Source organism: Terrapene carolina, unplaced genomic scaffold (assembly GCF_002925995.2).
Source record: "Terrapene carolina triunguis isolate 2854851 unplaced genomic scaffold, T_m_triunguis-2.0 Scaffold231, whole genome shotgun sequence".
Taxonomy (NCBI): domain Eukaryota; kingdom Metazoa; phylum Chordata; order Testudines; family Emydidae; genus Terrapene; species Terrapene triunguis.
This window is the reverse complement of record NW_020664582.1, coordinates 10,534,917-10,599,590: the sequence shown is the minus strand read 5'-3', so window position 1 is coordinate 10,599,590 and position 64,674 is coordinate 10,534,917. Positions and strand designations below refer to the sequence as shown.

Here is a 64,674-nt window from a genome sequence, read left to right as displayed (position 1 = left end):
GAACCCCTGTTCTAAAAGATCACACAGGATGAAAAAACTGGTTCCCACTATCTGATGATATTATGAGTGTCACAAACAATGTCACTTTTAGAGAGATATGAAGGACAAATTTAGGAGACAGGAATGCTTAGAAGTCCACGGTCCATTCCTTGGCTCTTGTGCTGACTCTCTCTATGACCATGAACAAGTCTCTTAGGCCCAGATCCTCAAAGATATTTAAACTCCTTACTTCAATGAATCTTTTGAGGATCTGGGCCTATGCAACTTCTAAGAGCCTGTTGTTATACCACTAAAATCTGAGCCAATGACCCTTGGACTTGTAATATAAAATAGACATTAAGATTTACTTAGAATATTTAAATATGAAAAACATGATATCAGATAATGGTTAGTGTTTTAAGAGGTTAAAATGAGATATTGCTCCATGTCTAATAAGACTCAGAGTTTGCAGTGTGACTTTTTCATTGGCCATGAAAAAAGGTTGGGAAATTTCCCCCCAAAACAAGTTCTCTTTGTTGGCTAGTTTCTGGAATATCATGCATCTGTACCTTAAAGAGAACTACTTGGGAAGTAGAAGGAGGAAGTTATGTTTTGACTGGAAGATACCATGTTCAAGATTTTCCTGAAAAAATATTGTTTTCTTTGCATGGTGCTCAGATACTATGGTAATGGGGTAGTAAAGAGAGAGAAGAAGTGGGAGTATAGATGTAGGGTCAAATTCAGGCCTAATATTAGTAGGTGTAACTTCACTGTAGTCAGTCGTGGAGTTGCATCAGTTTATATCAGGTCTGAACTGGACCCACATAGTCTAGATTTGTGGGCAAATGCTTTCTTTAAAATACAGGATGCCTAGAGTTAATGCACAGTACTTGCTATCATGTAGCTGCAGTAGAAATCCTGGATGTAGAAGAGCAATATCATGTAGCTTAGGCTGAAAATTTAAGTTTAGTTACAGTGAAAATGTTTTACAAAAACAAATATACACTGAATATTTCCATAAATTAAAAACAAATACAAACAAACAATGTAGATATTTTCTTTCTGGATATCAATATTCCTCTGACTGTTTAAAACCCAAACTTTGCAGCATCTTGCTAGTGCATGAGAACATGAAATTGGAAGTGACTAGAAGCAAAAGAAACATTCTTTTTTACACTCATCTAGCAGTACAAAGGTTCCTTAAAATAGGTATAAATTACATTTGCACCCACTTCAAGACATTTCTGCAATGCCAACGCAGTGTAAGGGGACCTTAGCATAAATGAAAATCAAGTCAAAAAATGACTGATCTGTTTTCACTGCTCAAGATGAGTGAAATACAAAAAGTCAACAGTGTAAAGAATGAAAATTAAATGAAAAACGCATGCCGGGAAATTTAGACTAATTAAATTGGTCTAAAAGCCTTTTAGTGTTAATAATCTGAGGTGTTATAACTAACAGAAGTAAGGAAACTTGTTCTGATACATTATTTTTAACTGACACTGCCCCTTTCAACATTGAAATCAATATACTTTAACATTAAGCCCAATCCTGCGATTAGATCCACACAGAGCTCCATGGTAGTCAATGAGGCTTCACATGACAGCAGGAGTACGACTGCAAGGAGCTCTTTGAATGGTTGAGGCCTTAGTTGTTTTAGCCCATGAGTGCATTTAGTTTTGAGCAAATGAGTGACTCATAGTAGAGACCTGAGCTAAACACAGCAAAAGCAAGTACTAATTAAACCCAACTTGGCTTTTGCATCTCAGACCTGACCTGTAATATGCCTGTTAGCCTGGCTCTCCTGAATGCAAGAATAGTCAGTTATGCAGAACTGTACAATAATAACAATGCACCTTTGTGATGAACAGAAATAGAGCACAGGATCAGACCCACAAAACTGCTTTCCCTTTAAGGTAGGATTTGAACTCTTGTCTCCTCAATACAAAGCCAGTACTAACCATCATACCATCTAGCTCACTGTTAGTTCTAGTATTCATAGCTGTAATAGTGAATGACTTTATGCTTTTGGTACATTGTGGATCCCTAGAATTGCCTTTGGAAATAGTTGTCATATCAGCTGCTCCGCGTATAAAGTACAAGGGGCTTCAGAACATAAAAGGGACTCTCAGTTTGCAACCTACTCAATTAAAAAAATAAGTTAAAAGAAGCTTTGTATTCTACACTTACTCCAAGTGACGCTGCTATTTTAGCAGTTTTATAATCACATTTCATTATTTGTTTTTTGTTTTTATATTGTTTTCTCTTTCCTATTGCTATGTGAAAGACCAAACAAGTGAAAGGGGAAAGTGACTAACTGATGATACACAGAGAAACATGAAATTGACTATGCACAAAGTGCTGTCAAATGCCCAAAGTAAACAAACCGAAAAAAACAGAGATATGTTTTTTTTTCTAATTTCAGTTACTTGTGTCATAATCTTATATGTTACTTGCAATAATACTGGGTAAAAATATTCAAACAGAAGTGTGATTGTGAAAATGGGAGTGTGCCTTTAGTCCTCTTAAAATGTATACTTTACAACTAAAAACATGGAAAAATAATATTTATGTATTTACTGGGCACCAATAATTTAGAAAACGTTATGGACCAAATTCAGGCCTGGTGTAAAATGGGTGGGACTATGGAGTTATGCCGGACAACACCAGGAGTGACTTCATATCTCTATAACATTTCCTGTCATAACAAGATTCTTTCTGCTTTTCAGCTTGATGTATTATAAGCAAGCAGTTGCACTGATTCTGTCTATTACCAGCTCAGCTCTTTGTCATTCACTCCACACAAGATATGTTGTTAAGCACCTATGTTAGAGTCTGCTGTCACTGACACTCAGGCAAGCCAGTGAAGTCAATGGGGATTGCATGGGTGTAACTGAGGGCAGAATTTGGCTGTTGGGGTATAAATCCTGAGACAGGAGTATTGTAAATGGGCAGAGCAGGGAACTGGGTCTTAGCTTTTATGGATTTTATGCCCACTTCTGCTACTTACTTGCAGGAAACTAGTGGACAAGGCACACAATCTCTCCGTGACTCAGTTTACCTCCATGAAACATAGCTATCAACACTTACCTACTTCACAGGCACGTAGTGCGACTTAATTAACTAGTTTTTGTAAAGGACTTTGAGATGTTTGGCTGAAAGACGCTATGTAAGTGCCAAGTTTTATTACTGAGAGAGACAAGGTAGGTGAAGTAATATCTTTTATTGAACCAACTTCTGTTGGTGGAAGGGACAAGCTTTTTAGCGTCACAGAGCTCTTCCTCAGGTCTGGAGAAGGTAACCAGAATGGCCAAGCTAAATACAAGATCAGACAGATTGTCTACCAACAGAAGTTGGTTTAATAAAAAATATTACCTCACCTATCCTGTTTCTCTCATACCCTGGGACCAAAATGGCTACAATAACACCGCAGACAAGTATTATTACTCTCTCATATTGCTCTAGGGTGTATGAGTGAATCTCAGCAGGATGTGCTGAGACTTGCCGAGTCCCTAGATCTCAAATCAAAAGGAGGTAAGGGTCATGAATGATGTGCATGCTTCTTTCAGATCTAGTGACCTTAGGTCCTGAGGGCAAGTTCACTTGTTAAAATACTGCTGATTCAGCAGCAGATTTCACACAAGCCAGAATTAAGATACCATGCCAATCCATCTCCTTGTGGTGAGACCAAATGCAACACCCACCAGAAAGGAACAGCGATGACTTAGCTCTAGGGATTTTTTCCGCATAGCAGCTACCTCCAATGACGATATTGCCATACCGCATTGCAAACTCACATCTAGCTGACTGCTACTACCACTCCTTAGTTTCTTTCAGTACTACTGTTTCCCAGATTTCTTCCCATTTAGTGTATGTTTCAAATTATTTTTCTCCATAGGTATTAGAAATTTGTACTATTTAAGACGTATTTTCAACGGTGGATTTAATTATGTTACCCTCTTCCTATATTGCTACCCTCTTCATGTCCCTTTTTAATATTTGTCTCTTCACAAGTATTTGCAACTCTTCTCAGTTTAGCATCATTTACAAATATTAAAATGATTTTAACTACATATTCCAGATCATTAATTAAAGGTTAATAAAAAATAACATTGAACCTCAAACTGATCCCTGCAATACCCCCACTGGAACCCTCCCCACAACTTAATACAATGCTATTTATCATTACCTTGTGTTTATTGTCCTTGAACCAGTATTCAGTCTACAGGGTTCATATTCAATCCAATTTGAATACATTTTTCTAATAAGATTTTGTGAGTCTGCCTGATTTTTTGTCCCTTGGGAAGTATACATGAGTGCACAAAAATGTGTGACTACTTTATGAGCACATTATTTGACATACACCGTGCAACCTCCATGACACCACTGCTCTGGGATCTGCACTAGGTGCCTCTTGGATTCAAAGTGAAATATAAGGTATTGATTTTGACCTATAAAGTCTTAAATGATCTAGGATTTTCCTACCTGAGATACTTCTTTTTACGTGCCATAGTGCTGGAGTTGAGATCAGTAGAGGCATCTGAGCTGGAGCCCCTCAATACAAAAAGGAGGGAGCTGCTGGTTGGGCATTCTCCGGGGCTTTGGAATACACTCCCCTTTTTGGTCCAAAATAGCTCAACTCTGTTGCTCTTCCAGGCATGCTGCAAAGCCCATTTCTCTGAGTGGGCTTTTGGCAGAACTGAGGCTGACTTAATGGTAAAGTGAGAAATGGAAGGTTCTGATCTGTAATAAGCATGCACACTAATAATTGTTATGTAGTGACCCATGCTCCAGTTTGACCTTCCTAATTATTTTCATGTTGTATTTATAATTACAGTCAAGGATGCCTAGAGTTTCAGCTAGGCATTCTTTTATGTTGAATTTCAATCCAAATAAGTAAGTAAACATAAATAAATGCATGTGCCCATAGCTGGATGCAAATCTATTGCTACATGTGCACACAAACTGGGATTTTGCACATGCATCTCTGGCAGTCTACTTGAAAATATGCACTTAACTAGAGACTAGAGAGCAGTCACTTTCTGATATGTGGGAGATGGTGTTGAGAGTGGGCATGGCAGGGAAGAGTTGTGTGGAACTTCACAAGATAGTCCTCTCAAACTGACAACCCTATCTCTTTTGTGCAGGGGACAGGCGTTCTATGGGGCTGGGAGTTGGCTATGCTGAGAAATGGAGTGTGTGGTGCGGAGATGGGAATGGAGAGTGATAGGGAGGAGGTTTGTGGGTCTGGGAATGAAGGTGTTTGGGGCTGGTAGATGCTGGAGGATGGGGTGTGTGGGGCTGGGTGTGGGGGATGCTGGAGGCTGGGGTTGGGAATGGATTTGCTGGGACTGGGAGATGCTGGAGGATGGGGTGTGTGGGGTTGGCAGAGAGGACATACTAGGGGAAAGGGTGTGGGGGTCGGCTGTGGGCTGGAAGTGGGGGATGGGGCGTGTGGGAAAGGGCATGGGGGAGATATTGGGACTTGGGCTTAGAGATGCTTGAAGAAGGGGCTGCCCGCGGTGCATGCCGGGAGAGGAGGCAGGGCGCGGTGCATGCCGGGACGCGAGCCTCAGCTTTAGCTTCCCAAGATGGTCTCTAGGCTCCTGTCCCCGCCCTCCCTCCTGCACATGCGCAGTGAGTGCGGCGGGCCGAGCTGCTCCCTCCCTCCCTCCCTCCTGGCGGCCGGGGCGCTACTGACAGACCGAGGAGCCGGAGCGGCGGCGGCGAGAGCGGGTCGGAGCCTGCCGAGACCCCCCCTCTCCTCCCCCGCACCCCCACCGGCCCCTGTAGCGCCACCCCCACCCACTCCACAGGGTTCGGCGCCGGTGAATGGGAGCGACGGGCGGCACCGGCCTCAGGGACCGAGGAGAAGCGGCGGCGGCGGCGCGGGTAAGGCCGTGTCCGGGGGAGAGCCCCTCTCCGCCCCCAGCAGCCCCCCCCCCATCCGGGAGCGGCGGTGCGAGCCAGGCCCTGCGGTCCGTGCGCCTCTCTCCTCCCCTGCCCCCTCCCTCCTTCTCTCCAGCTCGGCTCTCAAAATGGCTGCCGCGCCCGTTGGTGGTGAGGAGGGAGGGGGGGGGCAGGGCGAAGTGGGAGGACAAGGGGGGAGCTCCCATCCCCTTCTCCGCAGTACTGGGGGCGTGGGGGGGGCAGACCCCCCCCTTCACTGGGTCTCAGCTTCCCCCTCCCCGCGGTGATTTAACAGGAAAATAGGCCAAGGCGGGGGTGGGCCAGGCAAGGGGGTGGGAGAGAGATGTGCCCCTTCTCGGTGGGCTCCAGCCCCCTCTCTCTGGGTCTCTTGCCCCCCCCCGCCCTTTCAGGCCTCTAGTTCTCCCCTTCCCCTAATGACTTAGCAAAAAACCAGCGAGGAGAAGACGGAGCTGATGGGCCGGACAGGAGACGGATAATAATAATAATAAAAAAAAATTGAGGGTGAGGAGGGTGGTGTGTGTTATGTAAACTCCCCTCCACCACCACCAAAAATCCCTTAGAGGATCTAGTTTTGTTTTTTCCTTCTCTTGTTCCCTTTGAGATTTGTTAGGAGGTGGCCCAGATCTTCGGAACCAGCTGCAGCACTAACAACAAAACCAGGATTGCTACTAGAGAGGAGAGGTCTAGCCTTTATTTTGAGTCAGTTTCCCACCCACCTCTACCTCCTTGTAGTGATTTAGTAAGGAAAAAAACATTGCTAGGAGGTGGGTCAGACCTTCAGAACCAGCTGCAGCAGAAATGGGGGAGGGAGATCTAATCTCTCTAATTTTGGGGGGGGGGTCAAGCCCCTGCCTAGTACTTGGCATTAAAATGGCTTTTAGGACAAAAATAGGTGGATGGGAGAGAGGATGGAAATCTAAGTAGGAATCTTTCCTGCTGCTATTGGCTTTTGTGCAGGATGGAGTCTATATGCAGGCAGTTTTTTTGAGTGGGGGGGGGGGTGAGAGTGGTGTCTTCTCTCTTACCTTCATAAAAAGTTGGGGTGGCTCAGTTTTGTGGCTGTAAAATTTATGCATGTAGGGTGAAGGAGATAGTGTACTTGGCCTTTGATACAACAATAATGTGGCACCCCCACCTCCTTTGCCATAGTAGCTGTGGTAAAATTTCTCTGCTGATAATGCTGCAGCAGGGCTTGGTTGTTGCAGGTCAAATCAATTCATAATGAATTACCTAGCCAGGGTGGTGGTAGGTTACTGAAGCTATATTAAAAGCCTTCATTGAACTGTTTGACTGCAAAATAATCGTAAGTGATATGTTTAGATTTATTAACCAGATTGAATCATCTCTGTGTGTGTGTGGGGTGGGTCAGGGAGTATATTATGGCAAAATGTTACTTATACATTTTAGTTTTGAGGTGGGGAGAAGAATCTGTTCACAATGATTTGTCGTTTGCTGCACAATCGTTTCATATTCAACTGGCTTTCAGAAGAGGGAGGGTCTCCTACCAAAATGTAACATTTGCCTTTAAAGTGGCTCTGAAAAACAGGAAAATATACTAAGGAGCTAAACAAAGAAAATATGTATTTAACAAAAGGTTTTGTTGCTGATATCTGGTTTGTTTTCAGGGCTATTGTTTTTGTGTTTTGATTTGACCATGTTTATGGATGCTGGGTGCAGCCATTGAGCGGAGAAGAGACTGGGTGGAGTAAGGAGGCAGAAGCTGCGAAATGGCTAGATTACCCTTTCATAGCATTTTTTTCTTTGCTTGCATTTTGCTGGGGTGCGGGAATGCTAAATGCTGTAACAATGAAGTCTCTTCTTTAGGGAAGAGTCTAGTGGTGCAGGAACCTTCTGAAATGAAACGAATCTAGTATTCTGTTTTGTGGTTTATTTTTCTGCAGGGTGGGTATCGATTAGTCTGGCAGTAAAAAGTGACCAGTCACTGTTGCAAAGCAAGGATTATGTTGTCTGATTATCCTTTTCATATGTTGACTTTGATCTTTCAGTTGTTGACTTAATTTCATTTAAATAAATATAAACTAAGGATTATCATCATATTTAAGGGAGATTGTTTACACAGATGATGAATTGAAAAAATGCATTCTGAATTCTTATATTGTGGTTTGGTGCTGTTTGTTCATTCATATAACTTGATGTATTCCCTACACCTCCAGTGCTCTAGCAGGGTAATTTTATAAGGTGTAGGGAATGCAGGACTTGAAGGTGGGTGATGCAGTTATGTGAAGTGATGTGTAAAGATTTTTAAAGCTCTTGTACAAAGGTGTTGCTTTGTGTAGCATTCTCGTACAACTAAAACCTTCAGTACCATGGGTAATATTGGTGCTTAGGTTTAAAGATGAATAGAAAAAGCTTTAGAACAAAGAGGTTTGAGGAACATCATAGGGATCAACTGGTAGACATCTAGGAAGGGCTTCTTATTCTCTCTAGAAGTACTCTCCTCTTCTAATGAGAGGAAGCAGTGTTCCCACCCAAATCCAGTCTTGACCATAGAAAGTATAACATTGAACTTAAGGTGATTCTCTGATAAGTTGTCTGAATTATTTTTTGTATGGTGCTTGTATCTTTTTCATTTTGGGGTTTAGTCTCTGGTATTAGGTGAGTATAGACTAAACTTATTTGCAAAATTAACATACAATTAAATATCTATTACAGGGCAGTTGTTTTTAAAAGATAATTTTTGATTTATTAGAGAAACTGGTGTTACGGATCAGGAAAGGTTTATGCTTACTAACAAAATATCTGTCCTGTAAGATGTCTCCAGAATAGGAAGAAAGCTAAATCTAGCAGAATAATTTCCTCCTTGTAACTTTGGAAAGATGAAATGCATCTTCTTAAGTGCCTTTAGTACAGGAATAACCTGTTCATTTTCTATTCTCTGAAGGAAGTAGCAGCTAATACTCACTTGTATAGCTCTATGCAAGGTCTCTCCTGCCTACAAATCTGACATCATTTCTTCCTACACTGCTTCCTATGCTCCACCCAATCTTCTTTTGAAAAATTCCAGTCTTTATCACCTACTCTCAACTTTGTGCCTTCTTCCATGTTACCTTTTACACCTAGAACAGCCATTCAATCAATATTTGCTGAGTGCCTTGCCTCACTTTCAAAACTATCTTTTCCTCAAGGCCTATGCACTCTAACTTGCATCCAGCTGTATTATACATTTGTATTTTTTGAACTCAGGGCCTTGTCTTGTTTGTCAATGGTTATTTTTACTATTGTTAAATGTTATGCATGTGAATGGTCCTTGAATACATTTATGTAAGTTAATAGCAAAAAGTTGAATATTTAAATTCTTATTTCTGAAGTTATTATTGGACATGAACTGCAGTCGTCTGAATTATTGTTAGGAGAAGTAATAGCCTTTGCATAGTAGAAGCTGGTTGCAAATTTAATACGATGCACTTAACTTCTGTTTGGAAAACTGGTTGGGCCCAAAGACAAAGGAAAATTTTAGAAAACTCATCCACCTTCCAGGAAACAAATTGTTTGGATCAGGGGAGCCACAAACGTATCCTGATTTGAAAGTTTGGTTCCCTTAAATTAAAAACAGCTTGTTATTGCCTGTTCGAACTTTCCATGTAGTTAAATCTCCTTAATCTGTTAATGATTTTTGTTGTAGATATTTTGAAGTCCAATCCTGCTTCTAACAAGTGCGCTTTATTGGCTCATTGCATTGCATCTTGGAGTATATTGGTATTTCCATAGGTTCCAGTTAAGAGATCCTCCTTTCTCAAATGTTAGAGGCCTGTGTGTTGGAAGAACAGGATCTGGTTCTTGCATTAAGTGTTAGGATGAAGCATTGGCCTCTATATAGTTAAGTTTGCAACCACAGTTTTATTAAAAGGCTAATTTTGAGCTCCATTGTAACTCCCCTCCCCATCTTGTTTTAGAATGAAGTATGATAATAGAAAGCTTAATAATTTTCAGAAGATAAATACTTCTTGTGACTAAAATACTTTAAAGTAGCTCTTGGAATAGTAATTAAAAGTAGTTTCCAGCACAGTGGGGATCCTAGTCCCAATTGGGGCCTTTGGGTGTTATGATGATAGATACTGGTAAATATTTATAATGTTGCTTTAAGTTCTTCTGTCTGCCCAACAGTCACATTACATCTCAAATATGAAATAGGTAAACTTTGTCACTGACTCTTGGAGGGCACAAGAGTAGTAAAATGTTCAAGAATCTGCCGTTACCTGTAAATTAGACATGATCTGAAGGAGCCATGTCATTGAAATTGACAGAGGAAAAACATGGTGTCAGAACACTTTGAGTCTGAGCTGACCAAGGCTATTCTTCAAAGAAAAATACTCCTCCTCCTGCATTCTCCACCAAAATATTCCCTTGATTTAGGGGGAATATGTACAGGGTCATCTTCCAGATGGAAGTATGTGTTTATAGTTCAGAACAGAACCTTGATTTTTTTGTTTAAAGTGGTAGACACATAACACATCCACTAGACCACACAGCCTCTTTGACCAGGATGAGTCCAATTTCTGTGCTAAAGTCAAGTGTAATGAGGATAATGCCTTTGATAAAGTGTGTTTGGGCCTGCTGATGACTACTGTATAATGCAAAGTACTTTTAGCAGCCACATCTTTCACCTAGGGCCAGTAGGAGGCACTGATTCAATGATTTGTCTAAGATGACATAGTGTAGCAAGTTATACGTTGGATGTGGAACAGATTTGGGATCTAAACTTCAGTCTGGCATACAACTTGTTGTTGTAATCTGTACTGCATATGCCATGAGTGTCTAATTTAGCTGTGTAGTAGGAAAGGGATTTATCAACACTATCAACACTTATCAGATGCAGGAAGGATTCTGTTGGAACCATTGCTGTATTGATCACTGGTACCTCTCTAACTTAACCTAGTGAATTGTCCATCCTGTGTTGCTAAAAAAAAAAAAAAAAAAAAAAAAAATTAAACATTTTACAAGGAAAAAAATGGAATGATGCTGTGGGTTTTTTGGTGTCTTGTCCTTTAAACTGTTAAAGTTACTAGTTAACAATGATGTAGTTCACCTATCCCATCACTTACAAAACCCAAGTGTATAAAAGCAAAGAAGGACTAGTAAGGAATATATAATAAATCTTGTGCTAATGGAGTCGTAAACACTTAATTTTAAAATATAAAGAGCATATTTCATCACAAGAAACCTTAGTTCTGACCCAAGCAAAAATGCTATTTCAGCAGCACTCAAAATATAAACACAACACAGTCTTGAAAAATAATTACATATGTACATTGTCAAACTAAGCAGTGTCAAGGGCAATACCTCACACGTAATTTTACTAAAAATCCATATTCATTCATTTAAAGAATTCCAAGTACTTCACTGCAAATTGTCAGTTGACAAATATTTTAAGTTTCCCACTTAATAGAATTGCTTCTAAGAAATAGTTTATTTACAAAGATCAAGATAACCAAAAAACAATTATTGGCTCAGTTAAGGGTTATTGTGATCAAGTATGTATTTATTTGATTCTTGTATGGCTATTGTCTTCCTTGCTTTTAAGTTCTTGGACTTGGTGAATGACTATAATTACTAGTCTGTTACCACCTTAATTGATTTTTTTTTTCTAAGTCTTTTGTTTCTGGAATGGAGTTAGACCCAATTGTTTTACATGTCCAGATCTTTGCAGCTTCCTATCGATGTGTCTGCAGTCACATCAATCTTCAGCTGCAGTTTCATCAGATTTTCTATGCGAAATAGCGCTGTGCCTGATCAGTTCTTGGATAGACCATCAGGAATAAAAAGATGTTGTAGGAAGGGTTGTTGGTGACTGAGATGGCATGTCTCCTTTTGAGTCATTGATTAAAGGTTTTTTTATAGTAGCATGGGATAGAATGCTTTCTCTGGGACATAAAACAAAGACCTTTACAACATTTAGTTTTTAATACTTATGACTAGGGCCCTATCAAATTCACAGCCATGAAAAACGTGTCACGGACCATGAAATCTGGTCTTTTGTGTGCTTTTACTCTAGACTATACAGATTTCACATGGGAGATGAGCGTTTCTCAAATTGGGGGTCCTGACCCAAAAGGGAGTTAAAGGGGAGTCGCAAGTTATTTTAAGGGGATCATAGTATTGCCACCCTTCTCCACTGCTTTCAGAGTTGGGTGGCTGGAGAGTGGCGGCTACTCTGCAGGCAGCAGCGCAGAAGTAAGGGTGACAATACTATACCATGCCATCCTTACTTCTGCACTGCTGCTGGCGGCGGCTCTCCCTTCAGAGCTGGGCTCCCTGCCAGCAGCCACTCAGTCGCCCAGCTCTGAAGGCAGCACTGCCATCAGCAGCAGAGCAGAAGTATGGGTAGCAGTACCGCAACCCCCCCTACAATAACCTTGCGATCTCCCCACAACTCCTTTTTGGTCAGGACCCCAACAATTACAACACCATGAAATTTCAGATTTAAATAACTGCAATCATGAAATTTACAATTTTAAAAATCCTAGTACCATGAAATTGACCAAAATGGACCATGAATTTGGTAGGACCCTACTGATGACGCTTGTGAGAGGAAGGATATTAGCTCCTATTATGCTGGGCAAAACTAAATTTACTCAATTTAACTGGATAAGTCATTTTTTACTCCCCAAGGCTGACTTCTTTTCTCCTCAAAGGTAGCTCGATTTTAGGTATTAAATGTAAGATAGTATGGTAGAGAAGTTTAACACAGTAAACAAAATCAGTTAATTTACACATCTTACCATGGATTCAAGCTTTCATCTGGCGATATACCACTCTTTTTAAAGTAACTAGGTAGTGTTTGAACTTGCCCTACTTATGTGTTACACTTGGTCCACCTGCCTTTTAAGTGGAAGAGAAATCAATTCTTCTTAATTGACTTGTTTTTTTTAGATGCCTGAATGCTTGCATACAGTTAGGAATAGTATGGTTTCATTAATTTAGGCATGACTTTCTAAAAGCAGAAGGTGCATTTATTAACAGTAGAATATTTTTTCCTAATTGATCTAGATTAGAGGCATAATGCTGTATAGAGCGGGGGGGGGGGGGGGGGATGACTATCAGAAATGAACTGGATATTTTGATCCAGTGTGCCATCTCCTTGGAAAATGAAGATGCTAGAATAAAAATTTGAGAGCAGTTATACACTGACCTTTGTAATGAATAAAATAACAATTAGAGTACTGTAGTGTTGGCTGGCACTATTCCTTACAAAATTTGACATCTGTCCTTATGCATAATGTTTTTCACATTGATAGTAATTAGAGACACTTGTCTCTTGCCCAATGACTGGGAAATACATCTTTGATTGTTTTCTTTTTATTTTCTCCTTTATCTTTCCCACCCATTTCAGTGATATTAAATATGGTTCATATGTTTGAAGCCAGGGCATGGTTGGGGAGCACTACTGTACTATGTTCTAATCAGAGCAGCCGGGGGGGGGGGGAACAAGTTCGTCCCCCTTCTTTTAAAAAAAAAAAAATCTGGCCCTGTGAAGTGTTGCCCAGGGTTTTTCATATTTTGACTTCTATTATTTCTGATGCATTAAGATAAACACATTTCAATATGTGAGTGTCTATGCTGGAAATAGGCAATGACTTCACTCTGAACGGCAAAGAACATTTAAAAGATCCAGAAGATGACAAATTGAACTTTATCAAGTTGCAACTTAATTTTACGCTAACGTAGATTCATAGACTTAAAGCCAGAAGGGACCATCCATGATTATCTCACCTCTTGCACATCGCAAGCCATAGAACTTCACCCACCCACTCCTGTAACAGATCCATGACTTCAGTAACTCAGCCTGAGGTTCTCAAATCTTAATTTAAAGACATTAAGTTATAGAGAATCCACCATTTACTCTAGTTCAAACCAGCAAGTGACCTGTGCCTGATACAGCAGAGGAGGGCAAAAAAAAACCCCAAGGTCTCTGCCAGTGAGACCTGGGGAAAAATTCCTTTCTGATACAAATATGCCAATCAGACCCTGAACATGTGGGCAAGATTCACCAGCTGGACACCTCGGAAAGAATTCTCTGTAGTAACTCAGTCCTCCCTGCCTAGTGTCCCATCTCCAGCTGTTGAATATTTTTGCTAATAACAGTTGCAGATGATCCATATGCCACTGTAGGCAATCTCATCATACCATCCCCATCGTAAACATATCAAGCTCAGTCTTAAAACAAGTTGGGCTTCTTGCTCCTTCTACTCCCCTTGAAAGGCTGTTCCAGAACTTCACTTCTTTGGTGATTAGAACCCTTCGTCTAACTTCAAGCCTAAACTTGTTGATGGCCAGTTTATATCCATATGGTCTTGTGCCAGCATTGGCCTTTAACTTAAATAATTCCTCTGCTGCCTCTGATGTATTTTATAGGGAGCAATCTCATCTCCTCTCCTTCTTTATTTTGTTAGTCTAAACAAATCAGGCTCCTTAAGTTTCCTTTCATAAAGTAGGTTCTCCATTCCTTTGATCATCTGTGTAGACCATTCCTGAACCAGTTTCAGTTTGAATTCATTTTTCTTAAACATAGGAGATCAGAATTGCACACAGTATTCCAGATGAGGTCTCTTGAGTGCCTTGTATAATGGTAATAACACTTCTCTGTCTCTACTAGAAATACTTCACTTGATGCAACCTAGGATTGTATTAGTGTTTTTCATGGCCACATCACAGTCAGTGTAATACACAACAGTCAGTTTAAGGAAACAATTTCAGTACTTCACTCTGGATGTAGTCCTACAGACAAATTTAAAGTTACAGGTCCACTACTGGATGCTGCAAGAGAAATAGAGAAAAACTTACAGTAAAAAAAATCAACATAGAAATCCAGTGCAAGATGCCTGGCCAAACATAAGGTATGGCCCAATAATGGCTCCACAGAGGAAAAGGGTGTTTGTCGATGCTGTTAACGCTTTAAAAAGAAAACTGTGAAATGTGTTCAAGCTCCTGAAGGTGCAGTATGATAAGGAAGCCTTTGCCATTTGGTTGGGCAACAAAAACTAAATATAAAAAGACAAGAAATTCTTGAGTGGAGTCGTCTTAAATGTCTGAGTAGTTGAGGGACACTACTTTAAACAATCTCAGAGCTGATTGTGGAAGATGAAAACTTCCCAACAACACGCAGTGGAAATTCATAAAGATTGATACAGATATAAAGACAATCAAAAATGTTAGTTTTTAACTTGTAACTATTGCCAGGAGGAGTTTGATGAAAACATAGCACATGCTTTATACAAAGGACTCTACAGAGAGGCATTAAGCTTAAAATTGTTTTAGATATTGGAGGGGCTTGACAGGTTGCAGGCTGATGCTATGGTTGCAGTTGGAGAAATCTCTCTTGGTCTAATAAACAGAGAACCACATGGGCAAAACTGGAAAACTCTACAGAAAAGCTGTCTCCTTTCCATCAATGTCCAACAAAACAAATCATAAATTGCAAGGTTATTCACTGAGTCTAGAGCAGGAAGAAGCCAAAATATATTTAATGGAATATAATCAGGAGATTGTTCCTTTTCAAGTATTTAAAACTAAAGATCCAGGTTTCTGATTTCAAATCTGTTTCTGAAGGAAGCTGTCAAACTTTGTTCCATCAAAATTGGTGGAAAGCTGAGGAGCAAAAATGATGGAATACAGAAGTGAATTCAGAGTCTTGTCAGAATTTGATACCTACTTTTGCGCCAGCAAGTCCTTTTCGTAGCATGTTTGGTTTGGTCAAAACTTCATAATAGGCTCGGTGCTGAAAAGGCAAATATATTTGCCATATTGCATTGGTGTCGAGGTCTTGATCGTACGTGAGAGGCACCTGAATGTTGGTTATAAATCTGAATTTCCCAGTCAGCTTTTTCTAAAGTAGACTGATATGGAATTTGTTTGTTTGTTTTTAATTTTTGACATTGTGCACTTCTTTGTTGTTCAAAGAACATACCTTACAAAATAAATGGTACAACATGTTTTTTTCATCTTTTAAAACCTTAGTAGGCTCTTGCTTGCTTTCTAAAAACTGTTTATCTCCAACCTAGGGTGGGGGTGTGTGTGTGGGGGCGGGGGGAGGGCGCGAGTTTTAATTCCTTGTATGAATGGTGGCACTGGTCTAACGTCATCCAATTTCTCTTCTTCTTGGGCCAATAAAACATGCACGAGTGCAATGTTAAATTGTATTTTTTACTAAATAAACTGGGTTGTAAATATGTTCTGAAAACAAAATTTGGTATCTTTGTCCCTTTGTTTGATCAATTAAGTATTTCTTACTATCAAACCCTATGTGTAATAGGTTACATTGATATTTTGCTTTAAATTGTTCATTTGGGCCATATTTTAAAGGTGAGTCTGACTTATGTTTCAGCCTAATCATCTGAGGTTAGTACGGACACCTCTTTATTTAAAAAAAAAAAAAGTTAATGTGGGAGGATTTGTAAATGTTTTTTCTCTAACTTCTTAACCAGTTGTGTATCAACATAGGTTGAATAGAAGAAAGGTTAGTCCACCTCATAAGTGAGTTCCCATTTAGTTTCATCCCTGCATGCTTAGCAGGTAGTAAGCCTAAAATATCTTCCAGGGTAGGACCTATGTACTGGGTCACATCTAATTTGTAAATAATGCTATGATCAAAATACTGATGTAGCAAAGTAGAGGGGAGGGAACTAAAAATGTTCTTAAGCATGTTCTTGAACTGTACTACAACTATGGACTTACAGGGCTGTAGTATGATTTAGAAATACTATTAAAATATAGCGCAGTTTCTGTCTCTACTTGAAGATTCAGTGGTATTTTAACCAAATTTCCTGGCATGGTCACTTTTGCAGGATGGATAAAACCTTAGTGTGATGACTGCTTTGTTCACTAGCTTATTTTATGACACAAATTATAACAAAAGGATAAGGAGGTTTATATTTTATCCCCCTTATAATTTACCTTGCAGTTTCTTCCCAGCAGATGGAGACAAATGTCTTAAACTTCTTTTTGAGATATGGATGTTAATTCACTGGGGTTTTTTATTTTTATTTTATTTATTTTTTTTGGACCAGTTCCATGGCTAGCTGGTCGTCCTCCTTCCTTGAATGGTGTGCTCTCTTCATAGTCTTCCCCTTCTCTCTCCCCCCCCCCCCCCCCTCTCTCCCCCCCCCAATTCATTCTAGAGAGACTGGATCTATTTTGTGGTTACACCCTTAGAGTTCACTGGTTCAGAGCAGCTTTTTGTTCATATATGTTAGAACAAAATTAAGCCATTGAAATGAGGCTAGATCCACTGAAATGCCTTTGACACACTTCTCCCATAATACATTTGAGAATTATATCTCTGAAGCTGCCAGGGAATGACCATTTTCTTAATGTATTTTGAAAGAGTCATATTAAGTGCCAAATACCCTGTATGTATATGTAATTCACCAGCAGTGCAGCTCTACATATAACAGTAGTTTAGCCTTTGGTAGTGCTTAAAGGGCTGCTATTGGCTCATATCTACTGAATAGATTTTAAGTTAAATTATGTCCCTTTGATATATTCATCTGTCTATTTTTTTTTAATTTTGAAAGACAACTCAGTCTTACACATAATTACACTGGTCATTGGATCCTAAATTAGTTGCTAGTTGCAATTTAAGCAATTCCCATGTCTATAATTTTCTTTTGATTCTTCAGTGTAACTCTCTTCTACCCATACTGTGTTCTTCATAATGTTACACAGATTTGTATAACCCTGTTTCTGAAAAAAATCCTTCTCATTGAAGAGTTGGGACTAAAACTTCCTATCTACTGCTAGTTGCTGGTCCCTCAGTTTCCAGGGCAGATATGGAATGTCTGGTACATGGGTTTTTGTTTTGTTTTTGTTTTTTTGTACGTGACAATGGACAACTCTTTGCCCTTTAAAGTAACCCTGGGTTTTGACTACTGAAATCCCCTGTCGATTTTAGTTTTACCTCTTCACCCCTGTCTGATTTTTGTTAAAATATTGCAAGAAGATAAGGTGGCATAATAGATCTAGTAACAAATTAATCCCCTAGGCCAGGTTTATATATGGTCTATGAATTTTAAATAGGGATTAACCCTTCAGCTTGTATGCCACTATATTGAGAACTGCAGTTGAATGTTTTGGAAGCGATTGTATTCTTCAAATGTATAACTTGTGTTAGACTAATCATTAAGATGAAACAGAAGTTTTGAGAACTGTATATTTTTTTTCTTAAATATTTTAGGACAAATTAACTTTAAAATTTGAATTTTAATACTTTTTTTTTTTTTTTTTTAAGGCTATAACTATGTTCCTTCACAGCTAAACCTGTACCTTCATGGAATATTCCTGAGCTTAATTTAAGACCTGTTTTTAAAAGTGAAACGTTACTGATGCCATTTACAATTGTTGCCTTCAGACTCTCTTAAGTTGTACAGCAATACAGTAAAAAGTATTGGATAACTTCTTTCCACTGTATTGAAAACTGAGAAACTTTTTATTTAAAAACACGTAAGTACAAAATCATTTCAGAACTTCATTTACCTTAGCTTTAAAGTAGTAGTATGTTAAAAGCTTAAAAAAAAAAAAGTGACAGAGCAAAGATGTTACTGCATGTAAAACTTGTTACCGTCTCCTTTAAATTACCAAAGTTATGAATGACTGGGGTCTAATAGATTCTAGATCATACATACTTGTAAATGTACAGAAAAACTTACTTAACAGACTCTCTTTTGGTCTTCATGTCAGTTAACACAGCAGGGAACTCATAAAACCACCTGCCAATTTTGAGTGGGGGAAACTTGCTTGGGGAGCCCAAGCCATCAGTTTCTGCAGAACTCAACTTTAAAAGAAACAAAGAAAAAACCTCCCCCAAAACCTTAGCCCTGTGATTGCAAAGAGTATGCTGAATATAAACAGATGTTAATAGTGTTCTCCAGAGTCTGTGGATAGATCCATCAATTAGCAGCTGCTTTTAGATTTCTCAAGCATCTGTAGAGTAAAATTAAGATGACTCAGGTCAGTTTCAGAGGCTCTTAATTTTCAGTTTAACTTCTTCATTCATAACACTGTGGGCTGCAGTGAAGTTGATCAGACTTGTTAGTTTAACTATGCCAGGAAATCTAGGATACCTAAGATTATTGGGAGGCTCACAAGAGACAATGATCAAAAATGCTGTTTTGGGGTTTACAAAGAGTTAGGAAGAGTGATAGAGGAATGGGGGTTGGCTTCTCATAGCAGACAGTAAGCTGCTGCTTCCAGAAAGTGGAATGAGTAAGGGGACTTCTTGTTTGTCAGGGTGACAAAGATGTCACCCATTAACTGGAACTTGGAATAGAATTCTAGCAGATGTCACTGGCTTCTACCATGATGCTGTTGGGGACTTCCTCGATGTTGATGGGGACTCCTCCTCTTATAACAACTTTGAACCACTGAGCTTTTTCTTTTGACTAGTATGTGTTTGCCACTGCAGGAGAAGCTGGTAAGATTTAGTTTTTAATAATTGTAAAAGAATGCTAATGTACTTCATATATAATTAAATTCTTTTTTGCATTGGGATGCTTCCCCATGACACTCCAAAAATGTCTGCTTATTACACTACACATGTGCACTTTGGCCTTGTCTTCATTACAGCTTTTTACTGTAATTTTTATATCCAGTTAGGTCACCTTAATTGGTTATAAGTAATATAGGTTGTCCACACAGCAGCTTTTGTTATCTCAACTGTGCATGTGTGTCAGTACTTACTGTTTGTAGCAATGCATTTTAGGAAAATCTAGGCAGCCTTAGCCAGGAAAAGAGTTACAAGCAGGACATACACACAGAATTGTATTGCTGATATGTATGGTAATGTGCTCTGGGGTGTCACAGTACCTAGGCTGTTGTAAAGAAGGAAGGCCAGTTAAATTGGTTACGCATATATGGTTATAGGATCCTGTCCATGCTGTAGGAAAGTGTTGAACTTGTTATAGGAAGGCAACCAGCTAGCAGGAATGAAATGCTGTTAACTGTCACAGGTAGTAACAGCCTCTAACTGTGTGGTATGTGTACATAACCTATGCTTGGATCCATTTGTGCTAGGAGCTAATTACAAATTTAAGTTGTAGTATACTTAGGGGCTTAAGCTAGAGTGGAAGATGCTGGGCATACTCAGTTAATTTAAGTTGGGCTCTTTGTCTTAACGTCAATAAATTATGGGCACCTGCCCCAAATATAGTAATTCAGGGTTCCCATAGTGCCCCATTAATTAGTGAGACCTCTGTTCTTCTTTTCTCCCTATTAAATGGATTCTTGGCTCTTCTCTGTAATATAAACACAGGACCTGCCCTGCTACCTACCTGTTGCAGGGCTCCAAGGTACACAAGAGGCCCTTTGCCACCCAATAACTCCTTCTCAACATATGCTGCTCTGCTATTGTTTTTCTCTGTTGGAAAAACAGGGGCTTCATGCTCCTCCCTCCCCTTCTCTTAAAGGAGAAGGGATGCCTGTACTATTCTTTCTCTGCTTGCTTACTTCCCATTGGAAAAGAACTTTCTTCCTTCCCATCATCTCCTAGAAAAAGAACAAGAGGCTCCAGGGCCATTCTGCTTTCTCCTTTTCCCTACAGGAAAGGATCTAACAGGTCTCCACCTTTCCTCAACCTGGTTGACTATCCTCCATATTTAACCTGTCTAAATGCACCCTGAGTCTGCTGTAATGAGAACCTCACTTGTCTGTTTCTTGACACTGCTTTTGAAAGGTTGTACTTCAACATGTTTGCCACTCCTTAATCCTGTATTTGTAGAGGGCTGACACTGCTGTGTTGTTCTGTTCGTTATTTATCTTCTTGCAGAAATGTTTGGACGAGTCTTTAAAGTTTTTAATGTAAGATGCACCCTCTGGTAATATGAAGAGTAGATATGTCAGAGGAATCTCATGTTGAAATTATCCTTCTCAGGGCAGCAAGCAGGATGATATCTAAATTGTGTGCCGCCTGCTCTCTCTCACTCAGGTCTAGCCTGTGCTTAAAATATAGGTCAATATAGCCATGGCGACCTAACCCCTGGTGTAGACGCAGCTAGGTTGATGGAAGAATGTATCCTTCAGCCTAGCTGCCATCGCTTGGAGCATTGGTTCCTACAGAGACTGAAATACCCCTTCCGTCGCTTCGGATTGCATCTGTACTGTAGGATTATGCTGGCATAGCTAGGGATCATAGCTACAGTCCCAATAGTGTAGACATGGCCTCAGTCTCATTGTCCTGATGGGCCTCTAGTTGAGCTGCTGTAGGAGCGTTTAGAGAAGTTTTTGTGCTTGAAGTTATCCTTCTTACTGGAGATCTCTTCCTTCAGAAGATTGAACATATCTTCAGAGCAAGGCATGATTGGCAGGGAAGCAGTTAGTTAAGAGCAAGTCTATCACATTTTATTCTTTGGTTTCCATTCAGTTTCATGGAGCAGGAAGTAGAGAAGCTTCACGCTATTGCATCTGTGCCCTGTTAGTCTGTGGGAGTCATATGAGTTATTGCTAACCATTTGATATCTGGAAATTAAAATCTGTTCTTGAATTACATCTGTTTACTGCACAGAACTGCCATCTTAAACTGAGAAAGTGGTACTGTGGTTAAGGACAGACAATAGGAGAAACAAACAATATCTCATTTTGGGGTGAGGGAAGAATGTCTTTTTTTAGGAGGCTTGTCTGAGCTATTAACTCTTAAATTGATCAGCAAATACAGTATTATACATCTTATCTCTTTAGGAAAATTGTTCATAGGATTTTCCAGCTAACACCAAAAATCATTTTCCTGCATTTTAAAAAACACCCCTTCCCCCCCCCCCCAAAAAAACCCTAAACATAACCAAAACCCCCATCATTCTAGGATCATCTCCAGCAACATCTATTAAAACATGTTTTTTTAGTTACACTGGGATGAGACCAGTCCTATTTGGTCAAGGAGATGGAAAATACCTTTGGCTCTTAAAGCAAGTATCCATTAGGATATTTGCTTTAAATTGTATCAAATGGCCAGATGGACTGTATGTGACTGCATTCTCTGCTGCCTTTGGTACGTGTGTTCTGTGGTATTCCACACCGAAGTAGTTTGAGTAGTAGAACATGTTTTTTTATTTATTTTTTTTTATTTTTTTTTTGGTAAACTGTTAGTGCTCTGAGCTGATACAGATGTGTGGGTTTTTAAAGAAAAACCATTTTTCCTGTAACTTGAGTCTTGGTTCAGTAGTCAGTACACTAAACCCTGATTTAACAATCCAACAACTTCTTACCCAGAAAAATTTAAGGAATGAGTAATATTTAGCCTGTATTTTCAATTTTTACAGCTAAAATGTAAAACTCTCTTAAAACATTAGTATCACTAGATACAAAGAAATAAGTTCCAGTAGTTCTTACCTTTGTAGGTTAATTATATTTATCTCAAAGCCAGACTTTCTTTCTTGTGGAACAGGTTCACAGGAATTTAACTTGTAATATCTGAACATGGCAACCTCTATACCTTAGTCTACAGACCTGACAAAGTGAGGAAAATAACAGCTATACTTCATCATACAAGCAACTAATTTAGCCACATTTTTCTAGAAAGTAGTAACGCTATCTTGGATCTGTTATAGGATTTCTCCTAAAAACCTTAAGGGATTTATTGGCTCACAATACTGACCCTTTCTGAGTTGTCTGTATTAATGACTTTAGCAAAAAAGAGAAACTCCATACCACGTGGTACATTAATACTCTTCCTGGTGTGTTTTCAAACCTGAAATCTTTGTTTTGCTTACATCTTTGTCTTGTAAGATGACAAGCTTAAAGGTTTGTCTGCCTGTGAAGTTGTCTGATTAGCTTTATTGATATGGAACGGTCTATTCATAGGCAAGATACTAGCAGATGGCTACCCAAAAATGCTACCCAAAGTAATGTCATTTTAAATGACTACCTTGCTTAACCTTTTGTTTCAGATAGACCAAGAGGAAAATAATTTAACTATTTTTTTAGTCAACAAAAGGGCACCTAACTTCACTGAATACAGTAGTGCTATTGGCATGATAACTTATTTGCTTGTAATCTTAATTTTAAACATTTGGGCGAAGGCAAGAGCAAAGCTATTAAAAGCTGTTTGTGCTCTGGGAGATGCACTGGAAAAGGACACTTTTTTGTTTTTTAACCAGTGGGAAAATAAGACTGCTTATAACAAACTGACCAGAAATTTGCTTTTTAGCTGAATTTAAAAAAAAAAAAGATTACTGGGGAGGCAGTGTAGTCTTAAATTAGTCCATGAATTGAAAATACTGGGTTCTAGGCCTGCAATTGACTTGCTGTGTGACCTTTGACTTGTCGGTTAGTCCTCATCTCCGTTTAAACATTTGTAAAGGGAGTACAATCCACCTCATGCTGGTGTGTAGAGGCATGTAGCTTTCTTATAAACTGAGTTGAGGATATTTTGCAAAACTAACTTATTCCTATCTCCAGAATTCTCCAGCAAGTATCCTGCTGAACCAATGGTAGTGCTCAGACTTACTAGTGAAAAGTGAGTACCTCAGGGTATATCTTCACTAGCAACGTTAAAGTGCTACAGCGCTTTAACGTGGCTGTGTAGTCACAGCACCAGCGCTGGGAGAGCTCTCCCACGCTGTAAAAAAACCACCCCCACGAGGGGAGTAGCTGAAACTTTCAGCACTCAGGTAGGTGTTTTTCACACCCCTGAGCGAGAAAGTTGCAGCTCTGTAAAGTGGCAGTGTAGACAAGGCCTTAATTAGCTACACAGTTGACCTCTTGGTGATATACTATTACAATAAATAAATCATTAGTTTTCACTGGTTTGTGATATGCTACTTCCAGAGGAAACGCATCTGTTTTAAGCCATGCCAGCAGTGCATGACCATGTTGACCTGCTCACACGCTTACAGCCATTCATATATGTATATTCAGGAAAATTCTGGGCAGCTATCCCACTGCTTCAGCTGCTTGTACCAGAAGTAAAGGAAAGGACTGTGAATTTGTTTCACATCTATGCTGTTTTGAGGTGCACAAGACCTGGAAGGTAGAACTTGTTAACATAATTACACAAATAGTTAAATGGTCTTATCTAAACAGCGAAGAAATATTGGAAGTATATGTAGCCTCATAATATTGCTCTGTTCATGAGTTGGGTTCCACACGGATAGGAGTAAACGACTTTTGCATGTGGACATCATCAATATGAAGTCAACCATTTCTTTAATCAGGTTTGAAACTAAAATATTCTATAACATAGACAGCTCCATGAGTGGCTAGGGCTGTCTCAGTTTTAGTATTTAAATAGCTGCTAATACTCAGTGGATAACTCTATTTATTTATTTAGAAAAAATCCTGCTTGTTTATTTGTTCTTTATAGTAAATGAAGAAAAACGTACATTTGCATGAAAAAGAATCTTCTCCTTAGTCTATTGCAGTTTAATTTTCTGTTTGCAAGATATTATCTGAGTAAGCTGTTGACATTAACAGGATTGTATTCAGCTAAGGAATAAACAGGTGAATTTTATAAGATCCTGTTCATGAGCATGATCTTAGTAATGAGGAAAGAGGAATATATTTCAGTTTTCATAAGGTGCTTGCAGCTCTTTAGTGAAGTGGGAAGAATTAGCTATTAGCCAGGATGGACAGGGATGGTGTCCCTAGCCTCTGTTTGCCAGAAGCTGGGGATGGGCGACAGGGCATGGATCACTTGATGATTCCCTGTTCTGTTAATTCCCCCTGGGGCACCCGGCATCGACCATTGTCAGAAGACAGGATACTGGGCTAGATGGACCTTTGGTCTGACCCAGTATGGCTGTTCTTATGTTCTTAATGTGTTAGCCTTGCTTGAGTTTTCTCAGCTGTTTGAATGTCAAATTTGATAGAGCATTCATTTGCGAGAAATGGCACTGTTTGCACAACATAGTACTTAATATCTGAACTTTCTGTAATAACACCTAAAACAGAAATAAGAGGAAGTCAAAACCACTCTTTTACCAGGAACTTATCTTACTACTCAGTAAATTAAGCTTTACCTCTTTCATATGTGGTTTCACTATTTGTATGTATCTGGCATTTGCATATGTAAACTGGCATTGGCTCCAGTTTCTTTACATAAAGAACCCCAGAATCTATTAGCAAAGGCCCATTCCAGAGATGTGAGGACTCAGTGATGCTTGCAGGCAGTACCATGGTGAAAAAAACAGCTTGCACTATCCCTGCTGATAGAACATTGTTTCATTCTAATGCACTAGGGATTTTAGGTATCTGGGTTGGGTGATCAGATTACTGAAAAATCTGAAACTGTTGGAAAAGCATTGGCACCATGATGCTATTTGGCATAGATAAAATGGGTGTAGAAGTCCCAATGTCTTGAACACTAAGTATGATTATTGGGCTCTGACAGTATCCTGTTCCCAGTGAGAAGAGGAGTTTCGGCTTATTGATACTTCCATTTGCCTACACTGAGTTATTAAAACAGAGTTCTGGATTCTTAAATCCTGCAAGATGTCTAAACAAATTAAGTAGGCAATTAATAATAAGATGAATGTGTAAAACCTGTTGGTTGGAGTGAATTATGTCCTTAAACACACTTTTACCCCCCGGCCAGCTGTGAAACTCATTTTGGTGGAAGCAACCTATGACCTTACTCTGGCCTACTGCATTATGTCAGCAGCACCTCACTGTTAAGCATACGGTAGGGCTGAGCTGTCTCCAGTTTGAGTCGTTAATGATATTGACTGTAACTTGTGGCTAGAACATTATCATATTTCTTGTGTAGTGTAATGTCTTTGGAATTGACTTTCACAACTAAGACAGGTTTTTGCACATTTTACTTAAAATTAAACAACTTGGTATAAATGCCATTCGGCTGAATACTATTTAACTGCAGTATGAAGATATTTGAGTCTTTTAGCTCAGTTCAACCCATCTAAATAAGACTTAATCTCAGACAGAACAAAACTAGCCATCTGCTGAAAGGACTCAGATTGTCTGAATCAAAAGACAAATCAAGGAGAACGAATTTAATTTACTATAAACCTTCACCAAGACATGCATACAAACAGTTAAAGCAGTGGTGTTGACAGGAACTCATAGTTCTGGTTGGTTAATAATAGCTTTCCACTTCTAGGTCACAGTTCAAATCTAGCCTGTCTGTAGTGACTGAAAACAGTTATCTAATGGGATCTGGTTCTTAGTGGACTGTTGTCACATTACAAAAACCACCATCCTAATCTTCCTTGCGAGGTTTGTAAACTAGGAATGGAGAGGGTATGGAGATCAGACTATGCTTCCCCTGTAGATGGTCCCTCCAAGGCAAGTGGTGGGGAAAACTATACTGCTATCTATTCATTTTTAGAAGGTACACACTATATTTTTAAGTGATTTATTTTGAAAACTTTTCAGATTAGTTTGACAGCTGTATCAGAAAATGAATGATTGTTTGGTTATTTCATTTACCAAAGGTAATTGAAGCCGATATTTATGAAGTCATTGGGAGGTGAACTATCTCCAATTCAACAGGTTAATCATTAATATTTGCAGGATTTTCTTGCCATGCTGTATTAGGAGGAGAAAATCACCAGACAGACTAAATCAACATTATGTATTCTGGATTTTTTTCTTCAACAGCAAACATATAATATAATATTTTAACAAAACAAGCATATGAATTGTTGAATTTAGTTAAACATTTAGTTTTTCTTTGTTGCACTGTTTGCATTTTGCACACATGCCCCTCTTACCCACAGGTAGAGGAACTTCATTAAGATATTCCCAAACTGGGTCTTTTACTGCCTGCTGCCATTATAGGTTTTCCCTCCTAGTGAGAGAATGGTATGGTAGATCTCAAATCAATGAAGGCTACACTCAGAAAGACCTCAAGACTCCTGGAATATGCTGCTCAAACAGTTTCACTTTTGTTTGTACTGCCTGTTCCTCCCTTCTCACGTTTATCCCCGGACGTCTTCTCCTTGTCCAGATCTATTCCGCCCCCAACAATCTTCTATTCGTTGAACTTTTTGAGACTTTGCACTTTTAGAGAGAGGTGAGGGATTGACTGTGTCCACAAATTTACAGAGGGACAATATGGTTGAGGTATGTTATTTCTCACCTTTGTTTGTTTATTTAAAAACATTTTTTGCTGTTAACAAGCATGTTATCTCTGGAGACACAAATCCACAGTTTGAGAACTGCAAAACTAAGCATCTCTGATGGTATCTTCTAGACTGAGCACTGAGTCCCATGGGTAGATAGAAAGATTAAATAAATAATCTGTACAGAAGCCCTGGGAACCCCATAAGATTGGGTCCCTAATCCATGAACTATTGGAATTCATTTACAAAACTTTTCTTAAACATTACATGAATATATTGTCTCATACTGTAGAATTAGAATTTATAATCCTTATTCCATGATGAGATATCTTTGAGCTATAATGTATCTTAATTAAAACTATCTTTAGATAAAATGCTTTTTGAGGGGAAAAAATCAGATTTAAATGAAAAATTCGATTTTTTTTAAACATTGATTTTTATCCACCCTGTTCTTCCCCCTTAGCCTTCACAGTTGTAGAGCACCTATAGCTCACATTCTCCATTGAGAGAGAAGGAATCAACATTTCAGAAAATCAAGCTCCTTGTTCTAGTTAAAGTTTTTGATAATATTAAGGCTGTTTCATTTGACTCTTCATTCAGTTTTTTTACTAAATTTTCAAAGATGAAACATAACTTATTTCCAAACTACATGAAAATTTGGTATGATGGTTCAAGATCTATATGTAAATGAATATATTCAGGGGAAGTACTGGTAGGTTTCAAAGCTGATAACAAGAGATTAGAGTTCTTATATATGGGAGTAGTGTTTATTCCTTATGTGAAGTAACTTCCAGTTTAGAAACAACAATTTCTTTATGAATTTTTCAGGATGTGTATGCACCACCCACAGGACCATTTTGGTCAGACAGCCTACTGATCTAAAGCCCTGTCTATATATTTATTTCCATTCAACCACATTTTAATGTGATTTGGCTCAGCCTTTGTAGAAATACAAGGTTTTGCAACTGGATTCAAATCCATGCTCTTGTCCAGGTAAACCTAGACGCTATCTGTTTTAGTATAGAGAGGACCTAACTTAATAGTCAGCTAGTTGGTCTAAAGTTGCATAAGGCATTTGGAGTCCATGACATGGGCAGAATGATCATGTCATCACCGCATGATGTCTGACTTTCGCAAAGCAGAATAGAAAGTGGTAAGAAATGGACCAGAACTTTCAGGAATTGCCCATCATTTCATAGCTCTTACCACAACACACTGGTGGGAGGTGTGTGCAGGAGGAAAGGAGGAGAGGCAGTGTTGTCAGAGCTACAAAAATCTCACATCTTTGATATTACATTAAACATGTATGGTAGAACTGCATCAAAAGAAGCTTCCTAAAACAGTAAATTTCATAATTGTCACGGTTTCAATAAAAAAGTATATATAGCATATTTCACTAGATTTTTGTTTAAAAGTAACCTAATTCTTTACTTTTGGTATCAATGGCACTAGCTCCAGTTTGTTTGCTTTCCATGTGGTTTTTTTTTTTTTTTTGACTTGCTGTTACTGAGTTTTACAAGTAAATCAAATGCTGACTTTGAAGGACACCCTTCTTCTTTGCTGTGCAGTTCCCTTCTGAAAAATTGAGAATCATGGCCTGCTAACCGCTTCCTCTCTAAACAGTGAATCACATCAACTAGTGTCACAGAAAAACAGAGCTGTACTTCCTAGATGTAAAATTGTCTGACAAAATATTGGGTCATGACTTTATTGTTCGAGTTAGTAGTATTTGTGCAGTATACTGAAATACCTGCTATGAATATAGGGACTAATTATTGCATTTTATTTATATTAATCCAGAATCTAGGGTTTACATTAAAATTGTAGGTGTAGATGGAGAAAACCTTTTGTAGTATAGACTCTGCATGTATCTGGAATGCTGAATTTAAATAAGTCTGCATCAGGTAGCCTTAATTTTTTTGCTAGGTTGAGTGAGTGTTAGTTCATATTTTCTTAATATATGATCTAGTATCTAAAGTTTAATGCTCCAGATAGTGTTGGTATCCCATTACTTGAAGTTTAGGTGGTGGAGCTTCTTGGCAGCCAGCTGTGGAGCCTGATTTCTGTAGCCGGTTGAATGGGTGTATCATCAGCTTGTCAGTAATATTTCTGTCTGCCTTTATTCATACTCTTACCTATAGGACTAGTGGATTTCAGAAACAAGTGGATTTTTTCATTGTGAACAATGCTTGTATTTGTATTTAGAATACTTTGTTTTGCAGTTTTCAACTAGAGTGCTATAAACTAGATAAGTATCTAGACCTTTACTCTTAAACCCAAAGAGCCATTGCAAGGCTAAGTGGTGGTTTGGAATGCCCAAAGGTCTGGCAGCATTGCCCACTAGAGGGCACCTTTTCTAATCAATTCAAGGGACAATGGTTTTGTATTACATATTCTCTCTTCTCTCTCCCTTCCTCCCCTTAACTTGAATACCACTTCTTCCCTGTACTGCAAAAGGTCAGTCTTCAAGGGCTACATTGTAACTGCATAGAATCATAGAACTGGAAGGGACCTCAAGAGGTCATCTAGTCCAGTCCCCTGCACTCAAGGCAGGATTAAGTATTATCTAGAACATCCCTGACAGGTGTTTGTCCAACCTGCTCTTAAAAATCCCCCAATGATGGAGATTCCACAACCTGCTTAGGCAATTTATTCCAGTGCTTAACCACTGTGACCATTAGGAAGTTTTTCCTAATGTCCAACCTAAACCACCCTTGCTGCAATTTAAGCCCATTGCTTCTTGTCCTATCCTCAGAGATTAAGGAGAACAATTTTTCTCTCTCGTCCTTGTAACAACCCATATCATGAAGCAAGGCATAGGCCCAAGACTAAGATAAGAGGTAGTCATCTTTGCTGCCTCTTGCTGGTGGCATGGAGGCCATACTGTCAGCTCCTACAGCACTGTTTCAGTTAGTTCATGAAAAACACTGTTTGACTGGTATTGTGGATGGGGTCAAGCAAACTAAATTGTCAATCTTGTTGAGATTGTAAGCTTTTGGGGGCAGGGATAGTTAATACTGTGTATACAATGCCTAGCACAGAGGAGCTGAGAGCAGAGCACCTAGGCTCTACCATAATACAAATAACTTATAACCTAGACTTAACTTCAAAGCACATCTTCCCCATGTCTACAATGGATAGCCAAATGGTGTTAAGCATATGATAACAGCTGAATATTTTTTTTAAGCACTATTCCTAAATCTAGCTTTTGAGGATGTGGACTAAAGTATGTGTACGAAAGCATTGAGTTTAGGGTATAAAAGAACACTGTCTGCTTTGAACAGGCTTCTTACCAAAATTCTGGATTAAACTGTTTTTATTAAAAATAAATATTCCAAATGCAAGGTGTAAACTGAGCACAGAAGTACTGGAACATTTTTATTTTCACATTTTACTCTATATTCCTAAAAATCACTCACTTGTTTGGTCGGTCTGCTTTGTTCTTCAGAGGACTGAGTAAATGGTGTGGTACAGAGACACTTGTCAAGTGCGTGCAAAAAATAGGCAATGATGCAGGATCCTGGGTTGCTCATAATGATATTGCTGTTTGCACAACAGAACCTAGAGCATGGAAGATCGCTGGAACTGCAGGGGAAGCTGTGTTAAAGTGATTCAAATGACAGCTCCTGGTCCAAATCTGATTATAACCATCCAGTAAAAGTAGTCTGCACACTAAGGATATTAAAATTCCAGTACTGCATAGGATAAGGTTAAGTGGTGAAAAGCAAAACTTATGCCATGACTCATCCTACCACTGTAAAGATTTAGATTTTGAAGATAATGTTGAGAATGAATTTGAAAATCTGTCATAAGTGACTGGTTACTGTTTGCAAGACCCACCTCAGTACAGTTAAAGCAACAAGCTTCAAGGTAACCCAGAACACCAAGAATTATACTACCTGGTCAGATTTTAAAAATCTATTTTAAAACTTAATGGCTGGGTGAAGACTTAGTACTAATATTTACTTTTTTAAAGGTATGTTTAGCAGATGATTAGTCCACGTTACAGTGGAAATTCTAGTGTACTTTTTTTTGGATGGTGTGATGACAGGCTTAAAAATCTCCTATTAGTACTGCTTTTTCATGTTGTAGGCTTTGGTATAAATACTTGAGTACACTCAATAGCTCTGTAGCTTTAATTCAGAGGCACTTTGCCTTAAAGTCCATCCTTGAATTTGGGAGAAACTAGCAGTACCAAAATGGTTCAGATCATTAGCGATCCTCTGTGCTAGGTGTTGCAAACTGAAGTGGACTAAAATAATTGGCAAATCTTCACTTCGCAATGTGGTGTGGAGATGTAGATCATTAGAGTTATGGAGACTGCTGTGAGGAAAGCAACTAAAGATTGAAGGAGACAGCTGTAGCCTATCCAGACCTCTCTTCTGAGACGTGGAGAAAACTTGCAAATGTGCAAGTCAGAAAAATTAACGTGGGAAGAATGCAGTAATTTGCGCACACACATGTCCATTTTCACTATTCCAACCTGGGTATGTAGATGTTCATGTGACTCCAAAACAGCTTCACATGGTTTCATAAACCTTTTGAAAAGCAAAATGTATTTTTTCCCCTTCTAGATGGAATGAACCTTCCCTGTTGAATGCCTCCAGTTTTCCTGTTGGATTTCACGTGTGGAGAAACATTTTCCTTTTGGTTGAAGCTGCTCTGTGGCAGACTGAATTTTGGATCCAGGATTCACAAGGTTTTTTAATCTTGAAGAGGCAGCCACAGCTGAATCACGTTAGCCTGACATCACAGCCACCATGGTGCTGTCACAGAGGCAACGAGACGAACTGTAAGTATTTTTTACAGTATTTATTTAAAATAGCAAAAGTAACCTTTGCTTACACTTGGTTCTTATTTCATCAGCCTTCCAAAGAAACACTGATCTTTCTCTTCCAGTTTGATTCCAATGAAATGGCTCTTCACGTATTTGTTCTACTTCAGTTAAGTTTCTGTGAATTACCTTTTAATCTCTGTACAGCTGTACTTTGGTTATACTAGCAAAGAACTTGCTGGTATAAACTTGAGTGTTTAAGGATAGGAGTTCAGGAATGGTAGACTGGAGGAGGGAAAACGTAACCAATTATTTGAAAGTCTTTTTAAACTTTTATAGTGTGAGGCCAAAGCTGGAAGTTTTGGTTTTTGGCATGGGAATGATTTGTTGAAAATTAGATGTAGTTTGTTCAAAGTACATAGGAATAAAATATTGAAGTTTAGAGTTTTAAAATATTTGCTCTGTATTCTGTTTGTGATGCCTAGCAAGCACACACAAGTTCTGCAGGACCAATGTAAATAGAGTAAAAACAATATGCAGGTGTGTGGAATGAGAAATATATGTACAGTGCAAGTAAAATGATGATAAAGGTATATTGTTAAGTCTCTAGTTTCCAGGCATAAAATAAATGATCCCCTTCTTGCAATCGGTCCATGACCCACTCTGCTTCATTATTGGAGTTAACAATAAATAACTTACTTTCCAATTTCCACTGTCACCCTTAGCCTCTCTCCCCCATCAATGAAAGAGAAGGGGTGTTAGTCATGAAGAAATTAATACAAAATGAGTCCAGAAGTCTCTCCAAGTTCCTTGTTTTAATGGGGGGAAATAAAAGGGAAGGAAGGTGGTGTCTTGGGCAGATGCTGGTGCATCTCCTGCCACGCTACCACCATTCTGGCCTGGTATGGATCTAGTCAGCAGGGTTCCTATGAGCCCAGAGGCACAGGACTCTGGGACTACTGGAGCAGCTTACTCCTGCCTCCCTACATCCTCTTCTAGAATGAAAGTTCAGCTTAAGAAGACGAGACATATGGTGTCAGTTCAATTTGGGAGATAGGCAATTGTCATATGATAAACTATGAATGGTCTTCTGTGCATATACTCTTCTGCATGTGTGCTTTTGCAGAAAACTACGATGGGATGTTTTAAATGGTGGTTGCATACAGGAGTTGGTTTGGTTTAGCACAATGCCCCAATTGTTGATGGACAACAGCCTAAAGTGCTTAAATGGCTCATGAATGCATGGACTGAACTATCCCCCTGTTATAAAAAGGGAAGGGAGAAGTTGGAGGAATTTTACCTTGTTAAAAATAAAATAATAAAATGCTTGGTAAAAGAATTAAAACAGATTGGGAGTCAGGAACCCTAGCATTCTTATCCAGGCTCTTTTGGTGTTTTACTGTCTGATCTTGGGCAAGTCACTTCACCTCTCTGCTTCAGTTTCACCCTCATAGGTATCTCCTCAGTGTCAGTACATCCCCTTAATATAAACATAAATAGTATTCACATGCCATTTCTTCCAGGTTTTATTGTATTAAAGTAATTTTAAGTGAGGCAAAACCCTGATGTACTAAAACGGCATGTGAACTATTACATTTTTTTCATGAAGGGTTATGTGGATATTTATAGCATTGTTTATGAAAGGGCTGGGGATAAGTGAGGCAGGAAAGGCTTCCTGAACACCTCTAGAATTAAAATATTGTCTTTTGGTTGCTAGAAGCCAGAACTTCAAGGAACAAATATATGAACAGGAAGGTGGGGATAATGAGACATTCTGCATGGATAATTAGGAGTTGACAAGGCACTTGGGGCTCCTTTAGAGGAGGGATGGTCTGAAAAGCTAGTAGAGAGGTCAGAGATCCATTCATTCTGCATATGGGGAGTAGGAAAGACTGGAAGGGAGTTGATGGTTCTCTCTGAATACAGACAGTGGGTTGATGTCTAGAATGAATGCATAAGGGAAGAGGAATGTATAACAGGAAGAGGGGGATGTGATGAAGATCCTAGAGAATGAGCAGGGATGGGGAATTCCGAGGAACTGGGGAAAGCTAACTGGGTAGAGGTTGGGAAGGGACTTGATGTCTACCGGTCCAGTAGTTTATAAGGGAAGGCAGTTAAAAGAAATTTTGGTACATGCCTTATTGTGTTGGGGACAGATGTGTGCGCGAGAGCAGGAGAGAGAGGATCCCATTGATTCTTTTTAAAAAGCTTGTCCTCCATGGTGATATTTTAGGTGAAAACCTTGTAAGAAGTATTTTGGGGGCCCCTCTTTGTTTTCTGGAAGAATTTTGTTTAGGCCTGTTAATAGGTGTGAGGGGTAAAACATTTGTATTTTTAGAGGTTGCTGCTTCACTTAAGGAAATAATCTTTAGTGCTTAAAGAGCACTTTGAAATAAACTATTATCCACATGTTAAAGAAGACTTAATGATGTGAAATGTTTTTTGAAAGTTCTTTAATTCAGCTCGAGGAATTAGTACCATACACTTGTCCTTTGAAAGTTTTTGTAAAGACTTGTTACTGGATAAGTGCAGTCCTCCAATTTTTTTACTTTTGTGAGAAATAAATGTTGGTACACAGCATAATGATAGTAAAACTTAATTACAAAGATTCCTGTATTCCCAAAATAAATTGAGCTTGCTACTGTTGGTGGCACTTAGTGATGCACTGTGGAGTGTAGCGTATTCCACTCCCAGTTCATTAAGTACATCATCCTATAGCATTCGACTGTTGCAGGTTCTCTGTTATTAGCCTACCCCAATGAGACCATATTGATGATGTCAGTAACTTGCCTTAGTGGAGAGTCAAGAGCCAGTATATCATTGGGCAAAAGGAGATCTTAACCTTCATGGAAACAATGACTGTTGTCGGTCAGTGCTGGGCTTCTGATTTACAAACTACTGATAATTTTTTTGTAGAGTCTTAACTGTCTGACTCTTCTAAACGTAACCAAGCAGTCCTTTATTGTTCAAATAATCCTAAAGTTGGCACCTTATTACTGGACGCATGTTTCATTTGTATCTTCAGAAGTGTATTTGCTCAGGTTTTTTCACTGCTCAGATGACTGGAAAACACAGCCTGGTTGTCTGATAATACAAGGGTGAGCTCTGTAGTAGTGCTGGCACTTAACAGGAATTTTTTTTGTAAATTGCACATTATTATTGCTGCTCAAAATTTTTAATTACCCTCTTGACGAATAAGTCATTTTGTAAAGTGGTGCTAGTTGAAAGGAGTAAAACTTCCACTGTGTTGTCCCGCGCGCGTGATTATAGTTTGTCTGGTTTCATATCAATGATGGACTCTGCACAACATGTTGTCTCTAGTAAGCTGTAAAGCAGGATGCTATGAGAGAACCTTTGACTGACCTGGTTTTAGTTTGAATAATTGAATTCTTTTCTCTATGAAAATATTCTGACAACAGGTTTTTGGATCTGTGGCTTTTGAAAGGAATTGGCTTTCACACTTTTTTCAGTGGAGAAACCTGTTCGGTATATATTTTGGATTATCCATAGAATTGCCAGGTTTATCTCTGGCCCTGAACTTTTGACAAGAAGTGGTAGGATGAGGAGAGGTTGAGATTGCAAGTGGCTTCTTATTTAAAATTTTTAAAGTTAAAATGAGGTGAGACTTGTGGTTTTATCATTAAAAAAAAAACTGGAATTGGTCTAAAGCCTTGGAATATTTTAAGTGCTTTTTAGTTATTCAGTGAACAAAAAGATGCCATCTGAAGAATAAGCCGCTTTACAGTAACACATTGGCATACACTCAAGGAAACTGAGATCCTAATAGTGGGAGACAAACTGAGGACTTGCACATTCTATTGTTGCTTGAGTTACTGCACACATACAAGTACTGGATTAGACTTTTTGAATATTAGCCCATACCTGGGAAAGGATATATATATATATTTTTTTTTTGGAAGTGTGGGTCTACTCAGAAAAGTGACTATGTAAAAATGGAACTGCTTTACTGTGTAGATCTGTTTTTCTCCTACATTACCAATTAAAAACTTAGTTTTACAGAATAATACAATGTATTCTAAAACTTGGGACATGTTCACTTGAGAGAATTGCACTGTTTAACCTAAGATATGAATTTAAACCAACCTAGCTAAACCAGTGCAAATCCCTGTATGCACGGTTATTTAGGTTTGTCTTAAAATTGCTCCCCAAAATCTACTTGAGCTAAACCAAAAGCTGCTCTTAAACCACTGCGGCTTTTATGTACTTAACCTGCGTTTTCATCCTTACTTAAAGGGATAATGAGTATTAAATTATTGAGCAAGAGCTGCCTTTATCATCATAATTTATCTGTTAAATACTGAATTTTTTAATCACAGCAAGTTTGCTAGAATTTAAAACTACATACTAAATGTGCATTTTTGTTTTACTGGTCATATTTTGACATGACAACTTCGTATGCCATGTTTGCTTTCAAAGTTGGTTTGAAGGTTTTAGTCGTGTTAGCTGATGCTGTCTTAATACATTGAACAAGGTTTACCTTATTGGTTACAATTTGAAAACCTGTACGCATGCATTCTGTATCTTGTTTTTCAGTACTGTTCAGAACTGTGGCTAAGATAAGAATGTCTTACTGTTAAATCTTTTTTTCTTTGTCTAGAAATCGAGCAATAGCAGATTACCTTCGATCCAATGGCTATGAAGAGGCTTATTCAGTTTTTAAAAAGGAAGCTGAGTTAGATGTGGTGAGTTGAAACACAAGATTCTTCATAAAGCTCGTTTGTTCTGTAAAACATTATATAAGTTCTGTGGAGTGCACTACTTCTGCTAAAACAGTCCTGTTAGCCCTTACAATGTGGAAATCAATACATCATACGCAAGCTTAATGCAATAATCGCTTTAAGACACAGTAAATGTTCTCTCTATATTGTGATGGTCTCAACTGTGTAACATGAAGTTTCTTGGGCAAAATTCGTCCCCCTTTACTCCCCTATTCCTGACACTGGTGTATTGTTCTTTAGGCCTGTTTTCCACCTGCCTGTCACCCATCACTCCAGAGCAGCCTGCTTTTCTGTGGTATTGTAGGGATCCAGTTCCTAAAGGGCTCTGAGTTCCTCCAGGATGAAAGGTGCTATAGCAATATAAAATAAACTTTTTCTTGATACCAAAAAAGTAAATGTTCAGGACAATGCATTTCATTTTCTGAGACACATAATATTATTCCTTGAGTATTCTGATCATGGTGATCATCTGAACCTGGCTGTATTAGTTTAACTCTGCTGAAAAATTAATCCATTTCCTTGGTTACTCAATTCTTATACTGAACTTTCTCCAGATATAGGATGAATTAGAGCCCCTCCTAAAATGCTTAAGGTTCCCAGCTGGAGAAAGGAGTACAAATTATTCAGTTTTCCAATTTAGTATTATGGAAACAGACTGTTAGTTTCAACCTTAACAGTGGTAAGACTGATTCACTTTTGACTCCTCTAGCTTTGTCAAAACTAACCCTGTCCATATCAAGTTTGGCAGGAAGTTTTAAGCCGAGGGGAAACCTTTCGGAATGCATGAAGTAAATAGGATGAATTGTTTGTGCCATAAGGGGAAAATGCGGGGATTGTCATACTTCCAGAAATATCCTTTTGTATTCACTCTAAAAATGCTGTAAGGGGTTTTAATCTTTTGGCCTCTACTCTTCTGTACTGGGAAGGGGTTTATGGACCCCGCAACTAAGGCAGAGACAGGAAGAGAGCTGGAGCAGTACTGGGCCAGGAAAGCTCTGCCCCACAGGCACTGTTGAGCATGCTCCTGGGGAAAAGACCAGTGTAAAGAGATCTCCAGCAGTCCAGAGGAGAGGGGGAGAGAAGGCATTTCCTGGAGGAGCATGGCTCTTCAGTAGTAGAAGCCGCCGCCCCTAATAAGGAGGTCTATGTATGAATCCCCTCCCCAGCCATCACTCGAAGGAAGGAGAACCACACAGTAGCACCAGAGGGTCTCCTGTATCAGCCCCAGGCTGTGAGGGGTTTGAAACAGGGGACTCTAATCCAATAGCAGCCACACCTCAAACGGAGGCATCATGTGTGGTAGGAAGTGGCCCGGGGAAGGTGAGCAGGAGGTGGGCCTAATCCTGGCTATTCCACGCTTTTCCTACCCAGCCCAGATTCCCCTGTTCCTAACCCTGGGATGAACAGGACCATGGGTTACCGACAAGGAAGCTGACCCAGCTGAGACTCGGTCCAGGACACATTGGGTTGAAAGAGACTGGAGGCAGAATGCCAGACCACTAGGCCTGCTGACTGAACAGACAACACTGCTACATGTACTTATATGCATATATTCTAACCTTTTAAAATTTCCTGGCTTTCTGATGTCTATTTAACTGCTAGAAGGTCCCCTCTCTTACTCCCAAATTTATTTTTTTACTGGGAATTATATAGAAGCAGAGAACTAAAGGAGGCTTTTGTAGTCTAGAGCATTTATCTAACCAACTCCTATTAAGTGACTTATGAATTCTGGGCCTCCTGTTTTGAAACCTTAGTCAGCACCACCTATATAGGATTAATGTGCTAGTGCAACATGTTTTGTGTAGTGGATATACTAATTGCTGAACTAAACTGAAGAAATCCGGTGTCTGCTCCAGCTGTAAGTACCTTCCAGATGTTGCTGAAACAGTTTGGTGCCTCTCACACTCTATCGTTGATTGTATTCCGTATAGTCATGGGAGGCAGGGGGTAGAGGGATATGTAATAAGTACTAGGGCGTGTTGACTGAAAGTGCTCATGTCACCTTTAATCCTGTTAAATACTAGCCTCTAAAATCGAGTCAGTTATTACAGATTGAGAATATCTTGCATGTCAGTAAATTACTAATATTTGACATCTTGAACTTGATGGCCGCAAAGACTTATTTTAAAAAAACAAATCATTTAAAACTCAAGTGAAAGCATCTCTTGAACAGTTGAACATATGCAATTTGTTTAAAAATGGCTTCTTTGATTTTTCCTAGTATTGATTTTTTGGAAAGACATTAAGCACATTCTGACCCAAATACTTCATCTATCAACCTTTTTTGAAGGTCTATTTAAACTTTTATTAAAAGTACCATTTCTATAAAATAACAGATCTGCAATCATATTATTCTCATGTTATCCACATACCTTACTTTTTTACTCCATAATCTAAGATTTCATAGAGGAATAAGTTATGAAGGTCCTTTTGAAACTGGAATGGCTAATAACATTGATGCACGGTTTGCATCTGCAGAGACTGTCAATAACAGCCCTGCCCTTTTTGTTAATGTTCTATGAGCAGTAAAGCCTGTACCATGTTAGTCACCATTTTCAATGTTCATCATACTGAGAGTATCCAGAAAATGTTTCTGTTATGTCCTGGGTTGGACTCATAAAGCTACTTCAGTACCTGAAACTGCTGGAAGTCAGTTGGTGGTAATGTAGAAGGAAGAAAAGTTTTAGTAGTGTTAACTTAGTTACTCAAAAATCCTGCCAAACAATTTATTTTGACAGAATAGCCAGTTTACTGCTTATTAGAAATAGTGGGCCAAACTTATTGTCACCGTAATTCCATTGACTGGGATTCACAGCGCAGGTGAATTTAACCCTATCTTTTCATTTTTGTTTCATTTGTATGGTACTTGTCTCCATAACAACTGGTCAGTGGAACTTGAAAACTGGATTATATTCAAATTCAAAAACTTCTTTTGCATATGTGCAATGTCTTTTGACCAAACACTTGCCAGTTTTCTCACTTCCAAACCATATGAAGAAAATCCCTGATCTTTGTTTTACATCTAGGAGCTGACTCTAAAATGGACAAATATCCCTTGTTTTGGATTGAAAATCTGTAGTGAAATTAATATTATGTTCATATATGTAAGATTAATCAGGAGAAGTTTTGAGTTGACTATGAGCAGGTTACATTTGTAATTGTGCTTTCCACCTATTTCTGAAAATAACCCTCAGGACTAGCAAACAAACTATGTAAATTAGCATTTCTCTTAAAATTTGGATTGTTCATCCTATTTTCCAAAATATTCAGTTGAGGTTTTACTTGATTTCCCTAAACTGCACTCAGTGTTCTAAGTAACAAATCAGTAGAAAAGTTTAATTGGGATATCCTACATTTTATAATTGAAAACCATAAAAACATTCACTTATCAAACTTATCCATCAACCTAATTAAGTGTGTCTTCCCCCCTCCCCACCCCCCCAAGGTTAAAAGACCTAAATATGGTAGGCAATCTGGTTATTTGATAGTCTTAAGGGAGGTACAAGAAAATCAAGTTAGTTAAAATTACATATAGGAATTTTCTCATAGGAAAATGTGAATTAGATGGGACTACTTTAAAACAGCTAAAAAGGACTAACAATATCTGACACAGTAATGGGTTCAGTGAGTGGTAAGGAGTTAAGCAGAGCCCTACCTGGGGATCGATTCTGGTTCCAATACTGATAAATTCCGCAAATAAATCAAGTTCTCCCAAACATTGCTGGAGTAATAGGCTGCTCCACCATGGAGCCTGACCCAGATAGCATATTTATCTTTCTGACAGGTTGCCCCCTCTCTGGGGTACCACCTGATGTACTGGGGTACCACTGAACCTGCTGGTTCTACCAGTTTGTGTTCCCTTGCACTGCCCTGCTGAGCCAGACCCTCAAGCCTCCTCCAGCACACATACATGTAGAGCCACACCCAGGTGCAGAAAGACACAGACACTGAGATCAGCTCTGTCGTAGGAAGACTTAGCTTGGGAATTGTCCAGCACTCAAATGCACACACCCCCTTTGGAGTGTAAACCCAAAATTGTATTGTCTTTCACTGCACAGAAATCTGTACAGTGTAAGCTCATGAAATCTGCCCCCTCCCTCAATGTGGAGGAAGATATACACAGCTTTTTGAGCAACAGAGAGTCCTGTGGCACCTTTAAGACTAACAGATGTATTGGATTCATAAGCTTTCGTGGGTGAATGCATTGGAGCTTATGCTGGCAGCCTCGGACCATCACTTTCCACAGTTGAGTCCTTGCCCCTCAGGTGTTTCCCAGTGTGTTGTTGCAAGGAGAATGAGGTCCCCTCATGATGTCATTGTTCCCCTTTTATATCTTCTTCCCACTTGCTGGAAAGCTCTTTTGCTGTGACCGGGGTCAAACAGTTCCCATTGTGTAGTGCTATCTCTGAGAGGTTTCTATTGTGCATAGTTCCTGGGGTAATCCTTGTACTTGTGTGCATTTCCTCAATAAACCATTAACGTTGTTTGGCCTTTTTACTGTTGTACCTGAAAGGCTGTTTGTGGGTGTTTTCAACCTCTCACATGTTTCAGTAACACATACATAGCTAAACTTCATAACTTCACATACGACAATAGCACATACAATCCAACAAGATATTAATGTCTAGCAGTTCAAGACTTTTAGAAAGATCCTTCACAAGGCATACTTTGTACAGAACATATGCTAATTACTTGACAGTGGTGAATATCAGGGTGTCAAGGTGTTGGACTCTGAAGTCTTGCTTCTCCCCACCTTTGTCCACAGTCTCTTCTTCCTCCAGCTCCAGGTATCTCAAGACCCAGAGACAGAAGCTACATAACCTGTCATGTAGGCAGGATGCCCTTGTCTGGTTGCCTTTTTTGCCCCTCCTTGAAGCAGGGTTCTTGCTCTTGCTCTTCTCCTCTCCCACAGAGGGAGGATTAGGATTCAATGTGTTTGCCTCCTTTCCTCATATTCTTGGTGTTTACTAGGGAAGATAGTTATCCCACTCTAGTGGTGGGGTCAGTTGCTCATTGTTGGAGCTCCTTGACTGAGCCCTTGAGCCTTAAAAGGGAGAAAAATGCTTGGGGAAAAATCCTCAACCATCCAAGCTTTGTTATAGTTATTGCTTCTAGAGCTTCAACCTTCTATTCCCCTCCCGTGCCCCAGGCCGTGTTCATCAAAGCATATGTAGTAAGCACCTATTCCCCACCTGCATCTTGCGCTCATTAAGTGAACAACCTCATGGAGTCTGTCTCTGAAAACTTAGCAGGAAAAAAAGGGATTCTTGGTACTCCTGGCTGCTAGTGAGGCTTCAAAGAGCTAACTGGTCAGAGTTATCCAATTTGTCAGAAGAGGAAAAGGAATTATCTGATGGCATGGCCCTCCTGCACCCAAAAAACAATTCCACACAGATTCCTTTAAACTTTGGTTACCCTTATTTTCTCGTAATCTAATAATAAAGAATCCTGGGGTTTTAGAATAAGATTGGACACAGGATATTAATTTATTATGTCTTGATATTGAATAAAATAAGAGTTTATGGAAATGTCTGGACTCCAGAACTGCTCAACCCAAAAGGCATGTACAAATGAAAAAAGCTCTTCAAGGACTATCACGATTTATGGGAGATGCTCTTAAGATTGATCCTGTGTATCACTCCGCTTAAGATCTTTGCCATCCAGGCAATGCCCCAGTATCTAAGACTTGTGATAATTTCAAAAAGAACTATAACCTGGTACCAAATGATGAAGTCAGGCTTGTCAAAACATACTGCTCTGATGCACCTTCAGGAGCTAGAATGGAATATTTGTAGAGAATCCTCCAAGTCTAAACTGTGTGTTGTTTTTTTGTTTTTTATCCATGGCTTGATTCATCAAATGACTTCTGTTTCGGGTAACTTTTTTGTCTCCTAACAAGTATCTTTGCAAGTTACAGGATGCCTTGGCTTCTCACCTATATATAGCAGACTTTACTCCTCCTTTCCTTCTTCCTGATGTAGATACCAGCAAGAATATAGAACATGTGGCTGATTTCAGGTTTCTGTCTGTAGGTCTTACAGCTCTAAGGGATCAAGTTAAAACCCATCCTGTGGCAAACTGAACAGATGAGATTTTGACCTGGTACCCAGTCTTCATTGAAGTTTTTAAAAGGGGGAAGGCTTGTTAGCTTTCATCAGTAACACTGCATTTTCCGCCTTCAACTAGTTATTGTGTGTAATTAGATTCTCTTTCCCCACCCCTCCGGGAACATTTTGTCCATTAGAAGAAGACTTACCTGATAGCAGCTGGCCAGCTCATCAGTATCAGAGCAGTCCACAAAACTCTTCCAGATTCTGCAGCATATTTGCTGCTGCATTTTCCTAATGTTAGGGGACATGTATTTAGATTTGAACTTTCATCACTTAGGGCTGGTCTGCACTGGGGGGGAGGTGGGAGGAATCGATCTAAGATACGCAACTTCAGCTACGTGAATAGCGTAGCTGAAGTCGAAGTATCTTAGATTGATTTACCTCGGGTCCTCACGGCGCAGGATCGACGGCCGCAGCTCCCCCGTCGACTCTGCTACCGCCTCTCGCTCTAGTGGAGTTCCGGAGTCGACGGGGAGCGTGTTCGGGGATCGATTACTACCCGCCCATCCGGCGGGTAGTGAAGACATACCCTTACAAACTATAAGATGGCAAGCATTAACTCCATAATTGGAGCAGTGGAACCTAGAAACTTCTATGAATGTCTGCATAGTTAAAGTACATACCTCCACACTCCTGTTTCCTGTCCAGTTTCTCCCTAGTTTACTTTTGTTCCCATCCTCCCCCTCCCCCTTTCGGGCTGATATCTGCTCTCTTCCAAAGGTCTTGTATTAGTAGGTAGCCTGTCATAAGTTCTCCCTCTTCTGTTTGGACAACTGGCTTGTCTGACCCCCATCCCTTGCATCTAGAAAAGCAGTAATTCTTAGCGATTCTTAATTAGTTACAGCAAGCTAACTTCAGCTCAGCAACAGCTCCATCACTGACCCTTTGTTCAGCACCCAGTTCTGTCTCTGTATCGATAGCCATTTTTGTGGCCTGTCAAGTCACTGTCCCAGAATACTCAAGTTGAGGTTAACATTTCAGCGTCTGCAGCTTGACTACACAGAACTAATGCACTGGGCAAGAACACACTCTCTAGACATCAAACGCAAAAGCTATTGGAATTCCAAGGGTTTGAGTGTCGTCATCAACCTTCATAAGATTGTTCCAGAGATGATAGGAGTCTCTAGTTGTCATCTTGTAGGGATAGCCTTTGCAAACTCCCCAAGGTCAAACCATCACCACAGCTGTCAGGCTGCATGATGGGGTATGATACCTGTCTTCCTAGATACATCCAGATGAAATAGAGATCAGTTCACCAGCAAGTGAGACAAACCCTTCCCAATTAGGATGGACACTCTGGTAACTGTGTATTTGTATTATCAAAAGAAAGGAACAAGGAGTATGTGTCTTGCCAAAAGCTGGATTTCTCATAGTGGGCAAAGCTTTCAGGGATCAAACTGTAGTGGCCTCTGGAAGCATGATTTGAGACCGGAAGCTGTTATCCTTTCTGAACTTATTGGGTAAGGTCAAGGATTTAGAAAACTCAACATCTGGGATACTAAAGGAAATGAGGGCTTTTCATCTAGGTGCAGCAGACATAATGAAACTTCACACTTCAATCTCAGATTCTTTTCTCTGAGGAGAGGTTGGAGAAGGGTTCACTGTGCAGGGAAAAGCCTAGAGTTGGAGAAGAGAAATGGGAAGAGGAAAGGTCCATTTCTGAGCCCAGTAGTTATCATCCATGGGGGTTTCTTTTGTTTTGTGTTTGTTTTTTTTTAGAGAGTAAGGTAGAATCCCTCAAATGAACAGGGCAAGAAGTAATCTGCTTAAATTGCTTTAAAAAAGGGAGATTTAGGTTACACAATAGAGAACTTACTAACTGTAAGGGTAGCTAAGAACTGGAACAAATGACTTAGAGACATTGTGGAATCTGCCATTGGAGGTTTTAAGAATAGGCTAGACAAACACTTGTCAGGGATGGTCTGAACTCTAGATAACTTAGTCCTGCCTCAGTACAGAGGACTGAACTGGATGACCTGTCAGTCCCTTCCTGACCTACATGTCTATTAGCACATACAGCCCTTGGGATGAATCTCAAGGAGGCCTCAGATGTAGCAGTGTTCTTCCACTACTAAGATCTTTAGAAACACTGGTAACGCTGATTTAAAGGTATTCCTGTTTTGAGAGAAGGAACATTTATGAGCCACTGTGAACACTACAAAGACTTAAAATTGCCTTTAAAGGGCCTTGAAATACCTTTTTAGACATAGTGAAATAGAGAGAGGATTTAAATCTTTATTTCTGCTTTAGCCATATAGTTTGAGAGATTATTGAAATGCCTAAAATTATTCCCATCACTGTTTGGATCGAACCCCATGATTGGTATGATGTGAAGGCCTTTCAACAAAGATGGGGTTGTATTCATCTTCTAAAAATAAGAAGAAACCACCATAGCCTATATATGCAAGCCTGCCTTCTGGCAGCTGCTTGTAAATTTTTAAGCAGTGCAGCAGATGTCTTAAGTTAGCTGATTATGCATGCAAACATAATGGTAGCATATTTCCTTGGTTGTTGTACATACAGGTCCATCAGTTTTTGATTGATCAAAAGGTTAGGTAACTACAAAAACCTAATTATCACCAGGTCACACTTACTCTCCAGTCCACACAATCAACACATCCCTTCCTATCTTTCCTTTTCTAATTTATGGGGGTTGGTGGGAAAGATAATCAGACAAATTGCAAGTAGGGTTTTCTCACTATTCATTGTATACTCTACTCCCCAGGGAATTCTGTGCCAAAAAATAAAATTTTTGCATATTTTGTCAATAAATAAATGTGGAGGCTCTAGCATGGCAGTGGGGGATCCTGATGCAGTGGGGAGCACAGGCCACTGGCTGCATGGAGGTGCGAGATCCTGCAGTGCCCCCACCATCCCCCAACACAGACTTAGCTGAGAGTCCGCACAGAAACATCCAGGGGCCCTTCACCTCCACGCCAGGCGCACCAAGATAGTGAGACGGACGGAATCTCTCACGCATGCCCAACCCTTGCCCCTGATCCAAGGTGTGGGGCAAGCAGGCTCGGTCTGGCAGGATCCAAGTATGAAGCGGTTTAGCGTGGGGGGGATCCAGGTGTGGGGTGAGAGGCTGACCAGGTGCCCCATCTCCAGTCCCAGCCCTGGCTGCTCCCTTGCAGGGGAATAGGAAGTCTCGTCTTCCCCCAGCCCAGCTGGGACTACAGGGTTTAGCGCAGGGTAGGAGCCAGGCTCACCCCGCAGTGATTTACCTCTCCATCAGCTGCTCCAAGCACCTGAAACGATGCATGACTGTTCCTGCAGCATCCTTTTGCTTCCCATCATCTGCAGGGAAGCAAAAAAATCTGCGGGGGACATGAATTCTGTGCGCACTCAGTGGTACAGAATTCCCCCAGTAGTAATACTCATTTGAGAGGCTCTCATGAGTCCTAGAAATAGCGGGGGGGGGGTTAATGGCCAGAATAAAATAATGTGGATGACCTGAGACTTTGGGTTTGTGGATTTGATTCACAGAAAATCTTTGGCTAAACATCACTGTTACTTTGTAACCAAAGTAGAAAGCCAAAGTATTTATGCTATTAGTCTTTAAGAATAAATTAATTAATTAAAAATCAAGATGTCCATATGGTGACTGAATTAAGCTGATTAAAAATCAACTGATTCCTCTTCTTTCCTCCCACAAATTACTTAATTTGAATGTTTAGACATTCTTGAAAACATTATGGCTTGCTTTGGCTTGTCTCTTAACAAGTACATTATAACAACTTCTTGAATTACTGTTTCAGAATGAAGAGCTAGATAAGAAGTATGCTGGACTTTTGGAGAAAAAATGGACATCCGTTATAAGATTACAAAAGAAGGTAAAGGGGGGGGATTTGAGTTTTTCATATTATACAATTTTACAATGAGTAATCAGTTTTTAAAGCAAATTAACAACAGTATTCGGTGGACTGAAATTGAAGAGAAACTGTTATATGCATTCAAAGGAAGTGTGGGCTTATTAAATGCCCTCCTAAAAGTATTTTTGGAGGGCGGAACAGGGAAGGTAACAGTATCCAACAAGCAGAATATTTAGCCTTGAAATGTGTTTTCTACTATCCACTTCATCTCCAGCAAAAATATTAACTCTTCTTCTATAGTGACTTCTCTGATATCTGACTCTTTGCTTCATCTCATGGATTTCTGTTGCACTTTGTGAAGATGGTGAGAAGGAAAGAGTGCCCCAAGGCTTTTTGGAAATGCAAAGTCTGAGTAGTTGTCCCCAAAAAGCTTCCTTAGCAGGGAAGAAGGCAAAAGCTCTGCTGCTAGTCCTCTTTATCTCTTCCTTTGCAGTGAAGCCTTTAGTTCTGATGCATTAGAGTAAGTGGCTCTTACTCTAATACAAACACACAATACAAAACTGTATGTGCTTAATAGAGCATCCATAGGTATATAGTGTATTAAAAGTATCAAAAATCATAGCAAGTTAACAGCAGAGGCTACCAAATGTAGTGGTAAACGTTGCAGGATTTTACTGAGCTTTTAATATTTTTTTGCCCTTGGATATCCTGTATACACACTTGATATGTAAATCCCAAAATTGTCTTTGACCAGTGGTCCTTGGGGTGTGTAAGCATTTTTAGTAGTAAAATTACCTCTGACAAAATTACCTTTTGCCAAAAGACTGTTCACAAAATTCAGTAACTTGAAAAGTTACTTTCAACCAGTTTGAAGTAGTGAACTTTCCAGTATGGTAGATCTAAATGACTTTGCATATTAGTCCCCTTGTCACATAAAAGCTCTGGGGAAAATTTTGGGTTCAAATCAAGTATTACTCAGACTCTTTTACAAGGAAACTTGTTCCATTGTATTTTAGGGATGGTCAGAGCTACTGGAGGTCAGTAACTTGCTCTCCACCTAAGAGAGAAGCAAAATATTCTAGATCCAAAGCCATTTGGAAAATTTAGTTTTGTTAATGACCAGGGCAGATTAGCTAAATCTTGCTGTAGAAGATTGTAGCAACAATTGATCTTTTTTTAAACCCCATAACTCTCAGGTGATGGAATTAGAATCTAAGCTAAATGAAGCAAAGGAAGAATTCACATCAGGTGGACCTCTTGGTCAGAAACGAGACCCTAAAGAATGGATCCCTCGTCCTCCAGAGAAATATGCATTGAGTGGACATAGGAGTCCTGTCACACGAGTAATTTTCCACCCAGTTTTCAGTGTTATGGTCTCTGCTTCAGAGGATGCCACAATAAAGGTAAATGCTTCTATAGACAGTTATACGATGGGCTAAGCAAATCAGTTTGAGATAATGAGGGATATATGCCACCTACACACATGCAATCCTGATCCGAGATTTACCTACTTTCATAGTCCCCTTATAATTTAAGAGATTGATCATAGTCTGTTGTGTGGTGGTATTCAGCAGATTTTAGTCTGATGCCTTCAAGTCGTCTTTGGAGGTTTATCTTGGGTCAGAAGAAATATTTGAAAGCTGTTGAGACCACAAGTATGGATTTAGGGACTGGGCAGAAGATTAAAGGATAAACACTCTTGTGGAAGGAGAGTAGCTAAAGATTAAGGCAGTTGATGTGGAATATAGAAGTGTTTGATTGGGTTAAGAGTAATGAGATGTTGAGAAAGAGAGAGAGAAAAGACTATCTCAGAAGATTCATCAAAGAATGACTTCTTTGCAGGCTAAAATTTTAAATAAACACCAAACTTTAATGTTCCCTCTCTCCCTCCCCTACTACTTTTTAGTGTAAAGGATTGATATCTTCTACTTATGTAATACTCAGCCACCAGTTGATGCTGGTTTTCAAAATAGTCTCCTAAAAACATTCTTGGGAAATGGGTGTGGGTGTGTGTGTGTGAGAGAGAGAGAGAGAGAGAGAGAGAACAGGTTTAGTCTTCCAGTACTTCTAATATGATTTTTATTAAGATCTTTGTAGCCCTTGTTGCAGATGTTAATCCACCCATAGGGGACTCTTGTGGTAGCCATGTGCTTTGTCCATTTAGTTGCCTAATTATAAAGAAATATTTGTGTAACTGATTTATTCATGGAATGAAAACGAGTACTTCCACTTGGCTACAGTCCGTGAGGACCTTCTCCTTGAGCATTTGCTTGGGGATTAATTCAAATTTATGCTTGCATGAAAACTACCAAGGAGCTGATGCTGCTTTGGAAATGGTTGAAAGTGTCATACTGACTTCAAGAGTTTTTGGGTAACAAATATTATAAGGAAATATTGAGCATCCAGTCGTGATGGAGGATACAACGAAGATTAAATTGAAATCATTTTGCATCAACTTTTAATCAATTATAATGTCATTCTTCGAGTTATTGCATGTGTAGATTTCTACTTATGGTGTCCATTTGCCCCAGCACAGGAGTTTAGAACATTTTCACCAGCAGTGTCTGCAGGGGTTGTATATGCACCCTGCATGCCCTCACGACACTCCTCCCCCCCGCCCCCCCCGGGCATAAAGTGCACAACGACCCCCAACTGCCACTCGGTTCCTTTGAACCACCTTAGGCAGTGAGTCAGAACAGCATAGTGTCTGTCCCTCTGTAATAATTAATTAGTCTGGTAGATAGGTAATGGTAGGTGTACTTGTTACTGTTTCATTTAGCTTATTACCACTATATCAGCGCATTCCCCCCCCCCCCCCCCAAAATGTCCCGTCTTCTAGCAGAGCCTACAATTCCAGGCTCTAAGGCATGCCGTTCCTGTGGGGGGAGGGAATTATTTCTCTAACAAGGTCAGCTAAAACTATTTAGTGGCATTCTTACATGCCTTTGCTAAATGTTACTGGAAACTTTTTTTTTTCCCAATAAACTCTTCTGTATCCTTCACTCTCTTCTATTAGAAGAAATTTATCTGGTGGGTGCTGTTCTTTAATTCAAACTATTTAGTACCATCTGTCATTTTTCTAAACCGGCATTATCACTTGTTAACACATCGAGTAATGCTGAAGTGATGGTGGAGAGCTAGACAGATTACAAACCATACATTTTGTAGGTCCAGCATAAACCATGGCTATTTTAATTATGCGTTGCCATCTTAGAAACCAGATCACATCAGAAATGAATCCTTACAATAGCTGTGACCAGAATCGCCTCTCATTTTATTTGCAGTATTAAATAAGGCTAATGATTTTAGAATCACAGATGTTTTCATGCTTCTAAATGTTATAAAGTGAAACTCTTAATTTAGTTAATCCTCAGTTGGATTGTGATGAGGCCAGTGGCATTAAAGAAATTAACATCTGTAGTAGCTTGTTTCTTTTAGAGTGAAGTAGGTTTATGTTCATGGTTAATTATTAGAGTATTGGCAAGTAATAGTGTGAATACTTCATTTTCACCTCTTAATTAGCTCCATATTTACCACAGACGTGTTTCATATTTCTATTGACTAGTGTCCTGGCTGATGCAAGAGTCTATTTACTTAATATTAAATTTTGGAAGTGACCTCAGATCTTCTTCCCTAACCTGACCGAAATGCTGCATATTGCAGAGTTCATATACTGTTTTCCAGTAGTGTTGACCATATGGCTCTTTAGCATCACATAATTACTAGCGGCACACTGATGCTTAGAAAGGGATAGGTTGTAAGGGAAGAACACTGGAAAGGGTTTGTGGAAGTGGGTGGGAACGGGTGGAAGAGAAGAGGGCTCTGCGTGTGTGTGTGTGTGTGTGTGTGTGTGTGTGTGTGTGTGTGTATATATATATGTGTATATATATATATGTGTATGTATATACTCTTCTACCTAATTAAAATTTTACTCGCTTGTGTGATCTTCCTTTTTTTTTTTTTTTTTTTTTTTTTTTTTTTTTTTAAAAGGTAAATTGTATCAAGACTTTTCAGGGATGCAGCAAACTCTTTTCCTATTCACATTGTAGAGGAGACCATTTACATTAATTTATTTTGAAATCTGGGAAGTGCACCTATTATTTAAATATAATTAACTTAAAAGTAACTAAACCATATAAATATAGCACATCTTATTTTCCTCCTCTGCTTGGCTTTTCTAGGACAGTCTTCCTTTGTCTCCTGCTCAAGTTAATTATTGAACAAGGTGCCAGACTAGCCTGTGGGGTGCAAATGTAAAGCTGAAGAACATGAAGAGTGATAAGCTGGTGTTAACGAATTTTCTGTTCACTTGTCAGGTGTGGGATTATGAGACAGGCGATTTTGAACGAACCCTTAAGGGACATACAGACTCTGTGCAGGATATATCTTTTGACCACAGTGGCAAACTCTTGGCCTCCTGTTCTGCTGATATGACCATTAAACTATGGGATTTCCAGGGCTTTGATTGCATCAGAACCATGCATGGTAAGGAGACTGACTTAGTGATCTATAAGATGAAGAGAAATCAATTTTTTTTTATTTTGTTGATCCAGAAAACTACTGGTGTGAGAACGGATATATAATCAGAATACCAAAAAGAGTTCTCTTTAACCTTTGGAGTGCCTTGTACATAACTGTGTATTATGTCCCATCGCTAATTGAAAATGCAACTCTAATCTGCTGTGTGTGAGACTGTACTGGAAATAAAATATCTGTAGTGGTGGTTTCAGTGAAACAGCAGATGGATGGCTTTAGTACTTGCTGTGTCCAGAGTTCAATAGAAAATGGGACCATCCCACAAGAGAATGGGGGTATAAAACATAGCGAGGTACATGTGGGAAGAATAAAAGTGGTTTTTGCTATTTTGCTTGGTATATCGAATCTACCTTTTATGGGAATCTCTTGTTCCAAATTTTCTTGTTTTGAATTAACATGCTTTCCGCTCTTGGTCTATAAATTGTGTATGTAAATTGTGGGTTCCTTGTACAACGTTGGATGAACACATTCCCAATCTGTCAGAATTTCAGGAGCCATAGCATGGCTCAGAAGGGACCATCATGATCCTCCTGCACACTGCAGGCCACAGAACCTCACCCACCCACTCCTGTAATAGACCCTAAGCTAAGTTACTGAAGTCCTCAAATCATGATTTAAAGACTTCAAGTTACAGAGAATTCACTCTTTACATATGGGTTTAAACTAAGTGATCTGTGCCCCATGGTGCAGAGGAAAGTGAAAAACCTCCAGGCTCACCAAATTCAAGGTTACAAAGGCACATGGTGGAGGTGATGGGTTGTGGGTGTGGGATGGAGGATATGAAGGCCACCCCTGCAGTCTTCAGAAAGTTCTGAACAAAAGTATTCATATGCCGCTGCATCATCTCAAGATAATTGTTTTGTGATATAGTTAATTTGTATTAGAAATGAGTGATCAGCAGGATTTGATAATCTTTTTTTAAAGAAACAAAGTTTGTATTGAAAAGTCTACTAAATAACAAGAGAAGAGAGAATTAACTGCCCACCTGCTGTCTTTAAAAAGGGCTCCAGAGGTGATCCTGGCAATTACAGGCCGGTAAGCCTGACTTCAGTACAGAGTAAACTGGTTGAAACTATAGTAAAGAACAAAATTCAGACACACAGATGACCATAATTAGGGGAAGAGTCAACATGGTTTTTGTAAAGGGAAATCGTGCCTCACCAATCTACTAGAATCCTTTGAGGGGGCCAACAAGCATGTAGACAAGGGGGATCCAGTGGATATAACTTATTTAGATTTTCAGAAAGCCTTTGACAAGGTCCCTCACCAAAGGTTCTTAAGTAAACAGTCATGGGATAAGAGGGAAGGTCCTCTCATGGATTGGTAACTGGTTAAAAGATAGGAAACAAAGGTTAGGAATAAATGATCCGTTTTCAGAATGGAGAGGTAAATAGTGGTGTCCCCCCAGGGGTCTATACTGGGCCCAGTCCTATTTAACATATTCATAAATGATCTGGAAAAAGGGGTAAACAGTGAGGTGGCAAAATTTTGCAGATATAGAAAACTATTCAAGATAGTTAAGTCCCAGGCAGATTGCCAAGAGCTACAAAGGATCTCTCAAATCTGAGTGACGGCAACAAAATGGTAGATGAAATTCAATGTTGATAAATGCAAAGTAATGCACATTGGAAAACATAATCCCAACTGGACATATAAAATGATGGGGTCTATTAGCTGTTACCATTCAAGAAAGAGATGTTGGAGTCATTGTAGATAGTTCTCTGAAAACATCTACTCAGTGTGCAGCGGCAGTCAAAAAAGCGAACAGGACGTTGGGAATCATTAAGAAAGGGATAGATAATAAGACGAAAAAATATCATATTGCCTCTATATAAATCCATGGTACGCCCACATCTTGAATACTGTGTGCAGATGTGGTCATCCCATCTCAGAAAAGATGTATTGGAATTGGAAAAGGTTCAGAAAAGGGCAACAAAAATGATTAGGGGTATGGAACGGCTGCCATGTGAGGAGAGATTAATAAAACTGGGACTTTTCAGCTTGGAAAAAAGACAAGTAAGGAGGGATACGAGAACTAGGGGTCACCAAATGAAATTAATAGGCAGCAAGTTTAAAACAAACTGAAGTATTTTTTTCACACAACGCATAGTCAACCTGTGGAACGCCTTGCCAGAGGATGTTGTGAAGGCCAAGACTATAACTAAAAAAGAACTAAATAAGTTCATGGAGGATAGGTCCATCATTGACTATTAGGCAGGAATGTTTTCCCTAGCCTCTGTTTGCCAGAAGCTGGGAATGGGCGACGGGGGATGGATCACTTGATGATTCCCTGTTCATTCCCTCTGGGGCACCTGGCATTGGCCACTGTCGGAAGACGGGATACTGGGCTAGATGGACCTTTGGTCTGACCCAGTATGACCGTTCTTATGTTCTCGTGCCCAGAGTCTTCAGTGAAGCATCTGCTGCTCTTTAAGCATCACTGAGTCATTCAGCAGTAGGTGAATGGGGGCTGTATTCACCTTAAGTGTGCCACAGAAAGTACATGTCATCTGTGTTATTGCCTCTTTTTTTTTTTTCCTTGCTGTGCTAACAATCCTTGGTTACTGCAGTATTTCAGAACCTCTGTACATATGTCCAGCATATAGGGTATTTGTTTTTTGTAAACCATGTTCTTTCAGTTAACATGGGTATGGGTGAAATGGCTTCACTCCATACTTCATAATTTCATTGTTTGAACTTTTTTCCTTTTTCCTTTTTTAAAATGACCATTGAAATGGATATCACTTTGATGGAGCAGTATGAAGTACAGAAAATCTGCTAAAAACTAGCATTCCTCTGACTCTTTTGATATCTACTGAAATGGTTAATTTTTTTTTAGTGGGAGTTTAAATTCTGCAAGATTTACTTTTTTCAGTGAGTCTTCCTGTTTTATTCATAGATATCTGGTAAATGCATAATGTCTTGCATACCACTAAAACCTCCTTGTTAGTAACCTAATTTTTGGAGAATACTAGAATTTCATATTTACACAGGAGGTTGCTTAAATTAATACTCTTAAACTGTTGCCCTGAGATTATTCAAATCATTGTACCCAAAGCTTTAGAAATATTAACTTCTGCCCCAACATCTTAACTGGAGGCAGTATTTTTTTTAAGTTATTTTGCATTTATCTTAAATGTTTAAGAACCTCTACATGAATGGACAAATATAATTGTTGATATGGTCAAAAAAAATTTTATTGGACTTGTCAAAACAATACACACACTTTTTCTAGATGAGATTTGTGTTAAAATTATTTCAGCAAAATTTACTAATGCTTTCCATTCATTAACGCTTTTATTCAGATGTTTGAAATATTATCTCTTGACCCAAAACACATTCATTAATCCTCAACACCCGTGGGATGGATGGTAGTATCCTCTCTTATGGATGGGATAAATGAAGCCAAGTGGTGAAACTACATATCCAAGGTCACCGTGAATCTGGAAGAGCAAGGACCAGAACTGATTTTTTTCTGACCCATCCTGATCCCATTCCTTAAGTCACTAGATAATAGGAGGAGAGACCATCAGTTATGTTGCTCTCAATGATGCAGTTATTGTACTATAACTAATGCCTACAATGAGGCACTCTTGAAATGTTTAATCTTTAAAATTGTGTTAAGCCCCTGAATGAGGATTTTCATTTAGGTCTTGTTCTTGCCCACTTGGTGAAAACCTGAGTTATTTTCCTTCAAAGTTTTCTTTCCAAGAAACATGGTATTGCTGTGTCATATTTGCAGAATTTATTGTAAACAGTGGTTACCCTGTAATGCATACCATGTATGTAAAAGTAATTGCAAAAGGGAGTGAGGCTAATATTTTAATGCCCAAACACTGCCACACAAACACTTGACATGCTAGTGCAGATGCATTGAAATATTACTTAGCTCATAAAATACCCCCATAAGCTTCCGTATTAAGATTCTCCCATAAAATGTGTAGTACGTCGTAGTTTAATTTCTCCAGAGAATTGAACATTGGATTGCTTATGCATTGTAATACTATATGTCAGAGCACCACTTAATACAAGCTTGATTTGTTTTTAGGTCATGATCATAATGTTTCTTCAGTAGCCATCATGCCCAACGGAGATCACATAGTCTCTGCCTCAAGGGATAAAACCATCAAAATGTGGGAAGTTCAAACAGGGTAAGTATAGTTCTGGTTAAAAAGCATCCATACCGAAAGGAAACACTATGTACCCTTTGTAAGAAGTGTACCATATATAGCTTGAATGTCATCAAAACATACCCTTTGGCTTCTGTGCCTTGAGACTGGCTGCTAAAGGATTTTTCCTAAGTGACTGGGCCCCAAAGATCCAGTAACCACATATTGATTCCCCTCCTTGTGAGCTTGTGGGCTACTACAGAAATATAATCAATAGATTACTATATAGTTTTGAGCCACAATGACTGTACCTTTATAGCTACCAGAGAGGTGTGCCATTCTTGGTGTGGACAAAAGCCTCTTCCCATCTTTGTACTGTCATTCCTCAGTATGTAACACCCTCCCATAAGTCTTCGCTTCTCCCTTCTCTTCCCTCCCACCGTATGCTCTGAACACACAAATAAGTATTTCTGTATTGTCTCTAGATTTCCCCAGATGTCTTTTTAAAAAGCCTTGTTTTTTACCCAGATTAATTTTCTCAGCGCTAGTTTTTCTCTAGGCCTGCTGTTTTACTACCTTCATATTTCCTTCCTTCCTTCCTTCCCTATCTGCTTATTTTAGCTGTCTTTTCTTTCTAATCTAGTGACCTTTCTGTCCGTGAATTTTAACTCTTCTAGAGCCTTTTCCATCTTGCTTAGCCAGCATGTTGATGATTCAGTTCATCAGTAGACCACCTTATAGTCATAGCCACTTCAACAATAGCCCCCGTGTCCCTAAACCATAAAGCTACCTCCACCAGATTTTTATAGCAACATGCTTGGACTGATTCATTACTTGCCTTTATGTTTGGCAGTTATTGTGTGAAGACTTTCACGGGGCACAGAGAATGGGTGCGCATGGTGCGACCTAATCAGGATGGCACCCTGATTGCCAGCTGTTCTAATGACCAGACAGTGCGTGTTTGGGTGGTAGCAACAAAGGAATGCAAAGCTGAGCTTCGAGAACATGAGCATGTGGTAGAATGCATTTCTTGGGCTCCTGAGAGCTCATACTCCACCATATCAGAAGCTACAGGATCCGAGGTAAGCATAAATACAGTACAGCTCTTTCCTTCCTGTTCAATGCAAATACGGTACAAAGACAACTGTAAAGGTTTTGGAGAATTAAAAGTAAATGCCCAATCATTAAACGTTTTTTATAATATTTGGGTGCAAGGGATAGATGACAACACATTTGGGGTATTGTTCCTATCAGTGTCACTTCCTGAACTCCCAGGTTCTAGTGTCCTTTCTATTGACCTTTTTGTGTAAATTCAGGAGCTACCTGTGAACTTACTATCAGGAGGTCGGGGGGGGGGGGGGGGGGGGGGGGGAGGCAGGAGTGGCAAGTTTCTTCTGCTTTTGGGGAGAAGGGTGAGATGCTCTGATTTTAAGAAGCCCCATTTCTCAACCTGCAAGGAACATGAAAAGAGATGGTACGTTTTTGTCATTGATTCAGTTCCTTTAATCACCTAAAGGGCATTGAGAAGTGGTAGGGAAAACTATTCTGGAATGAAGAGGCAGGCTGCCTACTAAAGGATTTGTGGGGACTTCATTTGAGTTGAGCTTTGATTTGAATGTCCTAGTACACAAGATTCACACTCTCTCTCCCCCCCCCCCCCCCCCCCATGTGCCCAAAGTCTTTAGAGGTAACTCATCAGTAAGAGGTTTGTTCAGAGTTTGTGCAAATCACTTCTAAGGGTGACATAAAATGTGACTTCTGCTGCGTGGACAGCAGCTGTTGGAAGTTCCTTTTTATTTAGGTGAAATAAAAGAAGCAATAGACCAATGTAAACTATAGAGTAACTTGTCAGAATGACAGGTTTTGGGACAAATGTCAGTTGAGATGATTTTATTCACTTTTTAAAAACACTTAATGTACTTATAATTTTTGAAGTAATTTCCAAATGTTAACTACCATGGCAAGAGGAAATTAGTTACCAAAGTAATGCTCTCTCCTGCCCTCTTCTGGATTCATTAACTACATACATTCTGTTAGCAGTCTAGTTTGAAAAAGAAGCAAGCGGGTGTATTAGGACTGAAATCTTTCAGCTGTGCAACTAACAACTGAATATTGCATTGATATTTGGGATTGGGGCTAATGGAAACAAAGTCACACAGAGTAAGGATTTCCAAATAATCAGTTAATTGAGAGAGTAATACCCTTCCTGTATTCTGAATCTTCACATAGTATGTCTTGATAGTCTAATGTTCCCATTGAACATGTTTGGATTCCCTTTTTGCTATTTAATTATTGGACTGCTTCTGGAATTTGAGCCGAAGTTATCCACCAGCATGTTAAATGAGAAGGCTCAATCTTACTAAGTTGAGAAGGGCACCATTATTAAGTCTCCTAAATGAAAACTTAGTTTGGGTCGTTTGGGGGTGGGTGGGTGGGGACTTTGTTATATTTCTTGCTGCTGCATTCATATAATAGTTCAATGCTCGTACTTTTCTTTGTTAATGTTAATAACAAAGTTCATCAGGATTTTTATTTTAGTTTGGTAGTATGTGCTTAGTAGCCTTAACCTTGTCAGTTTCCACTTACTGGTAATTAGAAATATCACTCAAATTAGGGGTGTCATTTGAAAGGTATCTGCATATTTTTCTTTCATGGAAAATACCATAATCTAAAAGTCTGCTTGTTTCCATAGACTAAGAAGAGTGGTAAGCCTGGGCCTTTCCTGCTGTCTGGATCCAGAGACAAGACCATTAAGATGTGGGATATTAGCACTGGCATGTGCCTTATGACACTTGTAAGGTTTTTTCTGTACTGCAGACATAATATTACCTTAGTCAGTAACAGAATGAATGATCTTAAATGGGAATTTGAAACATAAAGGCCACCTCTCCTCCTTTAGAAGTATCTAGCATTGCAGAAGCTAACAAAATAAAACACATTAAAACAAAATATACAACATAATAGCATCAATATTTGGTTTTTGTTAGGATCATTAAGAAATAAAATACAATGCTCTTCTTGGTGGAGGCAGCATAGGTTCTGGAGTACTATTGTGTGGTTGTATAACATTGGGTATCTTGATTCACCTTCTGAAACTGTAAGTTTACAGTTTTGTCTAAATTCTGCCCTACATAAATGTCTTGAGACCCAGCAAATTCAAAAGTGAAATCAAGTGTGTTGCTGTGTTTGGGCTGCTGTTACAACACTTGTTATCAAGGCTGGGATGAAAATTGGTGTAAATATCCAACCCTGAAGACACTAGGGCTGTTGTTGTTTTGTAGGACAGACAAGGAATGTTGGATGGGTTTTAAGAAAATAGACTAGCATTCTGTGATGAAGAAATAGCTTTATTCCATATTAACACCTTGCTAATGAGAGACCGTTAAAATACTTTAAGCAGATCTAGAGAGACTGTAAGAACTTTCTTATGTCTGCTTGTTCATAAGGTGGGCCATGATAACTGGGTACGTGGTGTTCTATTCCATTCTGGAGGAAAATTTATTTTGAGCTGTGCCGATGACAAGACCCTCCGTGTCTGGGACTACAAGAACAAACGATGTATGAAAACCCTTAATGCGCACGAACACTTTGTTACCTCTTTGGGTACGTATTCTACAATGCTTACTGCAGAACACCGAACCAAAACTACCAACTTTCTGCACTTGTACTCCTTGTATTGTAGGCCAGAAATATCCACCCTGAAGACTGTAAATACAGTACTCAAAGGAATAACAGTAATAAAGTGTGCTTAAATGTAAGGCCTTTTTGCACCCATCTGAACTGCTTCTGTACTTGCAGTTCATGCACTGTTCACTAAGCAGTGCTGCCATCAGAGATGTACAAAATCTGCTCCAAAAGACTGTTTAATTTTAAGGTACATCAGCAATACAGTATTACAGGGAGAAAATCTGGTAGAAAAGACTTGTGCTATTCAAGACTTTTGTAAGGTTAGTCAACCACTTATATTTGATGGCATTAACTTAGTATTCTCAAACCAGTTTTTAGTGGTTAATGATTGCATCTAAAACCTGCACTGATTGAGTTTCAGCACACAAGCCAGAGAGACGTGTACATATTCTAGTCTCCAAGCCACTTAGGTTCCCTTCAAATCCGGATTGAAGCAGGCTGGTGAAGTGGATGAAAAGCTTTAGCTTTTCAATGTTGTCAGTCTGAAACATTTTACCAGTATGTGTGGATGGGGATTGTGGGTACAGTATATTAAAAATAGCTGTCCCTTTAAATACTTTACTTTGTGTTCATGCGCGCTCTTGTGTGCTAATTAGCTTTATTAGCTTTTCAATCTTTTTTTCCAAAAAGTTTAAAATACTACCCAGACAAGAACAATGCTGGATTTATTGGAGTCTCTTATCTCTAGTTGTGGTGGTTTTTCTGTAGTCTTTAGAATTTTTTAGTTTCTTCTAAACCCTCTGTGTGAAGGTAGTGATAGGCCTGAAACTTAGGCCATTAAGTATTTGTGTGTATCACAATTATCACTTGAGGCAGGCTTTCTGTATGCCCTGGGATATTACTGCTAAAAGGAGTAAAGTCAATAGGGAAGTAAAGAAAAGATGAGGGTTAGATAACATCAAGTTGTTCATGTTAGATATATTTGAAATTTTATAGCACCGGCTTTTTAAAGATTGCCGTTTCTTAATTTTTCAATGATGAAGTCTTCACTTAGCCCTCCCAAAACATATTGTCCACCAATTGACCTGATCAGAAGTTGATTACAGGGTTTATAATGCCTCTCAGATCCCCCTGAAAAGCAGTCTCCTTTTAAAGCCTGTGAAATACACACACATCCATTCCTGGTCAGTACTAAATCTGTCTGCTCCAGGAATAAAAACATGGTATATGCTGATGTCCAAAGTCAAACACTTTGATCTGTATGAAGTTACTTAACGGTGTTTTCAATTTGTAGCCAGAGGATGCAAGACCTGAGCCTACTTCCATTTGATAGCAATCTAACTACTTTGTACACCTTAAGTTATGCTACAAATTTCATACAACCATACATTTACACAACGCTTTCTAAAAAATAGAGCAAGACTCCCCCCCACCCCACCCCCACCCCACAGAGCTTATGATTTAAATGTTAATAAGATCCAAACATTTCAGTATGAAAGGGGAGAGTTTTTCCTTGAGGGAACTGAGAACACCAGCATTCTTCTAGCTGAACAGTCACTGGGGAGGGAGTACTCATCTTATTGGGGACCTCTGTGGCTCAGATTCAGAACATAGTTCCCTGTAGCAGAACTCCAGAAAAAAGCTGAGATTTGCACCCTTTTTAGAGTATTTGGAGTGTGCTTTTTGTTGAAATTCTGTTGCAAGGTCTTTTAACTTCACCCTTCCAATAACATCCTGGGCTGGGGAGTTTTAACGCTTTCATTGGTAATTCTGACTACCATCAATACTCTAGGGAACACTTCTTAGACTTATTATGGTTTTCTGTTGCAATAGTGTTTAGGAGCCCCAGTCATGGGCCCTGACTCTGTTGTTTGAACAGTGCCTAGCACAACAAAAGATGGTCCCTGCCCCAAAGACCTTATCCTTGACTTTTATAGCATTGTTGTGCTCTTTTGGGGGGAAAAGATATTTTTGATGGGGAGGGGGAATGCTATAAATTGTTGCATTCATTTAATATGAGTTTCTCTTTCTCACAGATTTCCACAAGACAGCACCATATGTGGTTACTGGCAGTGTAGATCAAACAGTAAAAGTGTGGGAGTGCCGTTGATTGAAGTCACATTTGACCCCCTTTTCCTCTGGATGCACTCAGATACCATGGTTATCCATTGAGCTCTGTTTAAATAAATATTGTCCTTTCATGTAAATTATTCTGGATGTAGATTGAGCTTATTAAATGTTACACACAAAGTATTCATGCATGGTGAATCCAAATTGTATACTGTAAATTTACATACGTTGTCTAGAAGTACCATAGGTTTAAGAACATGGGCTGGCATTGGTCACATCAGACCTAAGAAGGCAGAAGTTGGATAACTGAAATAGGGCACTTAACTGAATAGCTGACGGTGTCGTTCTATGTTGTATAATTATACCTGTTTTTCTTTCTGCTGTCTGGTGGTGCCTGAATTGGTGACCTCATTTGGGAAAAGTTTTGTAGGGCTCTTTCAGAAATGTGTATCTATATAACATCACTTAAGTGTGCTTAATAAATCTTCTCTAAGGATACTAGATAATAAGGCTGCAATTCAGAATCTTCTGAACCTTATGTAATTAATGGGAATTAATTAAACTTGGGGATTTTTGTCATGACACATTTGCCAAATCAATAGAATACGTTTGTTTTGGCCTCCTGTCTCGCAAAGGGTGGTGTATTTATATAAACAAATTAACTTGTAAATCTGAAATAAGAGAACACATCTTAGTAGCAGCTGATGTGATATATTTATTTTATTTGGTCATTCAGTGGTTAAGCTATATGTAAAACTTTAAGCTTAATGCTTTTCTTGTTAGACATACTTCCAAGAGGAGTCGTCCTTCCTAGTAGAACTTAATGATCTGATTTCCATCTAGAGCTTAATCTCTACAGTGACGACGTTGTGGTAGCAGTTTACTGTTTGGTTCTGACATGGTTTGTGCGCAATCCCATTACCCAGTATCAAAGGACACTCTCCCTGTATTCTGTGTGGGAAGCAGGGGAATACAGGGGTCCGTCAGTGCCCCCTCAAAGCCTTCTGAAATGTGAGGTAATATAAAACGTAACAAGTTTTAACATAGCTTGCATCAAAATTTACCGTGGTCTGTGTAAGAAAAAGATCTTAAGGTACAGTATTCAAATTCTTTCAATAAAGCACTAAAATGGATCTGATTGTAGAGTGATGGACTCCATTACAGATTTTGATACAAGTTTCTAAAAATAATTTTCACATTTATAGCCTTATAATGAGCCGCCCAAGTGTGGGAATGAAACTATCAAGTAAATGTTAAAAACCAAACAAAATCTTAGTCTGATTTGGTAATTCGTAATCCATTTCTGGTAGAAGTTTTAATTTGCATATCCCTAAAGTTACATATTTTGATCCGAAGTGAATGAAAATATCAAATGAATATTTTAATCAGCATTTTTGTGACAAATTCCATTGTAGATAATTAAGAAATCCATTTCTTATCTAACCAGGTCTTTTTAAAAATCCACTTTAAAATTTGCAATATAATGAAGTTACCAGTCTGACATTTTAATAGGTGAATTTATTCTGTGCATTGTTTTATTAATTTTGTTTACATGGCTTTTAAAACTGTCCCTTTTTAAAGAAATGATTCAATGGAAAGCATTGGATTGGAGGGTATACACACACTAAGGAAAAAATGGTGAGTGGTAAGATTAATTTCCTACAGTCACATGCAAAAAGGGTCCATAAAACCACCAGAAGGAGCTGGATTCTGTTATTGGTTCCTTGCATAAATGTGCCTCTGGTGTAGGGGAGGAAACTGAGCGTTTAATGTATTTTGAAAGCAGATGAAGATGGAGGCTAATTCCTTAGATCTAGTGGTTTATATCATTCAGGATAATGTTTTCCACAGTAAAACATACACAAATTTGAAGTCTGTTTTTGCTTAATCTGTTTCAACTGGAATAACGTGCTGCTATTTATTTGTCCTATTTTGAGAATTCCAAATACACAGATGGTGCATTTTAAAATTTCTTTATACATCTGCAACTGTAAAGTAGTACTGCATTTTAATTCCTGATAGGATCTAGCAACTTCAGTTATTTAAGGGTAAAGTAAACCCCACACGTGTACATAATTCATAAACATGAATGAGAAACTTAAAGGTACCTATTATGTGGAAATTGTGCACTGCATTTTTTTCCCCTGTAGCATGCAATGATTTACAGGGACAAAGAGGAACTAAAGTTTTCTAAGCAGCATTTTATTTGATTGAGAAAGTGAAACACCCTGCTGAGTATTTAAACTTGTAACAACTCAATTTGCAATCTTCTCCTTTAATAAGCAGTGAATAATCTCAGGGATGGTCCTAAAATGGATCAAAAGTTAAAGCCCTGTTTTTAGACAAAAAGTGAAAGCTACAACACAGGAGTTGGGTTTATGAGTTGATATTACGCTGTTGATCTTTTTCACTGTTTTCAATGTTTTCTGTCAGCTGTCTAATCCTGTGCCTTTCCTGTGATAAGTACAATGATGAGGTTACTGGTTTGGATTGTAAAAGGAATTTATTGGAGGGTTTAGAGGTTCACTGCTGCTTTGTCACTTTCCTTACTAAAATTGGCATTTTTAAAAGAAAACACATAGTACTACATTCCCAAATAGACAAATAGGAATTTTGTGAAAATGAATGAGAACAGACAGACATTCCAGTGCCACACTAACTTAACGTGCCCAGGAAATCCTAGATGCATTCTTGAAAGTGCAAAATTTATTGTGGTTTAGACATAATCTGAAAATTGATGTTTTATAGCATCTTGCACTTTAGAAGATTAAAAAGCCGTCCTGCTTTTGTGTATGGTGTGACCAATGATGTGCCCAGGGCACTAATTAAAAAGAAAAAAAGCAAAGCAAAACTAGTTGCTAGCAAGTTCTCCAAGGGCTGTGGAGCACTGTAGTGGTTTGAAAGCTTCGGCTATAGACTCACCAAGCCCAGTCTACTTATACTGTCAGTACCCTGCTTCTCCTGTTTGCCTCCTTCTGTTTTTGTGAACTGCCTGGTAATATCACTCTTAAATAGCTTTTATGAGGAACAAAAGCTATTTAAAAGAAAAAACATATACTTTTTTTGTTGACCGTGGTGGCTTGATAATCCTTTAACAATTTGAAGATTAAAAATTGCTGAATTGAATGAAGGAAAAAGGCACTTAGACTGCTCATTCTCTATCCAGCTGTACATAAAGTCCAGTGTGTTACAAAGAAACCTAGTTACTACAAAGAATACACTCCATTAGTGGAGAAAAACTACATGTAAAAACAATGGTAGGGAAGAACACTTGGGAGATGGGGGAAGTGAGCTGGATTTACAAGTCACGACTGGATTTAACTGGCCTTTTTATCTTTCCACTGTGTCATGTAAGTAGCTGCTTTCTTGTCCTACCTATCCTTCAGGCTTCCCCCAGTTCATTCTGAAGATAAGTTAGTGAAATCTTCAAGTTTAGAATTTGATATTGACATTGACATGAAGGCAAACATCAACTTTTTTCATAAGAACGATGTAGAGATTGCAGTTGGAGAAAACAGTTCCCAAACTGTAGGAGTTAACTGAAGATATGACACAATAATAATAAAATCAGTAAAGGAATGTATATAATACTGCTCTGTGTTTTACAGTAAGATTTGTTGCTCTCAGACTGTGTAAAACAAAATTTATTCATGTTTTCTGCATATTAAAAAAATCTTATTGTACCAATTGGTAAACTATTAAATGCATATAAAACTAGATGTGGTTTTTGTTTCCTTGGATGCAGGAAGTAAAACTATTTTGATAAAAGCTTCTGTAGGTTCACCCTTCAGATTTCACTCCACACTTAAACCCATTCCAACCAGGAAGTGTGGAAATAGTTCAAGTTGATTAGTTAGTTCTAATATTATAAGAGTAGTAACTGAATTACAGAAATGAGAATCTTGGGTTTAAATGATGCAAATTGAAAATCTGACTGACTAGTTCAAGGGAGACAAGGTGTGTG

The 64,674-nt window shown here is 39.1% G+C and overlaps 1 protein-coding gene across 1 annotated transcript; it reads left to right on the top strand.

The window, feature by feature from the left end:
* Nucleotides 1-5,649: 5,649 nt before the first annotated feature.
* On the top strand, nt 5,650-61,292 carry PAFAH1B1 (platelet activating factor acetylhydrolase 1b regulatory subunit 1). The gene is made up of 11 exons (XM_024195447.3): nt 5,650-5,871; nt 31,505-31,722; nt 36,323-36,407; nt 46,315-46,389; nt 47,565-47,771; nt 50,685-50,853; nt 54,953-55,055; nt 55,867-56,095; nt 57,706-57,807; nt 58,460-58,616; nt 60,677-61,292. Exons 2-11 carry the CDS (start codon nt 31,691-31,693, stop codon nt 60,748-60,750), a joined length of 1,233 nt encoding a protein of 410 aa, XP_024051215.1. The 5' UTR covers nt 5,650-5,871; nt 31,505-31,690; the 3' UTR covers nt 60,751-61,292.
* The last annotated feature ends 3,382 nt before the right edge of the window (nt 61,293-64,674 follow it).

Coding starts and splice junctions, on each gene's coding strand:
- PAFAH1B1 (XM_024195447.3), top strand. CDS start 31,691: ATGGTGCTGTCACAGAGGCAACGAGACGAACT. Junction 31,723..36,322: donor CAGAGGCAACGAGACGAACT/GTAAGTATTTTT, acceptor TTCTTTGTCTAG/AAATCGAGCAATAGCAGATT. Junction 58,617..60,676: donor ACACTTTGTTACCTCTTTGG/GTACGTATTCTA, acceptor TCTTTCTCACAG/ATTTCCACAAGACAGCACCA.